Genomic DNA, 60948 nt, shown 5'->3' with positions numbered 1-60948 from the left:
TCTCCTCATATGGACACTCACATGGTGAGAGATGACAAACCGAGTGCACGGAAATTACAGAGAGAGTACAGGGATATGGCAAGGGAAGAGAAAAGAGAACAAATGTGAAGAAGAGTAACAGAGGCAATGCCAGGAAGCAGAGACGGGGCATTAGGGCAAAATGTGGAGGTGATGAGGAGATGTGGAGGGCATTGAACAAGCTCAAGATTAAATAAAAAGCACAGAAAGGTGACAAAGTACCCTGTCTTTTTATGTAGTAATGATCACGATGCAATTTTGAAATTAAATTGACTGATTGGATTCATCATAGCATATAATTGTCTATTTTTCCAGGCTGCCATGTTTTGCCCTTTCTGCAGCCGAGATCTGGGGACAGTTCAAGTGTGCTGTCACTCATGTGGCAAAAATGTCCTGTTCTGGATGGACCTGATGAATGATCTGAGAGAGAGAGACATCTCTTCAGTGGGAGCCATTGGATACTTTGATCAGTTCATTTTTTGGGGGAAATCTCTTTATAAAGATGTGGAATGGAAAAAATGTGTTTGATCAGGAATAAATTCTGTCTAAACAATAAGATCAAGGAAGTGTCTTTCAAAATTAAACACAAAATATATCCATCAAAAATTGTTATATTTTTAGGTCAATTTCATATCCACAAAGAGGAAATGGACTGACAGAAAACCATTTTTTACACTTTTTTTGAAAGAACTATATCAATGCAGCACAGAAATCAATGGTGTAGAAATTCCCAAGACTGTAAAAACTTATTGAATTAATATGTTTTTCTTTACAGTGATGCAATTTGTATACATGATGCTTCTATACTCTTTGCACATTTATACTTTTATATTGTTTTCTTCCCCCGGCTAAAAAAGAGAAAGTTTGTGCTCTTCCTGTCGATGCAAATAAATAATCAGTTAATGTGGAGAATGTGAAATACAGTGGGGTGCGAAGGTTTGGGCAGCCTTGTTAATTTTCCTGATTTACCTTTATAAAGCATTGATTGTTTGGATAAAAAAAAAATCAGTTAAATATATCATATAGGGGACAAACACAGTGATATTTGAGAAGTGAAATGAAGTTTAAATGAATTACAGAAAGTGTGCAATAATTGGTTAAACAAAAGTAGGCAGGTGCATAAATTTGGGCACTGTTGTCTTTTTATTGATTTCAAAACCTTTAGAACTAATTATTGGAAGTCAAATTTGGTTTGGTAAGTTCAGTGACCCTTGACCTCCATACACAGGTTTATGAGAAAGGGTATTTAAGGGGGGCAATTGTAAGTTTTTCTCCTCTTTGCATCTTCTCTGAAGAGTCGCAGCATGGGAGTCTCAAAACAACTTTCAAATGACCTGAAAACAAAGATTGTTCACCGTCATGGTTTAGGGGAAGCATACAGAAAGCTATCTCAGAGATTTCAGCTTTCAGTCTCCACTGTGAGAAACATTGTGAGAAAATGGAAGACCACAGGCACAGTTCAAGTCAAGGCTCGAAGTGGCAGACCAAGAAAAATCTGAATAAACAGAAGCGAAGGATGTTGAGAACAGTCAGAGTCAACCCACAGAGCAGCACCAAAGACCTACAACATGATCTTGCTGCTGATGGAGTCACTGTGCATCGTTCAACTATTCGGCGCACTTTACACAAGGAGATGCTGTATGGGAGAGTGATGCAGCGGAAGCCTTTTCTCCGCCCACATCACAAACAGAGCCGCTTCAGGTATGCTAAAGCACATTTGGACAAGCCAGCTTCATTTTGGAATAAGGTGCTGTGCACTGCTGAAACTAAAATTGAGTTATTTGGGCATAACAAGGGCCGCTATGCATGGAGGAAAAAGAACACAGCACTCCAAGAAAAACACCTGCTACCTACAGTAAAATTTGGTGGAGGTTCCACATGCTGTGGGGCTGTGTGGCCAGTACAGGGACTGGGAATCTTGTTAAAGTTGAGGGACGCATGGATTCCAATCGATATCAGCAGATTCTGGAGACCAAATGTCCAGGAATCAGTGACAAAGCTGAAGCTGCGCCGGGGCTGGATCTTCCAACAAGACAATGACCCTAAACACTGCTCAAAATCTACTAAAGCATTCATGCAGAGGAACAAGTACAACGTTCTGGAATGGCCATCTCAGTCCCCAGACCTGAATATCATTGAAAATCTGTGGTGTCACTTAAAGAGAGCTGTCCATGCTCGGAAACCATCAAACCTGAATGAACTAAAGAAGAATGGTCTAAAATACCAACAGCCACAATCCAGACTCTCATTAGAAGCTATAGGAAGCGTTTAGAGGCTGTTACTTCTGCGAAAGGAGGATCTACTAAATATTGAGTTAAGGTTTTTTTTTTTGGTGCCCAAATTTATGTACCTGCCTAATTTTGTTTAGACAATTATTGCACACTTTCTGTAATTCATATAAACTTCATTTCACTTCTCAAATATCACTGTGTTTGTCCCCTATATGATATATTTAACAAATTATTTTTTTATCCAAACAATCAATGCTTTATAAAGGTAAATCAGGAAAATTAACAAGGCTGCCCAAACTTTCGCACCCCACTGTATATATATATATTTTTTGCTTTAATTTGAAACTGCATTCATTTAATTGTTCATTTAATCGAGATTTAAATTTTATTTGTTATTTCAATTGGAATGCATTGAATTTATTGCTGTGTTAATTAGTTTTTTCCTGTATTTATTTCTGCATAATGTTCCCTTGTATTATACTGATCTATTTATAATGGGCTGTTATTGGGACAATAGCTACGGGGAGAAATGGGAAATAACTGAAGTAAATACATCTATGAATGAAATCTGTTTGAAAAATGAATAAAAATAATGCATGACGAGGTCAAAATAAGATAAATAAATAAATAATTTTAAAGGAGTAAGGATCAATATGATGTAAAGGAGAATCAAACTGAAAACTGAGGGACTTTAACACACTTAATGCAGTTGACAATTAAAACAGAAAATCCCAGCGCGCTCACACACCCACGTGCACGCGGCGCACGTGATTTCCAATAAATGCTCGGCTTGTGGTCGTGAGAAAAATAAAAAGTGAAGTGAAGTGAAGAAATGAAACTAAAGTGTTCAGGCTCCATTTTGAGTTAACAGCAGCAGGGTCAGCATCAGGGTGAGTGTGAACAACATTCTTCTTCTATTCCTCCAGAGTCTGAGTGCGTTTACAGGCTGAACTCTTCCACACAAACTGCTTTTATTGAACTGTGGAGTCTCTGTGAGGGTGTTACTTCCGGCTCGGTGAGACTTTGAACAGAGGACACTCCTTAATCTGACATGTCCGTTCAGATAACTGAACATTTATCTCCATACAAACACATTTTAGCGTCTTTTTATTTTTAATAGCATGTTGAAATCTCCTCGTCTCTCGTGTTTCCTCCCACAGATAAACATGTGGTATTCAACACTTTAAACATTAATAGTTTGAGTTGAAACTGTGCGCACCCCGCAGGAGCGCGCGCGCTGCGCTGTGACCAGAACAAGCGCTGCTTGTCTTATTTAGATCTTATTTTCCTCCGTGTTTGGGAAATGTAAAGTTCAGACATCCCCAGTTCCAAAAACTCATTTCAGGGCAGTGGCGTGCACACATAGACATCAGGTGGTGCTGAAGCACCACTACCTCTGCCCTTTATCAACGAAAGTGCCCTTTTGTAACTTCGTTGTTTTTATTTAAAAATTATTATTATTAACATTTTACTGAGTCCGGTTTTGAGATGATCTTTTGAAAACCTGAGCGATTAAAAACGACTGAAAACAATGCCCCGAAATGAGCCACCTCCTCGCGCACACCCGACCTCTGTCTCTCTTCCTTTGTCACGTGAACTCGCGCGGTCGCGCGCAGGGCGCACCAGATGCGCTGCAGCAGCACAGCAGCTTAGCAAGGCAAGGCAAGGCAATTTTATTCATAGAGCACAATTCATACACAAGGCAATAAAAGCATTAAAAAGAAATGAAAAAAATAATAATAAAAATGAAAAAAAAACATTAAAAATAATAATTCATTCATTCATTTAAAAGTGAAGAGTGCAGATAAAATACTTTCAGGTGTAATATGCACAGCTAAACAGAACTGTTTTCAGCCTGGATTTAAACATTGTCAGAGTTGAGGCCTGTCTCACATCTTCTGGAAGACTGTTCCAGATGTTAGGAGCATAAAACTGAAACGCAGCCTCACCTTGTTTAGTCCTGACTCTGGGCACCAGCAGGAGACCCCTCCCTGAGGTTCTCAGAGCCCGAGTTGGTTCATATGGCTCTAACATGTCAGAGATGTACTTTGGCGCTTGACCATGAAGAGACTTGTACACAAGCAGAGCTGTTTTAAAGTCTATTCTCTGAGCGACAGGAAGCCAGTGCAGAGACCTGAGCACTGGACTAATATGGTCGTATTTCCTGGTTCTAGTCAGGACTCGAGCAGGAGCGTTCTGGATGTACTGCAGCTGTCTTATAGCCCGTTTAGAGAGCCCAGTGAGCAGGCCGTTACAGTAGTCTAACCTGCTGGAGACAAACGCATGGATCAGTCTTTCTAAGACTGGTTTAGACACTATTCCTTTGATTCTGGCAATGTTTTTTAGATGGTAAAAAGCTGCTGATGTTACAGTTTTAATGTGGCTGTTAAAGTTCAGGTCTGAGTCCAATATTACCCCGAGATTTCTAACCTGATTATTAGGTTTTAGAGAGAGAGTCTCAAGGTGACTGATAACACTTTCAGGCAGGTGGCTGGCAGGCTTCTTCTCCCGTGCCCCACCAGCCAGTAACATACAGATCAAGTAAAATCGTACCGTTTTCCCTCTAAGCCCAACGTGTAATGACTTTGTTGTGAAGTAAAATCTCATACAAAGTCTCATACTGTCTCATAAAGTCTCATACAGCACCAAACAACTAAACATTTTTAGCCGACTGGTCACCTGATAAACTAGTTTAACGCTCTAGCCCAAATAAAAAAATACCCATCTGCCTTCATGTAATGACAACAGTCAGTAGCCTATAACTCCTTCTCGTACTTTTTGGTCTCTTTATTGTCTTTGTCTCTGTCTGTATATTGATTTACTAATTGCAGCAGAATGCCAAGAAAGGAGAGGCTGAAGAGAGAAAAGGTAAAGGAGCTACAGCAGGCAGCCCAGGGAAGCAGCTCTCTACTTTCCTGGATGAAAGCAAAGCAGCTAAGTAAGCAATTAAAGAGCAGCTAAAGACAGAACTAAAGGTCTTCCACTCCAGCTTTACTTCAAAGAACCTACAAGAAATACTTTCAATACTGAGGGAAAACAATGGCCAGCTGATCTTTCCTGCCTTTGTCAAAATGATCCAAATATATGCAACATTACCAGTGACGACTGCTTCAGTTGAAAGATCATTTTCCAAGCTGAAAATCATCAAAAGTAAACTAAGAAGCCTGTGTGGTGAAGAAAGGCTCTCTGACCTTCTCTTGCTTGCCATTGAAAAAGACATTGCGATAAATCACAGCAAGGTCATTAACATCTTTAAAGACATGGCACCAAGGAGGAGGCTGCTTTAGAGAAGTACACTTTAATTTCATTCAACATGTGCGTGTCATTTTTTTTATAATACAGTGGAAACCGCTTATAGTGGTCACGGATATAGTAATCAACCGCTTATATAGATCAAAAGGCTTGGGACGGAATCATTTCTATACAAATGCTGTTTAAATAATTCGTTTATAGTGATCAAGAAATCCGCTTATAATGTTCATTTTTGGCCATTTTATGAATGTAAACATGTGCAAAAATAATTTTAAAACTACGTGTAGCTATTTTATTTTTTACTTCCTTGATTCCTTTCTGGACGTCTGCTTCTGCCTCGCTAGCCAACGTAACGAGTTGACACCGGGCAGCAAGTGCGCGAATCATGGCTGGAAAAAGGAAGTCATGGAGGAGCATGTGTCCGAGGATGGGTGCTGGAGAGCGGATTGAATGCGCGTGTGACCGCTGGAAGCTCCAGGCTGGTTCTTGTAAGATGGGAGGCCGGTGTTCATTCGATTTCTCCTACTTGTCGAGAATTGCTACTTTGTGGTTTTGCGCATGCGCCGAGCCGATTTTCTAAGTTTGGTTTTCACGCCAAGTAGCACAAATCGACAGAACACCGGCACGGAGGAGCATAGATCCGAGCAGGGGTGCTGAAAGGCGGATTGAATTCAAACTTTATTTTCTGACTTGTAAGAAAAAAAATGCACCGGCGGCACAGCAGAGAATAAGTAACGTACTGTATTTGAGTTAGCCTACAGTATGTCTGCGCACTGCGCAGTACTGTAATTAAACTTGCATGATAATAAAATTCAGTAAATGCTGAAGCTATCCGTTTCATTTCATTTTTCTCATTGAAAAACGATACAAATGGCATTTAGATGATATTCTCCATAAAAAATAAGTGAAATACCTGTACTGTAATACAACTTCGGTTTTAGTAATCAACCGCTTATAGTGTTCAAATTGGCTCTGGACCAACGTGATCACTATAAGCGGTTTCCACTGTATAGTCTTCTACGTGCGCTAAAAAGTGCCCTTTTTCCCCCCCTGAGCACTTGCCCCCCAAATGTCTGTGCACGCCACTGAGGCTGACGCTCATGGGAAATGTCGCTGACCTTTATTACTCTGATCACATGACAGTCGTTTGGACTTTTTAGGAAAATATTTGCAACTTATCTCCATGAAAATATGAAATATTTGTTTTAAAAGTTGAGTCGCAGTTATGCCATTCTTGTTTTTGCTTCATATTGTAGAAATAAACGACAGAAATGTGATTTCTGATCAACGTCTTTGGGTGATAAGAACTCCCAGCTGCTGAAAGAGGTTTGAATGATTTCATGGTGCAACAGACAGAATCATTTTCCATCCAGATGTTCAGAAGCGTCTTTGAGCTGCTCTGTGAGCGCCACAAACACACTCAGCTAACATGAACTCACCTGATTTAATGTAAATCAAAGGGGGCGGAGCTTCAGACCAGGTGAACCAGTTGCATCAGATTATGAAAGAACACAAACACACTCTTTGTTAGAAACTTATCATGTATATTACCTTGGTGTCAGGTCAATTTGAGATCTTTCAGTTACATTTACTCCTGCTGTTTTACCGTTGCTCTTTAACAGAACTTTAGACGAGCTTCGTCTTTGTTCACCTTGTAAAGACACTTTGAAGGTAACAATAAGCGGACTTATTTACCTGCGGTGAGTCCTGGCTGAGTTGATAAATGTGTCCTCCCCTCAGACGGAGAAGATATATATACATGTTTCTAAAGCTTCAACATGTTTTTTCTCATTAGCAGGTAACTCAGGTGAACTCATTCTAACCTCTGAACTCCCTTTGGAAAAATGAAACTACAATATAATAAAACTACATCTCCCAATGAGTCCTTGACAGCAGCTGTGGAGGCTGACGTTCATGGGAAACTGAGTTGAACTTTACTGTTCTGCTCACATGACAGTAGTTTGGTACTTTTCTACAACATATTTGCACTTTATCTGCATGAAAAGACACGAAGGTGATGATCACACAGTGTGTAGAGTGTGAGCTGTCAGAGAGGAAGTGGAGACACTTTGAATGACGGCTGGATAAAGCTGCAGCTCCAAACCCTGAGTGTGACGTTGCTGTGTGTGAAGACACTTAAATTAACATGTGAGATATGAATGGGAGTGTCAGCGTTGGAGCGGGTGCTAAAAGCTGACCTTTGAGTGCTATAAACTCATAAACTGTGATGAGCTCACCTGATTTCCTGTAAATGAAACAGGACCGAGGTGAACCACATTCAGACGGGTCAGGCTCCATTTTGAGTCGACAGCAGCAGGAGGAAACCTGACGTCAGAATCAGGTGAGTGTGAACAACCTTCTTCTTATTTCACTGTCAGAGTCTCTGAGTGGGTTTCCTCTCTGGACTGCAGAGGAAGAAGAAGCAGAACTCAGCAGCTTGTTTCTGGTGTTGAAACGAAGCTGATCGGACTGCTCTGATACAAAGAACTGATCCAACTCAGGCGTAAAATCATCAAGTTCAGTTTGTTTCAGCTTTCTGATTCACTCTTTAGTTCAGATTGTTTCAGCTTTCTGATTCACTGCTTAGTTCAGATTGTTTCAGCTTTCTGATTCACTCTTTAGTTCAGATTGTTGGGTGTGAGGCAGCTGTTGGTCTGACTGATGAAGAAGGCAACAACTTTCATCCTCCAGCAAAGATTTTCTTTCCTTTGGCGGCCATTTTCTCTGCTGAAGCTGCGTCACTGCTGGGGAACGCGTTGCTATGATCACCACTTTGAGAACCTTTCTGTTCCTGAATCCTTTCTACAGATTATGAGACGTCTCATCAGAAGCTGGATCATTACTGAAGGAGTTTACTGACAGAATGAGTGAATGAACATGTAGATAACACACAGATAAACGCAGTGAAGCTGATGTGTTTTAATCAGGACTTCAGAGCAGCTTTGGCAGCAGTAACTCATCTGTAAATCCAAACTCCACAAAGCTGCATCAGCTGATCAGCTGGGTCAGCACAAACTGAGTCTGACGGCTTGGAGGAAAGAAATGACGTCTCCTTTCTCTAAAGTTCTTTCTGACGTGGAACAGAAAGAAAAGCAGGAGGTAAAAGCTTGTTTCAGTTTGGCTGTGAGACTTGAACAGAGGGGTTTGTCTTCATTCTTTTCTTCTCTCAGACTGACTGAAGTCCAGAAGATGGACAGAGCAGAGTCTGCAGCATGCAGCGGTCGCTCTACGAACAGGAACCCATCCAGACCTCCAGAACTCAGTGATGGACCTGGACCATCAGACACAAAGTAAGACAACTGCTCCTGAAGGGGGGGTCAGCTTATTATCTGGATATATCACCATGGCAACGTATACAGCAAACCCAAACAGGGTATGAAGCAGGTTGAACATATTCCGGATATATTTTGGTTATTTAGATTAACTACCAATCAGATCAGTGTGAGCAGCGTCAGGATGCAGGTCATCAACTCCGTTATTCTGAGACATGCTTCATGGTTCAGACTCCTGATCAGGTGGCAACAGTCAACAAAACACACAGAGGTGGAGTTCAGAGGCTGTAACACTCACTGCTGCAGACTAAATAAATGCTGTTTTATTCTTGTCTAAGTTTGGTGACCCAGGCTAAAAGTGTGTTAAAATTTTTTTTAAAACGGATTCTTCTGAGCTACATACACAGCAACAATCTCCTGCAGGTGCAGAACATGATGTTAAACAGGAAGTAACAAACCGTCATTTAAAAAGGAAATCCTTTCTCTCTTTTAAAATGTCTTGACCAAGATAGGCAGCAGCTCAGGGTTCTATGAAGCAGGATCAATATATCCAGTTTATCTGTCTAAGTGATCTGGTTAACTAACCCAAACCATGGATATCTGACACACCGCGGTGAGGTCAAGTGGCTTTTTGTCTCGTCATTTCCTGTTTTATTTTGAAAGGTTAACTCTCCTCTCGTTTCAGGTCACTTGCCCTTCCTCTCGTGTTCCAGTCTGATTGTCGTATGAATGATTCCACCTGTTCCCTATTATCACTGTGTGCATAAGAGTCTGCGTCTCCCCCCGTCTTGTGCCAGTGTGTCGTATCTGTCCGATTGATGTGCATCACTCTCGCCTTTGTTCCAAGCCTGACCACAGCCACGTTTTCAAGTATTGCATTTTGGTATTATTCCTCTTCAAGAGAGGTTTTTTGATCATGTTTGATAAATTAGTCCTGTTAAAGTAGCAGGAGTGACTTTTAGTTAAAGATAAATTTTGATAGACCCTTTTGTTTGTTCCTCCACATAGTGGAGTGATTTTGATTTCCTTGATAAATTTTCATAGATATACTTCTCTGATTTTGGAGAAGTGTATAACTATTTATATATATATATATATATATATAAAATTATATAGCCTGTTTTGTTTCTCTCTCTGGAGACTCTTGATAACATCTGCTCCTACAATAAAAGCTTTGGATATAACATCTCCTGCTCCTGCGTCCTCCATTCCCTCGGTGTGACAACCAAGTGGTACTACAATGCTAGTTATCCACTCTATAAGTGAAAATGTTTTCTGACTCTGTTTTACATGTGCTCCTTCAGGTAAAACAGGTGGAGTTGGCATCAGCTGACTGATCAGAATCTATGAATCTATCAGCTGCTGCAGACAAAGCAGGAAGGGAAGAAGACAAAAAGGAAAAAGAATACCAGCAGCTGATAATGTAAAGATATAAATAAATACTTTTAGGGTGTAGAATATTTCTTGGTTTGTGTTTGCAGAGGTCAGCACCACAGACAGAGAGCAGAGTCTCCAGGATCTGACTGTCTGTCTATGAAGAGTGACCGGTCCAAAGGAGGAGCTCCAGACTTCAGTGGTGAACCCGGACCCTTAGACACAAAGTAAGAGAACAGAAACAGAGATTTCAGCATCTTCCGTGATCGACTTGTTGCATAAATGAATAGATAAAGAACAAATTAATTCAGGGTTAATATCATAAATATATAAATAAAGGATTAAATCAATGAAACAAATAGAAAATTAAAATGTCAGGTTAAATAAACAGGTTTTAACACAGTTAAATGAAGGCAGAAATATCAATTTATTTCACAGTCGGTACATTAATAACAGAGTAAAAAGATCTGTACCTTTATTTAGTAGCATTTATTGGTATATTCATGTTCTATGTTATCATATATATATATATTTATGTTATTTTGAAATGAGGCAGCTTCAGTTCTCCATATTAGAGATTATCAGGAGCAGAAACAGTGAAACAGCTGAGTGTATTACAGGAGTGGTAAATGTTGCCTGAAGGGAAATGATGTCACTGCAGCATCAATCATTAGCAAGGATCAGCTGTTCTTATAGATAACATAATAAAACATAAATAATCTGACAAACATGTAGCAAGTTGAAGTGGAGCAGAGAGGGAGGTGTGGTAGAAACCTTCAGAGGTCTCCATCAGTGGTTTGGGGTGTTGCTTCTGTAGCTTAGCAACAACTTAGCTGATGATGTGACACACAGCGTCAGCAGCTAACTCAGGTGAACTCTCTCAGTAGACAACATGGACAGAAACTCACAGCCAGCAGTTCAACATCTGGGGTGCAGAGACGCTGCTTCTCAGTGACATCTCCAGGATTACAGCATCTGTTGTTAACCAGCTCTGTGATCCTCCTCCTTTCCTGTTACTGCTCTGTCTGCAGTCTCTGTCTGATATGAGTCACAACATGTTTATTTGAGCTGAGAACACCCTGACCTCAGCCTCAGCAGACAGTATGTGGTGTGGATATGATATGGATTAACTCTCACAGATGAAGAATATCTCCTGATATCTTTATTAGTTCCTGGTCACTGCAGAGAAACTCAGAGGGTCAGAACCCTCCAGAGGTTCCTGCTCTCTGTGGAAGGTTCCTGCAGAGGAAACGTGGCCTCTGATGTCAGTCAGATAGAAAAGCTGTAATGTGATCTAAGAGGACTGTTCCACAGAGGAAAGCTTCTGATTCTCTGCAGCAGTTTGTGTGTTCACAGCTTCTTTAATGGTTTTAATGAGAGAATTTCTCAGAGATTGATGTGATATGAATAACAACATGTTTGTGTTTGCAGAGGTCAGAACCACAGACAGAGAGCAGAGTCTCCAGGATCTGACTGTCTGTCTATGAAGAGTGACTGGTCCAAGGGTATTCAGCCAGACTTTAGAAATGAACCTGGACCCTCAGACAGAAAGTAAGACAACTGAAACAGAGATTTCAGCATCTCCCATGATCTTCTTGTTGAAAAAAAGGACAAATTAATTCAGGGTTAATATCATAAATATATGAATAAAGGATCAAATCAATGAAACAAATAGAAAATTAAAATGTCAGGTTAAATAAACAGGTTTTAACACAGTTAAATGAAGGCAGAAATATCAATTTATTTCACAGTTGGTACATTAATAACAGAGTAAAAAGATATGTACCTTTATTTAGTAGCATTTATTGGTATATTCATGTTCTATGTTATCATATATATATATATTTATGTTATTTTGAAATGAGGCAGCTTCAGTTCTCCATATTAGAGATTATCAGGAGCAGAAACAGTAAAACAGCTGAGTGTATTACAGGAGTGGTAAATGTTGCCTGAAGGGAAATGATGTCACTGCAGCATCAATCATTAGCAAGGATCAGCTGTTCTTATAGATAACATAATAAAACATAAATAATCCGACAAACATGTAGAAAGTTGAAGTGGAGCAGAGAGGGAGGTGTGTGGTAGAAACTTTCAGAGGTCTCCGTCAGTGGGTTGGGGTGTTGCTTCTGTAGCTTAGCAACAACTTAGCTGATGATGTGACACACAGCGTCAGCAGCTAACTCAGGTGAACTCTCTCAGTAGACAACATGGACAGAAGCTCACAGCCAGCAGTTCAACATCTGGGGTGCAGAGACGCTGCTTCTCAGTGACATGTCCAGGATTACAGCATCTGTTGTTAACCAGCTCTGTGATCCTCCTCCTTTCTTGTTACCGCTCTGTCTGCAGTCTCTGTCTGATATGAGTCACAACATGTTTATTTGAGCAGAGAACACCCTGACCTCAGCCTCAGCAGACAGTATGTGGTGTGGATATGATATGGATTAACTCTCACAGATGAAGAATATCTCCTGATATCTTTATTAGTTCCTGGTCACTGCAGAGAAACTCAGAGGGTCAGAACCCTCCAGAGGTTCCTGCTCTCTGTGGAAGGTTCCTGCAGAGGCCTCTGATGTCAGTCAGATAGAAAAGCTGTAATGTGATCTAAGAGGACTGTTCCACAGAGGAAAGCTTCTGATTCTCTGCAGCAGTTTGTGTGTTCACAGCTTCTTAAATGGTTTTAATGAGAGAATTTCTCAGAGATTGATGTGATATGAATAACAACATGTTTGTGTTTGCAGAGGTCAGCACCACAGACAGAGAGCAGAGTCTCCAGGATCTGACTGTCTGTCTTTGAAGAGTGACTGGTCCAAGGATATTCAGGCAGACTTTAGAAATGAACCTGGACCCTCAGACAGAAAGTAAGAGAACAGAAACAGAGATTTCAGCATCTCCCATGATCTTCTTGTTGCATTTGGATTTTTTTAAACTCAGCTTTAATATTGAAAAGAGCAAAAATATCCAGTTAAGAAGGTTAGCACGCTGACCTTCCAGCTGCCCCATCAACAAAGGACAGAAAGTCATGTGATCTGATGTGATCAGCAACATCTCAGACCAGCCTGTCAATAGGACAGCTGTTCTGAAGTCTTTGGGAAGTTAGGTTCCAGTCACTTCTAGCTGCTTCCAGACATCCAGTAAAGTAAGACAGCTACATTTGAGTTCATTTAAATCTTTGAGAACAGTAGAAACTGCAGCCCAGTGTGGGCCACAAGAAAGGAAACAATCAGCTCAAGTCAAACAGAGGATTCAAGTTTAACACTTCATGCTACTCTGTGCAATGTATGGAGAGTTCACTCAGAGGCACAGCTGACCGTGAGCTGCCCTCAAGATGCCGTTCTGTCTTTAAATGAAATAAAATCCTGCTTAATTTACAGATTAGTTACATGAAACAAATGAACAGATGACTTAACTGCTAACCTGGGCAGTATCTGTTTAATAAATGACCAGGCTTCTTTGCAGTAAGAAGATGGTGATCAACATATTCAGGATTACTAAAGTCTGGATCATAGAGTTCTACAGAAGCTAAAGAAATGTCTTCTAATATGTGTGTTTAATCAAAGTAAAACTCAGTGATAACTTACTTTGTTCATTTACCCACACTCTGTGGGACCAACTGAGCTTAAAACAAATCAGCCACACTTCACCATGACAGAACCCTCCAGAGGTTCCTGGTCTCTGTGGAAGGTTTCTGCAGAGGAAACGTGGCCTCTGATGTCAGTCAGATAGAAAAGCTGTAATGTGATCTAAGAGGACTGTTCCACAGAGGAAAGCTTCTGATTCTCTGCAGCAGTTTGTGTGTTCACAGCTTCTTAAATGGTTTTAATGAGAGAATTTCTCAGAGATTGATGTGATATGAATAACAACATGTTTGTGTTTGCAGAGGTCAGAACCACAGACAGAGAGCAGAGTCTCCAGGATCTGACTGTCTGTCTATGAAGAGTGACTGGTCCAAGGGTATTCAGCCAGACTTTAGAAATGAACCTGGACCCTCAGACAGAAAGTAAGACAACTGAAACAGAGATTTCAGCATCTCCCATGATCTTCTTGTTGAAAAAAAGGACAAATTAATTCAGGGTTAATATCATAAATATATGAATAAAGGATCAAATCAATGAAACAAATAGAAAATTAAAATGTCAGGTTAAATAAACAGGTTTTAACACAGTTAAATGAAGGCAGAAATATCAATTTATTTCTCAGTCGGTACATTAATAACAGTAAAAAGATCTGTACCTTTATTTAGTAGCATTTATTGGTATATTCATGTTCTATGTTATCATATATATATATATTTATGTTATTTTGAAATGAGGCAGCTTCAGTTCTCCATATTAGAGATTATCAGGAGCAGAAACAGTAAAACAGCTGAGTGTATTACAGGAGTGGTAAATGTTGCCTGAAGGGAAATGATGTCACTGCAGCATCAATCATTAGCAAGGATCAGCTGTTCTTATAGATAACATAATAAAACATAAATAATCCGACAAACATGTAGAAAGTTGAAGTGGAGCAGAGAGGAAGGTGTGGTAGAAACTTTCAGAGGTCTCCGTCAGTGGGTTGGGGTGTTGCTTCTGTAGCTTAGCAACAACTTAGCTGATGATGTGACACACAGCGTCAGCAGCTAACTCAGGTGAACTCTCTCAGTAGACAACATGGACAGAAGCTCACAGCCAGCAGTTCAACATCTGGGGTGCAGAGACGCTGCTTCTCAGTGACATGTCCAGGATTACAGCATCTGTTGTTAACCAGCTCTGTGATCCTCCTCCTTTCTTGTTACCGCTCTGTCTGCAGTCTCTGTCTGATATGAGTCACAACATGTTTATTTGAGCAGAGAACACCCTGACCTCAGCCTCAGCAGACAGTGGCCCTCATTTATCAAGCCGTCGTAGAAAGCATCGTAGATATGAGCGGAGAACTCGTCGTACGCAGAAGCTCAAGTGAGATTTACAAAACATGCGTACCACACCAATCCCATCGTAAAACAGAGCGGCTGTTGATAAATCTGGCGGGTGAAATCCATCGTAATGATCCTAACCACGCCTTCTATAAAAGGGCCGCACCTCTAGATTTGCGACATGGATAGACAAAAGACGGCAAAGAAACGCTGTCAACGCTGTTGACAGCTGGGACGGCTGTCAACAGCGTTGGCGATGTAAATCGCAGACCGGACGAGTTATGTATTTTCCCCTACTGTGATGGTCAATAAAATGTGATAAACTCCAGATTAAATTAAATCTAAAATTGAACGATGTTTTACTTTTTCTCCAATAAGATCAGGAAGAAGTGGTCCGATATGAAATTGGCCACAAAAAAGGTCGCAGCTCTCGGACGCAGCATGTCACAAACAGGGGGGGGGGGGGGGGGGGGTGGGGGGGCTCTGATCCAGGTTTGGATTTGAGTGCCTTGGAGGAGAGGGTGGCTGGCCTGATCGGAGCTACGTCTTTTTTCCTTGAATAACAGAATGTGCAGGCTGGTGGGATCTCTGGGTACGGGGTCCTCTGGATGTACATCTGGAAATGGCACTCCATTTTTTTGGGCAATGTATGGAGAACCCCGCATGCAATAATAATATTGCATACCTTTTCGGGGGTATATAGAAGGGTTCCCCCGCAGCCGAGAGACAGATCCACCTGCCCTTTAGGTGCCCTAACCTCTCCACAGTGCGCAGTGTTAAAGCGCCTCTCCTGTTCGGTGTGAGGGTGCGCGGTTGAATAATGAGCCATCACTCTTCCAATTACGGAGTTGTACTTGTTTAATTTATTTAATTTGCGTTTATGTTTATATTTATGTTGAAGTCAAATAAAACATGGGCCTTCTTTGAAGTGATAAGTCTGTAATTTTAACCAAGGGATTTGTTGCGACTCATAAGGCACGCACTAGTGACGCTGCTGTTTATGTATGCTATTGCAGTCACCGCAAGTCAAAATGGAAAAGTGCGTACACGGCCTCAGACCTGTCGTGGCGATTTCATCTTTCCTGCGCTCACGATGGATTTGATAAATGCCAACCTTTGCGCAGAAAAGAACGTACACACGACCTACGCACGTTTTTCGTCTTACGCAAGTTTGATAAATGAGGGCCAGTATGTGGTGTGGATATGATATGGATTAACTCTCACAGATGAAGAATATCTCCTGATATCTTTATTAGTTCCTGGTCACTGCAGAGAAACTCAGAGGGTCAGAACCCTCCAGAGGTTCCTGCTCTCTGTGGAAGGTTCCTGCAGAGGCCTCTGATGTCAGTCAGATAGAAAAGCTGTAATGTGATCTAAGAGGACTGTTCCACAGAGGAAAGCTTCTGATTCTCTGCAGCAGTTTGTGTGTTCACAGCTTCTTAAATGGTTTTAATGAGAGAATTTCTCAGAGATTGATGTGATATGAATAACAACATGTTTGTGTTTGCAGAGGTCAGCACCACAGACAGAGAGCAGAGTCTCCAGGATCTGACTGTCTGTCTTTGAAGAGTGACTGGTCCAAGGATATTCAGGCAGACTTTAGAAATGAACCTGGACCCTCAGACAGAAAGTAAGACAACTGAAACAGAGATTTCAGCATCTCCCATGATCTTCTTGTTGCATTTGGATTTTTTTAAACTCAGCTTTAATATTGAAAAGAGCAAAAATATCCAGTTAAGAAGGTTAGCACGCTGACCTTCCAGCTGCCCCATCAACAAAGGACAGAAAGTCATGTGATCTGATTTGATCAGCAACAACTCAGACCAGCCTGTCAATAGGACAGCTGTTCTGAAGTCTTTGGGAAGTGAGGTTCCAGTCACTTCTAGCTGCTTCCAGACATCCAGTAAAGTAAGACAGCAACATTTGAGTTCTTTTAAATCTTTGAGAACAGTAGAAACTGCAGCCCAGTGTGGGCCACAAGAAAGGAAACAATCAGCTCAAGTCAAACAGAGGATTCAAGTTTAACACTCCATGCTACTCTGTGCAATGTATGGAGAGTTCACTCAGAGGCACAGCTGACCGTGAGCTGCCCTCAAGATGCCGTTCTGTCTTTAAATGAAATAAAATCCTGCTTAATTTACAGATTAGTTACATGAAACAAATGAACAGATGACTTAAGTAACTGCTAACCTGGACAGTATCTGTTTTATAAATGACCAGGCTTCTTTGCAGTAAGAAGATGGTGATCAACATATTCAGGATTACTAAAGTCTGGATCATAGAGTTCTACAGAAGCTAAAGAAATGTCTTCTAATATGTGTGTTTAATCAAAGTAAAACTCAGTGATAACTTACTTTGTTCATTTACCCACACTCTGTGGGACCAACTGAGCTTAAAACAAATCAGCCACACTTCACCATGACAGAACCCTCCAGAGGTTCCTGGGCCCTCATTCATCATTAGTGCGTAGAATCCCTTCTGAGGCTACGTGCCCACGACAACGCTCTGAAGCATAAATGCAGATGTCCGTTTTTTTCCTCCACAATTTATCTGCGTTCTCACGAGCGCTTGGGGGTGGATATCTGTCTATCCATGGGAACAGGGAAAACGTATAAAACTCGCAGTTTGCCGATGTAGTATGCACGCCCGGACGTAGGTGGCAGTAGCAACAATACCTTTGGTATTGTTATATGAGTTATATTGTTATATATTAATAAATATGAGAAATGCCTGTTTTGTGGCTACATCCTCCGCGTCAGTTGGAAGAAAATGGCGAAGCGCGGCGGCAACAACAGTACGCCTTCAAACTTTGTTTGGACAGATGATGAGGTCCAGTTGCTCCTGAACACGACACTGAACTACAAAGCCAGGAAGGCAGTGGATAATGTGGATTGGGAGAGTGTCCAAAATAAATATAGTGAGATGTGGGAGTCGTTCATGGAGAACTACCCACTTAACGTGTGCAAAAAACGCACTTCTGCGTTTTGAACTGTTCTTACGGCGACGAGAGGTTGGATCGTTTTCAAGATCTCCACTCTGGAGGGCGTTTGCGTTTTCTCCGTTTTGAACTCCTAAAAACGCCGTCGCCGTGTGCAAGATAAGCACATCTGTCTAAATGTTCTGCGTTTATCTGTCGTTACCGTTGTCGTGGGCACGTAGCCTAAATCCTGTCGTATGAGTGAAATTTAGAATGTGCCCAAGTACAAAAAAATCGGCATTCATCAAACGTTCTTAGACAGATCATACGCACACCGGTAGGTAATCTGCAATGATAAATACCACACCTGACAGTTCACCTTACGCGGGCACGAGCAGACTAATTTGCATCATGGAACGCCCCCAAGTAACCATATATGGTACCAACATTCCCTTTAAAAGCCACCGGAACTTGCTTGCTTGCTTGCGCTTGACTCAGAGCGCGGATCTCGAAAACACATGAGAAGCAATACAGAATCATACGCTGCGGACAGCACAGCTTTATGCCAATTACGCACACAGGCTCCACACCTCCACACATGCATCGCGTCTGCAATCATAACTCATTAGGGGAAATCACATTTTGCCAATATTTTAGAGACCCCCCAACATTTCCCAAATCATGTTTTCGGGGGGTCTCGTGTCAGTTTCAGGGGGTCTCGGATCCCCCGAGTCCCCCCGTAGTTCGAACACTGAATATAACCGATGTTGCAAACATGCTGCGCAACACTCACCAATAAGCCATCCATCTTCAACAGCTCCTTCTTGTAAACGAAGGCCCACGGAGCTGTTCTGCAAAATAAAGGAATCGTGCGTCCCCCCCTGGCCATCGGGCAACGACATTGAGAAGCAGCATATCACTGTCGCATATAAGCTGTACATTAATGGAGTGCTTCCCATTCCTATTCACGAAGTTGTATTCGTGCTGTGATGGTGCTTTTAGTGCGACGTGAGTGCAGTCTATTGCTCCTATGACGTTGGGGAACTGCGCGATACCATAAAACCCTAATGTCTGCCTGGCGTGGACCCCCATAAGGGAATCGAATGTAAGTCGGGGCCAAAGAAATAATCGCATCCAACACAGTGGGCAGAATTCGGCTCATGGACGGCTGAGAAATGCCGCATCGATGGCCCCAATTCACGGCAGAGGTCGAGCAATATATGTTTTGGAAATCTGAACCTGCTTAGAAGCCACTCACTACTTTCTGCCAATAAATCTGCACGCTCCCTAAACACGCGCTCCCTCCGTAGCGCACGGTTTTCCAGATCCTCAAGCAATGCAAGATGGGCCATGTTGCGTTCTGAATGGCATGTCCTACGTGTGCCTTTTATACCCATATCAATTCAACTAGGCTGATTATTGTCAGGTCTTCTGGTGAAACAATTATTGTTACACTCTGAATGAAATGCAAAGAACGCCAGGAAGGTCTAATGCACCGTGCTTTGGAATTGCATAGGCTACGCGGACCCAAATGCCGTCAGACATACTGTAATGCAACAATTGAATGAACATTGTAATATTCCCCTGTGCAGCGATCAACACCATTTGCTGTTTCGTAATTCTACCACTAGGCAATGTGCGTAAGCATGGTCAAAACTGTGCGTAGATTTAGGCACATTTCTAAGTTCAAGTACATGTTCATAAATCCCACACTTTGCTCAGGAATGATCGCACGCACGACTTTATTTTCGGATGGTTTATAAAGTGGTGTGACGTTTCTGCAGTGTTGTTATGTGCTTTGGGCACATTAGTAATTATTTTGATTAGAATTAATTTAAAATCTAATGAAATGTTTTCTGTAGGGCAGCAGCAGTAATATTCACACAGTGAAGTCAGCACATGAACTGAATATTGATCCCAATGTAAAATGCTGCTGCAGGAAGGGTTGAGTTTGTATTCACATAAAAACAGAGTTCATGCCAAAGGGAGTTATTTTAAAATGATTTTAGTGATGAAGACATGTGTTGACAGAGGGCGGAAGAGGAGAGGTGTTTGTGAGGAGGAGCAGCTGTCCTGCTGTGCTCTGTGTCAGGACGTCCTGAAGGATCCGGTCTCTACCAGCTGTGGACACTGGTTCTGCAGACAGTGCATCACCTCATACTGGGACCAGTCTGCTTCCTCAGGAGGCTCCTCCTGTCCCCAGTGTGGAGAAAGATCCAGAACCAGAGCTGCACCAGGTCAGATATTTCTGTTAACCCGTTACTACCTGATGCATCACGTGTGTTTTTACCTCATGAAATCAAGTTTGATTTTACACAAAGCTTTGGGTCTGATGGTTTTAATGCAGACACATTGTGGTGTCAAACAGAACAACAACAGTTGTTAGGACCTGACTCACATGGACACAACAGAAGAGACACACCATGAATTAAAGTTAGAGAATCATTTTAATAACTATCATCAGACTGAATTTATACGCCAAATCCAACCTTCATATCACGAGGTGTGGAAATCAGTTAAATCAGAGGTGGATCATATGAGTTGAATTAAACTAAACGAACACAATGACCAAGATGGCAGCACATTGGCCCTCATTTATCAAGCCGTCGTAGAAAGCATCGTAGATATGAGCGGAGAACTCGTCGTACGCAGAGGTTCAAGTGAGATTTACAGAACATGCGTACCACACCAATCCCATCGTAAGACCGAGCGGCTGTTGATAAATCCGGTGGCTGAAATCCATCGTAATGATCCTAACCACGCCTTCTACAAAACGGGGCTGAGAGGCCGCACCTCTAGAGTTTGCGACATGGATAGACGAAAGGCGGCAAAGAAACGCTATCAACGCTGTTGACAGCCGTCCCAGCTGTCAACAGCGTTGGCGATGTAAATCGCAGACCGGACGAGGTATGTATTTTCCCCTACTGTGATGGTCAATAAAATGTGATAAACTCCAGATTAAATAAAATCTAAAATTGAGCGATGTTTTACCTTTTCTCCAGTAAGATCAGGAAGAAGTGGTCCGATATGAAATTGGCCAAAAAAGAAGGTCGCAGCTCTCCGACGCAGCATGTCACAAACGGGAGGAGGGGCGGGGGGTGGGGGGTGGGGGGGGGGGGGGGTCCAGGTTTGGATTTGAGTGCCTTGGAGGAGAGGGTGGCTGGCGTGATCGGAGCTACGTCCTCATCGGGCGTGCCAGGGAAACTTGACACTGATGCGCCCATGCTAGAGCTCAAGAATGGTAAGAATGACTGCACACCCAAGACGTTTAAATAACACAGTTGCTTTAATTTTCAACACAAATGAGTTTCCTAATCAAACTAATATTTTTCATTCACAGATGAATCCAAAATGGCATCCGGGCAACCTGACCCGCGCGACGAATACGCGGCCCGTCAACATCCGAGGCGTCTGCCTGCCTCTGCCCCCCCCCCCGGTCTGCAGCGTCACACCGGCCAGCCGTGTTAACCACAGAGGTCCTAGAAAGACAAACAGAGATCGTGAAGTGGATGATGGCTTTAACACACACCGTGCAATCTATCGACAGTACATTGAAAGACATAAATGAAACACTGAAGTCACAGAATAAATGCTGAAAGAAATCGTTGTTCTCCTTTCTTTTTTCCTTGAATAACAGAATGCTTACCGAAAGTCAGAATCGCTGAATAAGTTCCTCTGCTCCTGAGCGCTCTTGGCTGTGCAGGCTGGTGGTAGGGATCTCTGGGTGCGGGGTCCTCTGGATGTACATCTGGAAATGGCACTCCGCATGCAATAATAATATTGCATACCTTTTCGGGCGGATAGGGTTCCCCCCACAGCCGAGAGACAGATCCAGCTTTAGGAGCCATATACACCTCTCCACAGGGGTACGCGTGCGCGAATGCGCAGTGTTAAAGCCCCTCTCTTGTTCGGTGTGAGGGTGCACGGTTGATTAATGAGCCATCACTCTCCCAATTACGGAGTTGTACTTGTTTAATTTATTTAATTTGCGTTTATGTTTATATTTATGTGGAAGTCAAATAAAACATGGGCCTTCTTTAAAGTGATAAGTCTGTCATTTTAACCTATTTGTTGCGACTCCTGAGCACGCACTAGTGACGCTGCTGTATTGCAGTCACCGCAAGTCAAAATGGAAAAGTGCGTACACGGCCTCAGACCTGTCGTGGCGATTTCATCTTTCCTGCGTTCACGATGGATTTGATAAATGCCAACCTATGCGCAGAAAAGAACGTACACACGACCTACGCACGTTTTTCGTCTTACGCAAGTTTGATAAATGAGGGCCATTGTGTGGAAGAGCAGAGTGATTAGACTGAAATCAGGACTAAAGGAGCCAAAGTAACAGAGAAGGAGCCACAGGTGTCCTAAATCACAGAAATCACCTCCCAGCAGGACAGACAGACACTCGTTAATACCACAACCAACCACAAGAGGACCCACGGGGTCATCACAAAGGTCATCAGGAACATCATTTAACATCAGCCTTGTTTTCCTGTTTACTGATCATTTTACTGAGAGGTGGAAGGAAAAGAAAAGTTTTCTGTGTGAAGCCAAAAACATGTTCAACTGGGGTCAGAAAGATAAAGAAGAACAAGTCCTGATGAATTGAATCTACTGTGTTTGTGTTTGGTCTCATTTGTTCTTTGGTCAGCAGATGCTGGTCTGCAGGAGGTTTTAGGTGAACATAAGATGAGTCTGAGGAGGAGATGTGAACATGTGACTGAAGGAAGTGATGGAACAGGAGGTGGAATCCTCCTCAACAGGATCTACACTGAGCTCTACATCACAGAGGGACAGAGTGAAGAGGTTAATACCCAACATGAGGTGAGGCAGCTGGAGGCGGCTTCCAAGATCCAGAGCCTCCATGACACTCCAATCAGGTGCCACGACATCTTTAAAGCCTTACCTGAGCAACAGGGAGCCATCAGAGTGGTTCTGACCAACGGCGTCGCTGGTGTTGGAAAAACCTTCTCAGTGCTGAAGTTCACTCTGGACTGGGCCGAGGGCCTGGAGAACCAGGATGTCAGTGTGGTGATTCTGCTTTCCTTCAGGGAGCTGAACCTGATCAGAGAGGAGCGGCACAGTCTTCTCACGCTGCTCCATGTTTTCCATCCAACATTACAGAAGCTCCCAGCAGAGCAGCTGGCCGGCTGCACACTTCTGTTCATCTTTGACGGCCTGGATGAAAGCAGACTGTCTCTGGAGTTCAGCAACAGGGAGGTTGTGTCTGATGTCACACAGAAGTCATCAGTCAGCGTGCTGCTGACAAACCTCATCAGGGGGAACCTGCTTCCCTCGGCTCTCGTCTGGATAACTTCCCGACCTGCAGCAGCCAATCGGATCCCTCCTACGTGTGTTGGCAGGGTAACAGAAGTACGAGGCTTCACTGATGCCCAGAAGGAGGAGTACTTCAGGAGGAGATTCAGAGATGAAGAGCTGTCCAGCAGAATCAGCTCCCACATCCAGGCATCCAGGAGCCTCCACATCATGTGTAGAATCCCAGTCTTCTGCTGGATCACTGCTACAGTTCTGGAGCACATGTTGACCACAAAGCAGAGAGCAGAGCTGCCCAAGACCACCACTGAGATGTACTCCCACTTCCTGCTGGTTCAGACACAGAGGAAGAAGAACAAGTACCACCAGGGACATGAGACGAGTCCACAGGAGCTGACGGAGGCTGACAGGGACGTTCTTCTGAAGCTGGGGAGGCTGGCGTTTGAACATCTGGAGAAAGGAAACATCATGTTCTACCAAGAAGACCTGGAGCAGTGTGGCCTGGATGTCACAGAGGCATCGCTGTATTCAGGAGTTTGTACAGAGATCTTCAAAAGAGAGTGTGTGGTCTTCCAGAAACCAGTTTACTGCTTTGTTCATCTGAGTGTTCAGGAGTTTCTGGCTGCAGTCTACATGATGCACTGTTACACCAACAGCAAGAAAAAAGGGCTAAAGAGCTTCCTGGGATTCACCAACAGGAAGGAAAAGGTGCCGAAGAGCTTCCTGGGAAGATACTACAGTTACTCATCTCTGGATGACTTCCTGAAGAGAGTGATGGAGAAATCCCTCAACAGTAAAAATGGCCACCTGGACCTGTTTGTTCGCTTCCTTCATGGCCTCTCTGTGGAGTCCAACCAGAGACTCTTAGCAGGCCTGCTGGGTCAGACACAGAACAGTCCAGAAACCATCCAGAGAGTCATCGACAACCTGAAGGAGATGAGCATGTCCAACATTTCTCCTGACAGAAGCATCAACATCTTCCACTGTCTGATGGAGATGAACCATCTCTCAGTTTATCAGGAGATCCAAAAGTTCCTGAAGTCAAAGAACAGATCAGAGAAGAAACTCTCTGAGATCCAGTGCTCAGCTCTGGCCTACATGCTGCAGATGTCAGAGGAGGTTCTGGATGAGTTGGACCTGGAGGAGTACAACACAACAGCTGAGGGACGAAGGAGACTGATTCCAGCTGTGAGGAACTGCAGAAAGGCTCGGTGAGTTGTGTTCATTGACTTCATGAGTCAGTGTTGATTAGTAGTTTAGTTCCCTAAAAGCCGTTTCTACACATGAACACCAGAGATGTTCTGGAGATGTTTCCCACAGTTTCTAGTCACATGTGCTTCACAGCAGCAGACTTACTGTTGGAGGCAGAAAGCCAACATTAACCTGCTGTTTCTATTGTTTCCCATGTGGGCCGGCTTTACACCCACATGGCCGGTCCCCAACACAACCAGAAGCTAAGAAATCTGGCCAGTTTCTGAAATCACCACATAAAGAATGTTTCCATGCCAACCTGATTTACAGGAGAGAATATTTGACAGATTGGGCCCAGTTCCCAGCTCACTGGAAATGATGCAACATAAATCTGTGGGAATATGTTGAAAGAAGTATGTTGGGGGTTTAAAGTTTTACTGAACTGGATCATTAAAATAAAGGTAAATTCTGATCATTGGATCAGCATAATGTTTTATAGGTGAGCGGCCTCAGTCAGGTCATTTCATTGTTGGCTGTTGTAGGTATTGATTGTGAAAGCTTTGGCTCAACAGTCTCTGCTGTCATATCTTTTACTTCATAATGTGCCGCACATTTTCAATGGGAGACAGGTGTGGACTGCAGGCGGGCCAGTTTAGTTCCTGCACTCTGTTACTATGAAGCCACGCTGCTGGAACACCTGCAGAATGTGGCCTGGCATCGTCTTGCTGAAATAAGCAGGGACGTCCCTGAAAAAGACGCTGCTTGGATGGCAGCATATGTTGCTCCTGTTTGGAGCTTTCAGCATTAATGGCGCCTTCACAGATGTGCAGGTTACCCACGCCATGGGCACAGCCCCACACTATCACAGATGCTGGCTTTGGAACTTCGCTCTGATAACAGTCTGGATGCTCCTTTTACTCTTTAGCCCGGAGGACACGACGTCCATGATTTCCTTTTATATATACAGATTAGATATATTAAGACATCGATCTGCAGTGAAATGTAGACGCCATCATCTAAGAAGACGGTATGAACTGTGGCCTTTGCACAGAAAGTAAAAATACGAGTTGGAAGTTCAGAGCGTACAGCATACAGTGTTGGAACTGATATCTACGGAGACATAATGATGTTGCTCTGGGGCAGCTTTCAGACCCACGGAGAAGCTTACTGGTGCTTAGAAGCTTCTTAGAGTGGATTCTTCCTGTATATGGGTGTGAACAGTCCCAGCTGACAGTGGTTAGCAAATAGATCGTCTTTCAGCTGTAAATGTTCACTAAGCTGAACTTTTTATAAATTTGGAGTCAAATAAAAGATGTAAAATGTAAAAATGGTTTTCTGAACAAGACGTCTTTATTCTGATTTTGGGATCAGATCAAACATGTTTTCAGTCTAAATGTGACACCACATTTCCTTCTTTATCTGCAGATTAGAGAAAATAATGAAGAACAGTCCGTTTCAAGGTGCTCAGGTCTGAGAAGAGATTAACGGTGTCGTGTCAAACACAGGAAGATGATATGAGATCAATCACAGATGTGAAGAACAGATGTTCATGAGCGGACATTACATTCACATCACTGTGTTTAGTCAGAATATGAGTTCAGTTGGTGTTTATAGTGCAGATTGTCTGATTTTATTAGAACTGACTTTACATTTTCTCTCATCACAGACTTGCTGGTTGTGAACTCTCAGAGTCTCACTGTGAAGTTGTGGCCTCTGCTTTAAAGTCCAACCCCTCCCATCTGAAACAACTGGACCTGAGTAACAACAACCTGTCGGATCCAGCAGTGAAACATCTGTCTGCTGGACTGGAAAGTCCAAACTGCAGACTGGAGACTCTGAGGTCAGTTCACTGCAGCTCTTTTACTTCTTCTGTTTTAGTTGAAAAGATTTAGTGATGTGTGGAAGTATCCAAATATTCAGTGTTTCCACATGTCTGAATTAATCTTCCCTTACATCTTTTTCACCTGCAAAGGCAATTCTTTCCTCACTTTCAGAGACTGAAGCAGAGCTGTTCCTTAGAAAAATCATCCTGGTAAAAAACATTTTTCTTAAGCCATAAAAGGAGAGAAAACACTTTAGATCAGAAGTAAAAATGGAGCAGCTGAAATGTAGCTTTGACTCACCTTTCTGGGTCCATCTGAGAGATCTTTGAGCAGTAAAGTTTGGAAAGCTGGATGAAGATTAAACTGCAACCCAAACTGATGGATCTGCTTAGATCTTAGACCTCTTTGCATTTTAACTGTGTGGTAACTAGTTCTGAAGTAAACCCACCCACCCAGTTAGCTGACGACACCACCGCTGTAGGACAAACGATGACGAGCCGGCCAACAGGGAGGAGGTCCAGCACCTGACCCACCGGTGTCTCCACAACAATCTGGGCCTAAACACATCCAAGAATAAGGAACTTATTGTGGATTTTAGGAGATCCAAGAAGTCCATGCTCCCCTCCCTCCATCAGGGGAGAGGAAGTCAAGAGGGTGGAGAGCTTTAAGTTCCTCGGAGTCCACATCTGGGCTAACCTGACCTGGTCCACCAACATCTCCTGGCAGGTGGAAAGCAGGGCAGCGCCTTTACTTCCTCAGGAAGTTAAACCAGGCCCACCTCCCTCATCACCTGCTGGTTAACCTCTACAGGACCACCATAGAGAGCATCCTGATGTCCTGCTGCACAGTGTGGTTCCCCAGCTGCACAGCAGAGGACAGCAGGGACCTGCAGCGGGTGGTGAGGGCAGCAGAGAAGATCAGTGGAGCCACTCTGCCCCCCCTCACAGACATTTACACTGACCGACTTCATGAGAAGGCAGAAACATCAGCTCTGACCCCTCCCACCCTGGACACTCAAAGCCAGAACCAAGAGACTCCAAAGCAGCTTCTTCCCTCAGGCTGTCAGAGCCGTCGCCCCAAATGTTCATTCTTGCTCTACGAGTGGTTTATCTTTATTTAGTCATTGCCTTTTTGTGTTTCACTGACGAATGGAGAAGAGTTGCCAACAGCATCTCTGTTAAATGTTGTAAAATGTTCTTCAGTGACAGTAAAAGGATTCTATTCTAATATAATGAGTCATTGTATATTAGTCAGCCAGCTTGCTCTAAAATGGTCCCAATTTCCACACAGCAGCAGTAAATAATTGAATAATTTCCAAAAATGAGCACCAGTGACAGAGCTGGATTCACATATGATATTTGGAAAGGCACATGTAGCTGATTAAATTGGTTTGATCACAGTGTTAGAGGGCGTGAAGTGTTTTCCGGGTTATTGAGCAGCCTCAGCAACATTCTTCTTTCCATACTCTGCTCCTGGGGCTCCAGAGCAGTTTGTTTGTCTCTCTGGCTCTGATGCTGCTGCCCCAACAGATGCTGCAAGGCACATCACACTTTCCACCACAGACCTATAGGAGATATGGGGATGTGCAACACCATGATGCAAATGTTGTACGACATTAGCTTCCTCCAGGTTAATGATTTTAAAGGAAAAGAAGGAAAATGTCTGTTTGGTTTGTCTTTCTTTTACTTTTGTAAAGCTGTAGTTTTGTGTTGACTGAGTTTTTGCTCTACTTCCATGTTCTGTATTCCAGTCATGTTTCTAATGAAATCAGCTCCTCTTCTGTATCTTGTTAGCTTTACTTCCTATTTTATTCGGGAACTTGCTTCACGTTTATATCCGGTTCAGCTGTGCTTCTCTCTCTTGCTTTCCTCCAACTCCTTATCCCATTTCTCAGTTTCCACAGAGGCTGAATGAAGGAGACATTTGTACGCTCAGCAGTTTATCAGAGAGCAGAAACTCAGATTTAAGTTGAAGAAGAACAGATCTGTAGCTTCAGCTTTGTAGCTTCCTGCTGGAGATGGGGGAGGTCTCCCAACCATCAGCCTCAAACTCCACTGATTCTGATAGTTAGTCAAAGCGTCCATCAGCATCCATTAATCAGCCAAACTGATCAATCAGTCCACCTCTGGATGGTTCCAACACTTTTCTAAGGCTCTGTAATGTTTGCACTGACAGAAATATTCAAACACAACAAGTCACAGTAACAAGTTCTGCTGCTGTTGACTCTTTAAAGAAGTTTGATTCCATGATTCCATTAAACATCACTGCACCATGTTTTTGTGCCTTTAACCTTCAATAAAACAGTGAACCTGATCTCCATTTCTATCAGTTTGTTCCCATTTGCTCCAAAGTTCCTCCTGACATGTTTGTTTTCTTTGAAACTTGAATCATTTGGCTGCACAACATGAGTTTGTATGGATAGAGCCACTGGTGGAGCTGGCAGAGTTTAAGAGCTGAAGTCACTCCGTCTTTATTGAAGCAGCAGCATGTTGTCATTAATATTAATGAGAGCTCTTTTTCACTTGTTCTGTTTGACTGTTTTAACCTGCATCCTGTTGGCTTCAGCTCACATGTTTTATTCTTTATTCAGATTGGAGCTCTGCGGTTTGTCAAAGATCAGCTGTGCTTCTGTGGTCTCTGCTCTGAAGTCCAACCCCTCCCATCTGACACAACTGGACCTGAGTCTGAACACCATCAGTGACTCTGCAGCGAAGGAGCTGTGCAGCTTTCTGCAGAGTCCTCACTGTGGACTGAAGACTCTGAGGTCAGACACCATGTTTTAGTTGTTTGTTCAGATTAATATGATGTGGAAGTTGTGCTGGTCTTCATGGTAAAGTCTGTTTTCTTCTTCAGTGGTTTAGTTGATGAAATGATGATTCATTAAATAATGAGAAAACACAGTGAATCTGTCAGACAGAAACAAATCTAGAATCACTGGCTGATGCTTCTAGAGCTCCAGAGTTGGTGAATATTTCTGGCTGAAACAATAACAACAGTTTGGAGCAGCAAAACTCCAAAAGCCCGTTAATCAGCTGATACTAACAAACTCCCCTCCAACACTGTTGGAAATGAACAATCTTTGACTTGGTTAGAAAGCAGCTTTCATCACAGCAGCAGTTATCTTCAGTCAGATTCATTCATGATGACAAAATCCAGCCAAAAAGCTTCTCCCACTGATAACTGAAAGGAAATCACTTTCAGTTGAGCTTTATTTCATGAATTCTATCAATAATTCTCTCTGTTACACAATGTCAAGTCCAACTGAAAGTGATGCTGACATTTAGTGACTGTGAGGAAAACACAAAGAAGAGTTTATCAGAAGAAGAATAACATGATTGGACGATGGATGGAAGAAAAGCTGTGAGCTAACTTGTTGCTAGGTAACAGCAGATGGAAGCAGGCTGTGAGTGTGTGTGAGCAGCTTTCCATCAGGTGAGAAATGTGTGAAAACATGCAGCAGAGTCAGTGTTTGATAGCTGTGCAGCCAAAGAGAAGCTGAACAGGTGAAGTGCTGCGACCCTGTGCAGGTGAGCCCAACACAGACACAAAGGATGATCACTGAGCTGCCATGAAGGAGGGAGGCAGGGACTGCTGCATCACTGCAGATACATGCTGTTCTGTTCCCCTGCTGGCTGTGTGGGAGCTGTTCCCACCTGTTTTATTCAGGAAGAGCTCAGAGTTGCTGTGAGCAGCATGTGAGTGAATGCAGGCTGAGAAACAGCAGATAAGAAACATGAAGCTTCATCAGTTTCTCTGAGGAACAAAAAACCAGATTCAAAGTGAAAAAAAGTGCAGCAGACGTTTATTTCAGTTTGAATGTACAGTTCATTCTTCTTTCATAGTGTTTTATTTCCACTTTAGTCTAATTTCTTCATATTTGAGATGTTTTCTGTTTTCAGATTCAAACTTTCCGTCAGAATCTGAACTTTTTTCCAGCTTCTGATCCATTTTTTCACTTTCAAACTTTTGCTGCTGACCTGCTTTGAGAGCCAGGACGTCACCTGACAGGGGGGTTAAATCCTGACTGCCAGAATACCTGACTGATTCTGATAGTTAGTCAAAGCGTCCATCAGCATCCATTAATCAGCCAAACTGATCAATCAGTCCACCTCTGGATGGTTCCAACACTTTTCTAAGGCTCTGTAATGTTTGGACTGACTGAGATATTCAAACACAACAAGTCACAGTAACACGTTCTGCTGCTGTCCACTCTTTAAAGAAGTTTGATTCCATGATTCCATTAAACATCACTGCACCATGTTTTTGTGCCTTTAACCTTCAATAAAACAGTGAACCTGATCTCCATTTCTATCAGTTTGTTCCCATTTGCTCCAAAGTTCCTCCTGACATGTTTGTTTTCTTTAAAACTTGAATCATTTGGCTGCACAACATGAGTTTGTATGGATGGAGCCACTGGTGGAGCTGGCAGAGTTTAAGAGCTGAAGTCACTCCGTCTTTATTGAAGCAGCAGCATGTTGTCATTAATATTAATGAGAGCTCTTTTTCACTTGTTCTGTTGGACTGTTTTAACCTGCATCCTGCTGGCTTCAGCTCACATGTTTTATTCTTTATTCAGATTGGTGTACTGCAGGTTGTCAGAGATCAGCTGTGCTTCTCTGTTCTCTGCTCTGAAGTCCAACCCCTCCCATCTGACAGAACTGGACCTGAGCTACAACAGCATCAGTGACTCTGCAGCGAAGGAGCTGTGCAGCTTTCTGCAGAGTCCTCACTGTGGACTGAAGACTCTGAGGTCAGACACCATGTTTTAGTTGTTTATTCAGATTAATATGATGTGAAAGTTGTGCTGGTCTTCATGGTAAAGTCTGTTTTCTTCTTCAGTGGTTTAGTTGATGAAATGATGATTCATTAAATAATGTTTTATTCTTTATTCAGATTGTGGGACTGCAGTTTGTCAGAGATCAGCTGTGCTTCTCTGGTCTCTGCTCTGAAGTCCAACCCCTCCCATCTGACAGAACTGGACCTGAGCAGGAACAACCTGAAGGAATCAGATGTGAAGGAGCTGTCTGATCTTGTGAAGAGTCCACACAACAAACTGCAGACTCTGAGGTCAGTAGAGGGTTGGAGGTCCATGCAGCTCTCAGCAGTATTTTATTAGACTTTATTTTTTATTTATTATATTTATTAAAGCTGATGGCAGCTGACAGCTGAGGATGCTCTGAAACACTCGTTTATCTCCTCTCTTCTTTCTTCTCTCTACAGATGGGAGTGATGGTGATGAACAGGACGATGTGAGCTGAGAGGATGAAGCAGCAGCAGCTTGTGTGCAGAGAGACTCTGACTGGATGATGATGTATATCATGTTGATGTGTTCATATTCTGTGTTTTTCTTCCTTTGGAATAATAAAGTTAAAGTTGTTAGAAATGATCAGTAATGAAATGATCCATAAACCCAGCTGCCATCACTACCTGCAGTTCCACCTGAATTTAAAGAAAAGCCAGCGTGTAAAATCTGTCACCTGTTTTATTCTCTTTGCTTCCAACTTGACCTGGTTACATCTCACTTTGTTTGATTCTGATGGATTTGATAAACATCCATCAGTGGAAATGAGAAGCTGTCAGTGTGATTGCCTTCTTTTATGATTTTATTGCCTTCCTGTGATTTGATGTAGCTGTACAGCACTTTGAATTGCCTTTGTGTATGAATTGTGCTCTAGAAATAAAATTGCCTTGCCTTGATTCAGTCAGAGACGAGCAGCTTTAGAGACAACTAAGCTGAATGAAATGTGGGGACCTGGAAGGAAGATCTTTCTCTCTTTTCACTTTGGATGTTTTCATCTGAAGGTTTTTGTACAGGCTGCAGGGATCATTTCTCCCTGTGGAGACCAGACTTCCAACACCTGCAGCAGTAGGTGGCTGAATGATGGAGTTTAACTTTCTGTATCTGCAACTCACAGCTGCTCTGTTTATTCACAGCTGAGAAATCATCTTCCTGGGGATGACCATAACCTTTATAAACATCACCGCTATCTTTATTAATATCAAGAATCAGTCTGAATGTTTCTGGTTCTTTCTTCTGGTACCAGAATACATCACCATTACAGTTTTTTCTGATTGCTAAAGTTAAATTTTCGCAACTTTGGCTGCTTTTGCAAAACTCTACACACAACTACAAGAACTTCACACCAATCTAGCAAAGCATTGTAGATACATTGCAAAATCAAACTAAGGTTGAAAAACATTATACACCTTTGTAAAAATTGCATTTTTGTGGCAAATCATTCACACAACCTATCATTTTGATTAACACGCCCACAATACAACTACACACAAATGGTATAAATGATACACACATTTGGCTTGTGCTTGTCTTTGCATAATGTAAATCAATTTTACATCATACTTTTATCATGAATACGTTTGATATAAACACACAGGGAATCACTTCAATCATGACTGTTTATTTACATTCACCAAAACAAACCAAAAATTTTTTATTACATGTAAATACAGTTTTTCTCAATTGCTTAAACACAATTTCGAGCGTTGTGTTTTGTTTTGCAAAACCTACACACAATTATCACAACCACAAACCCAATTCGCAAAACACCTTGGATCCTTTGCAAAATGAAACACTCTTGTAAAAACTATACGCTCATTTATCAAAACCATATTTTGTTACCATATGAAACACACACGTTGCGTATGACTTAACTCTGTTTGTAACAGTTACACACTGCTGTTGGAAACCTTAAACACTTTTGGCTAATTCTGCTTCTGAGTGAATAGAGTAGTATAGGTGAAGTACACAGTGAATTTGCAAAACCTCGCCCAGATTTGCAGAACTATAAACACAATGTCAGCTCACACTTTTTGCAAAACAATACACACAGTGAACACTAAACACACTTGTATGCATTAGACACGACACAAGACCAATGCTGCACACTGATGAAAAAATGTAATTTATTTCTCCAAATACTGAATTTAGTCAACAGAGACATAAAAAACAAACAAAAAAAACGTGCCCCATTTTCCATGCTTCTGACAAACATAAAATTGTATCCTGTACAAAAAAAAAAAAAAAAAAAAGAAAGAAAACACAGTACAGAAATCACTACTGGTCATCTCTTCGCTGGATCCGGCCAGAGAATTTCATCAAAGTCTTATGCAATATCATCATTTCCAAGACAGCGTGGAAAGAATCTTCTTGAATGCCGAATCCATCCCTGTATGGCTGTGGCGTCAATCAGGTCACAGGCCTCCTCCATGGCCTGAATGAGGGGTATGCGAGCCTGGGGGTGCAGATCATAAACCCTCCACCGCCATGCCGAGAAAAACTCCTCAATTGGGTTCAAAAAAGGAGAATACGGTGGCAGGAATAGGACCGTGAACTGTTGATGTTGCTGAAACCAGTTCTGAACCAGAGCAGAGCGGTGGAATGAAACATTGTCCCAGGTGACAATGCATTGCATCGGTTGCGGTTGTGCGGCTATGAGGTTGTGTAATCTGTCCAGAAATGTGAGGATGTGGGGTGTTTTGTAGGGACCCATGTTGGCATAACGGTGAAAGACCCCATTCTGGGTAATTGCAGCACACAGGGTGATGTTACCCCCTCGTTGCCCCGGCACACTGATAATTGCCCTCTGGCCAATTATATTTCTTCCTCTCCTCCTCACCTTTGAGAGGTTGAACCTTGCCTCATCAATATAGATGAACTCATGTGGAATTGGCTCAGCATCCATTTGTAAAACTCTCTAAAATACAGTGAAAGACAAGATTGTGTAGTTCAGCATAGATTTAGTGTACGGTACATTTACATGTAAAAAGGTTATGTGTGCAGTATGTAACATCAGAGTGCTAAAGTGAACAATACATACCTCCACATACTCATGCCGAAGCTGTTTAACCCTCTCCGAGTTCCTTTCAAAAGGCACTCGATAGATCTGCTTCATTTGAACCTGATGTGTCTTACTGTAAGGATGCGTGCTATAGTGGACAGAGAGACCTGATTCACGTTCTGAAAGATGGTTTGGTCTCCAAGAATGTTGGCCTGGATTTCACGAAGCCTGATGGCATTATTTGCCAAAACCATGCTCACAATCTCTCTCTCTTGCAGTGATGTAAGAATGGGAGCCCTTCCTCCTAGTTGCACTTGCCCCTCAATTATCCTATGTAGAGCAAAATACATGTAACCTACTGTAAAATGTCACACCAAACAGATCAGCACAAAAGTGCTGATATGGTGCATACAATAACAGCTGTAAACCGGTTATTTCTTAACTGTTTTCTTGTCTGAAAGCCCTTCTGACAGATGCCACGGTGTATCTACTGAGATTTAGCTGGACTCTCAGTCCAGCCTCACTCATCGTCAAACCATGGTCCACAAGAGTTGCGCGTATTTCATTGGTTAAATTTGGTCCTCTTCTTCTTTCTGCTTCACCACCACCACCACCACCACCACCACCACCACCTCCTCCTCCTCCTCCTCCTCCTGCGATTCCTCCTCTCACCCTCACTCTTCCTCTTCCTTCCATTTTGGTAAAAGATAGGTGAACTCACCTGCTGCATATTTATAGAGCTTAAACCTGATTGGTGTGTCTACAATTAAGCAATCTTGTGTTTGCACACCTGATGGCTGTGTTTAACCAATTGGCACATAGGTGTGGTCATTTGACAGTCAGTGCTTTAGAATTGCAAGGAAGTGACATCTTGATATACTTCTGTGTCTAATGCATACAAGTGTGTTTTGTGTTTTGCAAAACACTGTGTGTATTGTTTTACAAAAAGTGTGAACTGACTTTGTGCTTATAGTGGTGTAAATCTGGGCCGAGTTTTGCTCGTTGAGTGTAAGCTTTTGATAATTGTGTAATACTTTTTATTTTAGTGTTTATTCAATCGTAAAAAACTGTAAAAACACAAGAAAACTCAATACAAGTGTACTGAAAACAAAAGGAAGTTACTGAACATCCATACGCCTTGCTGGATCTGGCCACAAGATTTCATCAACGTCACATGCTATGTCTTCAAGTGCAAGACAGCGGGGAAAGTATCGCCTTGCATGGCGTATCCAGCCCTGACATGCTGCCTGGTCAGCCACATGCCTCCTCCATTGCCTGTAGCAGGGCCATACGCTGCTGGGGATTACGCTCATAGACCCTCCATCGCCAGGCAGAGAAGAACTCCTCGATGGCATTGAGGAAAGGAGAGTAAGGTGGGAGGTTGAGGATAGTGAAATGTGGATGATCCTGACACCAGTTACGGACTGCAGCAGATCTGTGAAAGCTAACATTGTCCCATATTACGACATATCTTGTTTGGTGTGCTCGATGTGCATTTGTGAGGATGGCATTTAGCTGGTTGAGGAATGCAATGACGATGTCTGTGTTGTACGGGCCCAGTGTGGCATGATGGTGAAGGACACCGTTCTGGCTGATCGCATCACACATTGTTATGTTGCCCCCCCTCTGCCCTGGCACATTTGTAATGGCACGCTGTCCGATGACATTCCTGCCCCGTCTTCTTGTTTTAGTGAGGTTGAACCCTGCCTCATCCACAAATATGAGCTCATGGCCCATGGCATCTGCCTCTAGCGCCATTACTCTCTGAAAAAGAAAAAACAAACAAAATACATACACTTCAGTATGTAAAAGGACCATGTATACACTTCTGAATTCAACACCAATGCTGTTGCTTACCTGCACATATTCACAACGCAGTTGCTTTACTCGTTCTGAATTCCTTTCAAAGGGCACTCTGTAGACCTGCTTCATGCAAATTTTGTTTCTGCCAAGTAAGCGTGATATTGCTGAGATGCTCACAGTATTTACATTTGCAAAAGTTGTGTCATCTTCAATTACACGCTGCTGAATTTCACGCAGCCTTCTGGTATTGTTCGCCATCACCATATTCACAATGTGGATCTCCTGCTCAGGTGTGAACAGTCTTTCTCTGCGCCCAGCTCTCGGAATTCTAGCAATTCTGTAAAGTAGCAATGGCATCATTTGTACATTACTGTATTTTACATATTACAGAAGTATACATATTGTCTAACATGTACACTGTATTTCTATGTACAGATTGCAAGTAGGCCTATACTGCAATGTTGAAATGAAGTATGAAATGTATAGAGTATGAAATGACTCTACATACCGGTTCTCAGTGCGAAATGTTCTGATTATGCTTGCTACAGTGTAGCGGCTCAGATTGGGTTGAATCCTTTCTCCAGCTTCCCTGTAGCTCATGCCATGGTTGATGACATGGTCAACCAATGTGGCCCTTATGTCATCTGTAATTACGTGTCTTTGTCTCCTTCCTCCCCTTCCTCGTCCTCTTGCTCCTTGCCCCCCTCGTCCTCTTCCTAAGACTTCATTTTCTTGTCTCGGTCCATGTTGTCCTCTTCCTCTTATTTCTTCACGTCCTCTGCCTCGTCCTCCTCTGATCCTCACTCTTCCGACAAGTCTTTCTCCTTCCATTGTTCTACACACAGAAAGCTTTCCTGTGACTTATTTCTAGGCTGGTTGCAAGGTGAAGTGATTATCTAAAATTGTGTCCACCTGTCACATGTTGTCTAATAATTAGTAGTATAGTGTACAAAATATCCATTAATGTGTATAGTTTTTCTAGGAGTGTGTTCATCATTTGGAAATTGTGTGTAAAGCAGTGAGTTGTGTTTACAGTTATGCAAAAAGAGTGTTGTGCAATGGATTGCTTTGGTACATTTTGCAAACTGTGCTTTCTAACATTTCAAACTCAGTGCGAATCAGTTTTTGTGCTTACAGTTTTGCTACATTGGTAAAATGTTTGTGTATATGTGTGAAGAGTTCAGCTTAAACAGCCAAAGTTACAAAAAAATGTGCTTTAGCGAACAGAAAAAAACTGTAAGAGTGTGTAGAAAGGCTTTCAGAGTTGGTCAAGTGTTTATTGTGATGCTATGAATGTTACATCATCTTTTCCAGGTTTTTATAATGAGATTTGTTGAGTTTGATTTGAAAATTTATACATAGCAGAGGATGGTTTAGGTCCATTGACCTCTGGGTTATGGGCCCAGCACGCTTCCGCTGCGCCACTCTGCTACACACCTCTGATGGGACTTGAACCCACAATCCCTGGCTTAGGAGGCCAGTGCCTTATCCACGTGACTGTTCAAAGTAAAAAACACAACTTAAAGAAATCGGGTAAACAATCCTCTAATCCATTGAACAAAAGTGAAAGATTGAAGTCTTTTGACAGAATAATTCTTTTTTCATACTTATATCAGAAAAGTGGACATTAGAGGACACTCATGTGCACACCAAACGAGTTTGAATTAAGAGTGTGTAGAAAGGGTTTCAGAGTTGGTCAAGTGTCAATTGTGATGCTATGAATGTTACATCATCTTTTCCAGGTTTTTTTTAATGAGAGATGTTGAGTTTGATTTGAAAAGTTATAAAATAGCAGAGGACGGTTTCGGTCCATCGACCTCTGGGTTATGGGCCCAGCACGCTTCCGCTGCCCCACTCTGCTACACACCTCAGATGGGACTTGAACCCACAATCCCTGGCTTAGGAGGCCAGTGCCTTATACACGTGACTGTTCAAAGTAAAAAACACAACTTAAAGAAATCGGGTAAACGATCCTCTAATCCATTTAACAAAAGTGAAAGATTGAAGTCTTTTGACACAATAATTCTTTTTTCTTACTTATATCAGAAAAGTGGACTTTGGAGAACACTAATTTGCACAACAAACTAGTTTCAATTAAGAGATTTAGAAAGGTTTTCAGAGTTGGTCAAGTGTCAATTGTGATGCTATGAATGTTACATCATCTTTTCAAGGTTTTTTTAATGAGATATGTTGAGTTTGATTTGAAAATTTATACATAGCAGAGGATGGTTTAGGTCCATCGACCTCTGGGTTATGGGCCCAGCACGCTTCCGCTGCACCACTCTGCTATACACCCCAGATGGGACTAAAACCCACAATCCCTGGCTTAGGAGGCCAGTGCCTTATCCACGTGACTGTTCAAAGTAAAAAACACAACTTAAAGAAATCGGGTAAACGATCCTCTAATCCATTGAACAAAAGTGAAAGATTGAAGTCTTTTGACACAATAATTCTTTTTTCTTACTTATATCAGAAAAGTGGACATTAGAGGACACTCATGTGCACACCAAACGAGTTTGAATTAAGAGTGTGTAGAAAGGGTTTCAGAGTTGGTCAAGTGTCAATTGTGATGCTATGAATGTTACATCATCTTTTCAAGGTTTTTTTAATGAGATATGTTGAGTTTGATTTGAAAATTTATACATAGCAGAGGATGGTTTAAGTCCATTGACCTCTGGGTTATGGGCCCAGCACGCTTCCGCTGCGCCACTCTGCTATACACCTCCGATGGGACTAAAACCCACAATCCCTGGCTTAGGAGGCCAGTGCCTTATCCACGTCACTATTCAAAATAACATACATAATAAAACGAAATCGGGTAAACGATCCTCTCATCCATTGAACAAAAGTGAAAGATTTCAGTCTTTTGACACAATAATTCTTTTTTCTTACTTATATCAGAAAAGTGGACTTTGGAGAACACTCATGAGCACACCAAACGAGTTTGAATTAAGAGTGTGTAGAAAGGGTTTCAGAGTTGGTCAAGTGTCAATTGTGATGCTATGAATGTTACATCATCTTTTCCATGTTCTTTTAATGAGAGATGTTGAGTTTGATTTGAAAAGTTGTAAAATAGCAGAGGATGGTTTAGGTCCATTGACCTCTGGGTTATGGGCCCAGCACGCTTCCGCTGCGCCACTCTGCTACACACCTCAGATGGGACTAAAACCCACAATCCCTGGCTTAGGAGGACAGTGCCTTATCCACGTGACTATTCAAAATAACATACATAATAAAAAGAAATCGGGTAAACGATCCTCTAATCCATTTAACAAAAGTGAAAGATTTCAGTCTTTTGACAATAATTCTTTTTTCTTACTTATATCAGAAAAGTGGACTTTGGAGAACACTAATGTGCACAACAAACTAGTTTGAATTAAGAGTGTGTAGAAAGGTTTTCAGAGTTGGTCAAGTGTCAATTGTGATGCTATGAATTTTACATCATCTTTTCCAGGTTTTTATAATGAGATATGTTGAGTTTGATTTGAAAATGTATACATAGGAGAGGATGGTTTCGGTCCATCGACCTCTGGGTTATGGGCCCAGCACGCTTCCGCTGCGCCACTCTACTGCACACCTCAGATGGGACTAAAATCCACAATCCCTGGCTTAGGAGGCCAGTGCCTTATCCACGTGACTATTCAAAATAACATACTTAATAAAAAGAAATCGGGTAAACTATCCTCTAATCCATTTAACAAAAGTGAAAGATTTCAGTCTTTTGACACAATAATTCTTTTTTCTTACTTATATCAGAAAAGTGGACTTTGGGGAACACTCATGAGCACACCAAACAAGTTTGAATTAAGAGTGTGTAGAAAGGCTTTCAGAGTTGGTCAAGTGTCAATTGTGATGTTGTTGAATGTTACATCATCTTTTCCAGGTTTTTATAATGAGATATGTTGAGTTTGATTTGAAAATGTATACATAGCAGAGGATGGTTTCTGTCCATCGACCTCTGGGTTATGGGCCCAGCACGCTTCCGCTGCATCCACTCTGCTGCACACCTCAGATGGGATTTGAACCCACAATTCCTGGCTTAGGAGGCCAGTGCCTTATCCACGTGATTATTCAAAATAACATACATAATAAAACGAAATCGGGTAAACTATCCTCTAATCCATTTAACAAAAGTGAAAGATTTCAGTCTTTTGACACAATAATTATTTTTTCTTACTTATATCAGAAAAGTGGACATTGGAGAACACTTGTAAGCACCCCAAACCAGTTTGAATTAAGAGTGTGTAGAAAGGGTTTCAGAGTTGGTCAAGTGTCAATTGTGATGCTATGAATGTTACATCATCTTTTCCAGTTTTTTTTAATGAGAGATGTTGAGTTTGATTTGAAAATTTATACATAGCAGAGGATGGTTTCGGTCCATCGACCTCTGGGTTATGGGCCCAGCACGCTTCCGCTGCGCCACTCTGCTACACACCTCAGATGGGACTCGAACCCACAATCCCTGGCTTAGGAGGCCAGTGCCTTATCCACGTGACTATTCAAAATAAAAAACACAACTTAAAGAAATCGGGTAAACGATCCTCTAATCCATTTATCAAAAGTGAAAGATTTCAGTCTTTTGACACAATAATTCTTTTTTCTTACTTATATCAGAAAAGTGGACTTTGGGGAACACTCATGTGTACAACAAACGAGTTTGAATTAAGAGTGTGTAGAAAGGTTTTCAGAGTTGGTCAAGTGTCAATTGTGATGCTATGAATGTTACATCATCTTTTCAAGGTTTTTTTAATGAGATATGTTGAGTTTGATTTGAAAATTTATACATAGCAGAGGATGGTTTAGGTCCATCGACCTCTGGGTTATGGGCCTAGCACGCTTCCGCTGCGCCACTCTGCTACACACCTCTGAAGGGACTTGAACCCACAATCCCTGGCTTAGGAGGCCAGTGCCTTATCCACGTGACTATTCAAAATAACATACATAATAAAACGAAATCGGGTAAAAGATCCTCTCATCCATTGAACAAAAGTGAAAGATTTCAGTCTTTTGACACAATAATTCTTTTTTCTTACTTATATCAGAAAAGTGGACTTTGGAGAACACTCATGAGCACACCAAACGAGTTTGAATTAAGAGTGTGTAGAAAGGGTTTCAGAGTTGGTCAAGTGTCAATTGTGATGCTATGAATGTTACATCATCTTTTCCATGTTCTTTTAATGAGAGATGTTGAGTTTGATTTGAAAAGTTATAAAATAGCAGAGGATGGTTTAGGTTCATTGACCTCTGGGTTATGGGCCCAGCACGCTTCCGCTGCGCCACTCTGCTACACACCTCAGATGGGACTAAAACCCACAATCCCTGGCTTAGGAGGAGAGTGCCTTATCCACGTGACTATTCAAAATAACATACCTAATAAAAAGAAATCGGGTAAACGATCCTCTAATCCATTTAACAAAAGTGAAAGATTTCAGTCTTTTGACAATAATTCTTTTTTCTTACTTATATCAGAAAAGTGGACTTTGGAGAACACTAATGTGCACAACAAACTAGTTTGAATTAAGAGTGTGTAGAAAGGTTTTCAGAGTTGGTCAAGTGTCAATTGTGATGCTATGAATTTTACATCATCTTTTCCAGGTTTTTATAATGAGATATGTTGAGTTTGATTTGAAAATGTATACATAGCAGAGGATGGTTTCGGTCCATCGACCTCTGGGTTATGGGCCCAGCACGCTTCCGCTGCGCCACTCTGCTATACACCTCTGATGGGACTTGAACCCACAATCCCTGGCTTAGGAGGCCAGTGCCTTATCCACGTGACTGTTCAAAGTAAAAAACACAACTTAAAGAAATCGGGTAAACGATCCTCTAATCCATTGAACAAAAGTGAAAGATTTCAGTCTTTTGACACAATAATTCTTTTTTCTTACTTATATCAGAAAAGTGGACATTGGAGAACACTTGTAAGCACACCAAACCAGTTTGAATTAAGAGTGTGTAGAAAGGCTTTCAGAGTTGGTCAAGTGTTAATTGTGATTATACTGAATGTTACATCATCTTTTCCAGTTTTTTTTAATAAGAGATGTTGAGTTTGATTTAAAAAGTTATAAAATAGCAGAGGATGGTTTCGGTCCATCGACCTCTGGGTTATGGGCCCAGCACGCTTCCGCTGCGCCACTCTGCTACACACCTCAGATGGGACTCGAACCCACAATCCCTGGCTTAGGAGGCCAGTGCCTTATCCACGCGACTATTCAAAATAAAAAACACAACTTAAAGAAATCGCGTAAACGATCCTCTAATCCATGTAACAAAAGTGAAAGATTTCAGTCTTTTGACACAAGAATAATTTTTTCTTACTTATATCAGAAAAGTGGACTTTGGAGGACACTCATGTGAACACCAAACGAGTTTGAATTAAGAGTGTGTAGAAAGGCTTTCAGATTTGGTCAGTTGTTAATTGTGATGTTCCTGAATGTTACATCATCTTTTCCAGATTTTTTTAATGAGAGATGTTGAGTTTGATTTGAAAATAAATACATAGCAGAGGATGGTTTCGGTCCATCGACCTCTGGGTTATGGGCCAGCACGCTTCCGCTGCGCCACTCTGCTACACACCTCTGATGGGACTCGAACCCACAATCCCTGGCTTAGGAGGCCAGTGCCTTATCCACGTGACTATTCAAAATAACATACATAATAAAAAGAAATCGGGTAAACGATCCTCTAATCCATTCAACAAAAGTGAAAGATTTCAGTCTTTTGACACAATAATTCTTTTTTCTTACTTATATCAGAAAAGTGGGCTTTGGAGAACACTAATTTGCACAACAAACGAGTTTGAATTAAGAGTGTGTAGAAAGGGTTTCAGAGTTGGTCAAGTGTCAATTGTGATGCTATGAATGTTACATCATCTTTTCCATGTTCTTTTAATGAGAGATGTTGAGTTTGATTTGAAAAGTTATAAAATAGCAGAGGATGGTTTCGGTCCATCGACCTCTGGGTTATGGGCCCAGCACGCTTCCGCTGCGCCACTCTGCTATACACCTCAGATGGGACTAAAATCCACAATCCCTGGCTTAGGAGGCCAGTGCCTTATCCACGTGACTATTCAAAATAAAAAACACAACTTAAAGAAATCGGGTAAACGATCCTCTAATCCATTTATCAAAAGTGAAAGATTTCAGTCTTTTGACACAATAATTCTTTTTTCTTACTTATATCAGAAAAGTGGACTTTGGGGAACACTCATGTGTACAACAAACGAGTTTGAATTAAGAGTGTGTAGAAAGGGTTTCAGAGTTGGTCAAGTGTCAATTGTGATGCTATGAATGTTACATCATCTTTTCCATGTTCTTTTAATGAGAGATGTTGAGTTTGATTTGAAAAGTTATAAAATAGCAGAGGATGGTTTAGGTTCATTGACCTCTGGGTTATGGGCCCAGCACGCTTCCGCTGTGCCACTCTGCTACACACCTCAGATGGGACTAAAACCCACAATCCCTGGCTTAGGAGGAGAGTGCCTTATCCACGTGACTATTCAAAATAACATACCTAATAAAAAGAAATCGGGTAAACTATCCTCTAATCCATTTAACAAAAGTGAAAGATTTCAGTCTTTTGACAATAATTCTTTTTTCTTACTTATATCAGAAAAGTGGACTTTGGAGAACACTAATGTGCACAACAAACTAGTTTGAATTAAGAGTGTGTAGAAAGGTTTTCAGAGTTGGTCAAGTGTCAATTGTGATGCTATGAATTTTACATCATCTTTTCCAGGTTTTTATAATGAGATATGTTGAGTTTGATTTGAAAATGTATACATAGCAGAGGATGGTTTCGGTCCATCGACCTCTGGGTTATGGGCCCAGCACGCTTCCGCTGCGCCACTCTGCTATACACCTCTGATGGGACTTGAACCCACAATCCCTGGCTTAGGAGGCCAGTGCCTTATCCACGTGACTGTTCAAAGTAAAAAACACAACTTAAAGAAATCGGGTAAACGATCCTCTAATCCATTGAACAAAAGTGAAAGATTTCAGTCTTTTGACACAATAATTCTTTTTTCTTACTTATATCAGAAAAGTGGACATTGGAGAACACTTGTAAGCACACCAAACCAGTTTGAATTAAGAGTGTGTAGAAAGGCTTTCAGAGTTGGTCAAGTGTTAATTGTGATTATACTGAATGTTACATCATCTTTTCCAGTTTTTTTTAATAAGAGATGTTGAGTTTGATTTAAAAAGTTATAAAATAGCAGAGGATGGTTTCGGTCCATCGACCTCTGGGTTATGGGCCCAGCACGCTTCCACTGCGCCACTCTGCTACACACCTCAGATGGGACTCGAACCCACAATCCCTGGCTTAGGAGGCCAGTGCCTTATCCACGCGACTATTCAAAATAAAAAACACAACTTAAAGAAATCGCGTAAACGATCCTCTAATCCATGTAACAAAAGTGAAAGATTTCAGTCTTTTGACACAAGAATAATTTTTTCTTACTTATATCAGAAAAGTGGACTTTGGAGGACACTCATGTGAACACCAAACGAGTTTGAATTAAGAGTGTGTAGAAAGGCTTTCAGATTTGGTCAGTTGTTAATTGTGATGTTCCTGAATGTTACATCATCTTTTCCAGATTTTTTTAATGAGAGATGTTGAGTTTGATTTGAAAATAAATACATAGCAGAGGATGGTTTCGGTCCATCGACCTCTGGGTTATGGGCCAGCACGCTTCCGCTGCGCCACTCTGCTACACACCTCTGATGGGACTCGAACCCACAATCCCTGGCTTAGGAGGCCAGTGCCTTATCCACGTGACTATTCAAAATAACATACATAATAAAAAGAAATCGGGTAAACTATCCTCTAATCCATTTAACAAAAGTGAAAGATTGAAGTCTTTTGACACAATAATTCTTTTTTCTTACTTATATCAGAAAAGTGGACATTGGAGAACACTCATGTGCACACCAAACGAGTTTGAATTAAGAGTGTGTAGAAAGGTTTTCAGAGTTGGTCAAGTGTTAATTGTGATTATACTGAATGTTACATCATCTTTTCCAGTTTTTTTTAATGAGAGATGTTGAGTTTGATTTGAAAACGTATACATAGCAGAGGATGGTTTCGGTCCATCGACCTCTGGGTTATGGGCCCAGCACGCTTCCGCTGTGCCACTCTGCTACACACCTCAGATGGGACTCGAACCCACAATCCCTGGCTTAGGAGGCCAGTGCCTTATCCACGTGACTATTCAAAATAACATACATAATAAAAAGAAATCGGGTAAACGATCCTCTAATCCATTCAACAAAAGTGAAAGATTTCAGTCTTTTGACACAATAATTCTTTTTTCTTACTTATATCAGAAAAGTGGGCTTTGGAGAACACTAATTTGCACAACAAACGAGTTTGAATTAAGAGTGTGTAGAAAGGGTTTCAGAGTTGGTCAAGTGTCAATTGTGATGCTATGAATGTTACATCATCTTTTCCATGTTCTTTTAATGAGAGATGTTGAGTTTGATTTGAAAAGTTATAAAATAGCAGAGGATGGTTTCGGTCCATCGACCTCTGGGTTATGGGCCCAGCACGCTTCCGCTGCGCCACTCTGCTATACACCTCAGATGGGACTAAAATCCACAATCCCTGGCTTAGGAGGCCAGTGCCTTATCCACGTGACTATTCAAAATAAAAAACACAACTTAAAGAAATCGGGTAAACGATCCTCTAATCCATTTATCAAAAGTGAAAGATTTCAGTCTTTTGACACAATAATTCTTTTTTCTTACTTATATCAGAAAAGTGGACTTTGGGGAACACTCATGTGTACAACAAACGAGTTTGAATTAAGAGTGTGTAGAAAGGGTTTCAGAGTTGGTCAAGTGTCAATTGTGATGCTATGAATGTTACATCATCTTTTCCAGGTTCTTTTAATGAGATATGTTGAGTTTGATTTGAAAATGTATACATAGCAGAGGATGGTTTCGGTCTGCTATACACCTCAGATGGGACTTGAACCCACAATCCTTGGCTTAGGAGGCCAGTGCCTTATCCACGTGACTGTTCAAAGTAAAAAACACAACTTAAAGAAATCGGGTAAACGATCCTCTAATCCATTTAACAAAAGTGAAAGATTGAAGTCTTTTGACACAATAATTCTTTTTTCTTACTTATATCAGAAAAGTGGACATTGGAGAACACTCATGTGCACACCAAACGAGTTTGAATTAAGAGTGTGTAGAAAGGTTTTCAGAGTTGGTCAAGTGTTAATTGTGATTATACTGAATGTTACATCATCTTTTCCAGTTTTTTTTAATGAGAGATGTTGAGTTTGATTTGAAAACGTATACATAGCAGAGGATGGTTTCGGTCCATCGACCTCTGGGTTATGGGCCCAGCACGCTTCCGCTGTGCCACTCTGCTACACACCTCAGATGGGACTCGAACCCACAATCCCTGGCTTAGGAGGCCAGTGCCTTATCCACGTGACTATTCAAAATAACATACATAATAAAAAGAAATCGGGTAAACTATCCTCTAATCCATTTAACAAAAGTGAAAGATTGAAGTCTTTTGACACAATAATTCTTTTTTCTTACTTATATCAGAAAAGTGGACATTGGAGAACACTCATGTGCACACCAAACGAGTTTGAATTAAGAGTGTGTAGAAAGGTTTTCAGAGTTGGTCAAGTGTTAATTGTGATTATACTGAATGTTACATCATCTTTTCCAGTTTTTTTTAATGAGAGATGTTGAGTTTGATTTGAAAACGTATACATAGCAGAGGATGGTTTCGGTCCATCGACCTCTGGGTTATGGGCCCAGCACGCTTCCGCTGTGCCACTCTGCTACACACCTCAGATGGGACTCGAACCCACAATCCCTGGCTTAGGAGGCCAGTGCCTTATCCACGTGACTATTCAAAATAACATACATAATAAAAAGAAATCGGGTAAACGATCCTCTAATCCATTCAACAAAAGTGAAAGATTTCAGTCTTTTGACACAATAATTCTTTTTTCTTACTTATATCAGAAAAGTGGACATTGGAGAACACTAATTTGCACAACAAACGAGTTTGAATTAAGAGTGTGTAGAAAGGGTTTCAGAGTTGGTCAAGTGTCAATTGTGATGCTATGAATGTTACATCATCTTTTCCAGTTTTTTTTAATGAGAGATGTTGAGTTTGATTTGAAAAGTTATACATAGCAGAGGATGGTTTCGGTTCATCGACCTCTGGGTTATGGGCCCAGCACGCTTCCGCTGCGCCACTCTGCTACACACCTCAGATGGGACTCGAACCCACAATCCCTGGCTTAGGAGGCGAGTGCCTTATCCACGTGACTATTCAAAATAAAAAACACAACTTGAAGAAATCGGGTAAACGATCCTCTAATCCATTTTACAAAAGTGAAAGATTTCAGTCTTTTGACACAATAATTATTTTTTCTTACTTATATCAGAAAAGTGGACTTTGGGGAACACTCATGAGCACACCAAACAAGTTTGAATTAAGAGTGTGTAGAAAGGCTTTCAGAGTTGGTCAAGTGTCAATTGTGATGCTATGAATGTTACATCATCTTTTCCATGTTCTTTTAATGAGAGATGTTGAGTTTGATTTGAAAAGTTATAAAATAGCAGAGGATGGTTTAGGTCCATCGACCTCTGGGTTAAGGGCCCAGCACGCTTCCGCTGCGCCACTCTGCTACACACCTCAGATGGGACTCGAACCCACAATCCCTGGCTTAGGAGGACAGTGCATTATCCCCGTGACTATTCAAAATAACATACATAATAAAAAGAAATCGGGTAAACTATCCTCTAATCCATTTAACAAAAGTGAAAGATTTCAGTCTTTTGACAATAATTCTTTTTTCTTACTTATATCAGAAAAGTGGACTTTGGGGAACACTCATGAGCACACCAAACAAGTTTGAATTAAGAGTGTGTAGAAAGGCTTTCAGAGTTGGTCAAGTGTCAATTGTGATGTTGTTGAATGTTACATCATCTTTTCCAGGTTTTTATAATGAGATATGTTGAGTTTGATTTGAAAATGTATACATAGCAGAGGATGGTTTCTGTCCATCGACCTCTGGGTTATGGGCCCAGCACGCTTCCGCTGCGCCACTCTGCTGCACACCTCAGATGGGACTTGAACCCACAATCCCTGGCTTAGGAGGCCAGCGCCTTATCCACGTGACTATTCAAAATAACATACATAATAAAAAGAAATCGGGTAAACGATCCTCTAATCCATTTAACAAAAGTGAAAGATTTCAGTCTTTTGACAATAATTCTTTTTTCTTACTTATATCAGAAAAGTGGACTTTGGAGAACACTAATGTGCACAACAAACTAGTTTGAATTAAGAGTGTGTAGAAAGGTTTTCAGAGTTGGTCAAGTGTCAATTGTGATGCTATGAATTTTACATCATCTTTTCCAGGTTTTTATAATGAGATATGTTGAGTTTGATTTGAAAATGTATACATAGGAGAGGATGGTTTCGGTCCATCGACCTCTGGGTTATGGGCCCAGCACGCTTCCGCTGCGCCACTCTGCTACACACCTCAGATGGGACTAAAATCCACAATCCCTGGCTTAGGAGGCCAGTGCCTTATCCACGTGACTATTCAAAATAACATACTTAATAAAAAGAAATCGGGTAAAGTATCCTCTAATCCATTTAACAAAAGTGAAAGATTTCAGTCTTTTGACAATAATTCTTTTTTCTTACTTATATCAGAAAAGTGGACTTTGGGGAACACTCATGAGCACACCAAACAAGTTTGAATTAAGAGTGTGTAGAAAGGCTTTCAGAGTTGGTCAAGTGTCAATTGTGATGTTGTTGAATGTTACATCATCTTTTCCAGGTTTTTATAATGAGATATGTTGAGTTTGATTTGAAAATGTATACATAGCAGAGGATGGTTTCTGTCCATCGACCTCTGGGTTATGGGCCCAGCACGCTTCCGCTGCGCCACTCTGCTGCACACCTCAGATGGGACTTGAACCCACAATCCCTGGCTTAGGAGGCCAGCGCCTTATCCACGTGACTATTCAAAATAAAAAACACAACTTAAAGAAATCGGGTAAACGATCCTCTAATCCATTTAACAAAAGTGAAAGATTTCAGTCTTTTGACACAATAATTCTTTTTTCTTACTTATATCAGAAAAGTGGACTTTGGGGAACACTCATGTGTACAACAAACGAGTTTGAATTAAGAGTGTGTAGAAAGGTTTTCAGAGTTGGTCAAGTGTCAACTGTGATGCTATGAATGTTACATCATCTTTTCCAGGTTTTTATAATGAGATATGTTGAGTTTGATTTGAAAATGTATACATAGCAGAGGATGGTTTCCGTCCATCGACCTCTGGGTTATGGGCCCAGCACGCTTCCGCTGCATCCACTCTGCTGCACACCTCAGATGGGATTTGAACCCACAATTCCTGGCTTAGGAGGCCAGTGCCTTATCCACGTGATTATTCAAAATAACATACATAATAAAACGAAATCGGGTAAACTATCCTCTAATCCATTTAACAAAAGTGAAAGATTTCAGTCTTTTGACACAATAATTATTTTTTCTTAATTATATCAGTAAAGTGGACATTGGAGAACACTTGTAAGCACACCAAACCAGTTTGAATTAAGAGTGTGTAGAAAGGCTTTCAGAGTTGGTCAAGTGTTAATTGTGATTATACTTAATGTTACATCATCTTTTCCAATTTTTTTTAATAAGAGATGTTGAGTTTGATTTAAAAAGTTATAAAATAGCAGAGGATGGTTTCGGTCCATCGACCTCTGGGTTATGGGCCCAGCACGCTTCCGCTGCGCCACTCTGCTATACACCTCAGATGGGACTCGAACCCACAATCCCTGGCTTAGGAGGCCAGTGCCTTATCCACGCGACTATTCAAAATAAAAAACACAACTTAAAGAAATCGCGTAAACGATCCTCTAATCCATGTAACAAAAGTGAAAGATTTCAGTCTTTTGACACAATAATAATTTTTTCTTACTTATATCAGAAAAGTGGACTTTGGATGACACTCATGTGCACACCAAACGAGTTTGAATTAAGAGTGTGTAGAAAGGCTTTCAGATTTGGTCAGTTGTTAATTGTGATGTTCCTGAATGTTACATCATCTTTTCCAGATTTTTTTAATGAGAGATGTTGAGTTTGATTTGAAAATAAATACATAGCAGAGGATGGTTTCGGTCCATCGACCTCTGGGTTATGGGCCCAGCACTCTTCCGCTGCGCCACTCTGCTACACACCTCTGATGGGACTCGAACCCACAATCCCTGGCTTAGGAGGCCAGTGCCTTATCCACGTGACTATTCAAAATAACATACATAATAAAAAGAAATCGGGTAAACGATCCTCTAATCCATTTAACAAAAGTGAAAGATTTCAGTCTTTTGACTAATAATTTTTTCTTACTTATATCAGAAAAGTGGACTTTGGAGAACACTAATTTGCACAACAAACGAGTTTGAATTAAGAGTGTGTAGAAAGGGTTTCAGAGTTGGTCAAGTGTCAATTGTGATGCTATGAATGTTACATCATCTTTTCCAGTTTTTTTTAATGAGAGATGTTGAGTTTGATTTGAAAATGTATACATAGGAGAGGATGGTTTCGGTCCATCGACCTCTGGGTTATGGGCCCAGCACGCTTCCGCTGCGCCACTCTGCTACACACCTCAGATGGGACTCGAACCCACAATCCCTGGCTTAGGAGGCCAGTGCCTTATCCACGTGACTATTCAAAATAACATACATAATAAAAAGAAATCGGGTAAACTATCCTCTAATCCATTTAACAAAAGTGAAAGATTGAAGTCTTTTGACACAATAATTCTTTTTTCTTACTTATATCAGAAAAGTGGACATTGGAGAACACTCATGTGCACACCAAACGAGTTTGAATTAAGAGTGTGTAGAAAGGTTTTCAGAGTTGGTCAAGTGTTAATTGTGATTATACTGAATGTTACATCATCTTTTCCAGTTTTTTTTAATGAGAGATGTTGAGTTTGATTTGAAAACGTATACATAGCAGAGGATGGTTTCTGTCCATCGACCTCTGGGTTATGGGCCCAGCACGCTTCCGCTGTGCCACTCTGCTACACACCTCAGATGGGACTAAAACCCACAATCCCTGGCTTAGGAGGACAGTGCCTTATCCACGTGACTATTCAAAATAACATACCTAATAAAAAGAAATCGGGTAAACTATCCTCTAATCCATTTAACAAAAGTGAAAGATTTCAGTCTTTTGACAATAATTCTTTTTTCTTACTTATATCAGAAAAGTGGACTTTGGAGAACACTAATGTGCACAACAAACTAGTTTGAATTAAGAGTGTGTAGAAAGGTTTTCAGAGTTGGTCAAGTGTCAATTGTGATGCTATGAATTTTACATCATCTTTTCCAGGTTTTTATAATGAGATATGTTGAGTTTGATTTGAAAACGTATACATAGCAGAGGATGGTTTCGGTCCATCGACCTCTGGGTTATGGGCCCAGCACGCTTCCGCTGCGCCACTCTGCTATACACCTCAGATGGGACTTGAACCCACAATCCCTGGCTCAGGAGGCCAGTGCCTTATCCACGTGACTGTTCAAAGTAAAAAACACAACTTAAAGAAATCGGGTAAACGATCCTCTAATCCATTTAACAAAAGTGAAAGATTTCAGTCTTTTGACAATAATAATTTTTTCTTACTTATATCAGAAAAGTGGACTTTGGAGAACACTCATGAGCACACCAAACAAGTTTGAATTAAGAGTGTGTAGAAAGGCTTTCAGAGTTGGTCAACTGTTAATTGTGATGATGCTGAATGTTACATCATCTTTTCCAGGTTTTTTTAATGAGAGATGTTGAGTTTGATTTGAAAATATATAGATAGCAGAGGATGGTTTCGGTCCATCAACTTCTGGGTTATGGGCCCAGCACACTTCTGCTGCGCCACTCTGCTAAACACCTCTGATGGGACTCGAACCCACAATCCCTGGCTTAGGAGGCCAGTGCCTTATCCACGTGACTATTCAAAATAAAAAACACAACTTAAAGAAATCGGGTAAACGATCCTCTAATCCATTTATCAAAAGTGAAAGATTTCAGTCTTTTGACACAATAATTCTTTTTTCTTACTTATATCAGAAAAGTGGACTTTGGAGAACACTCATGAGCACACCAAACGAGTTTGAATTAAGAGTGTGTAGAAAGGGTTTCAGAGTTGGTCAAGTGTCAATTGTGATGCTATGAATGTTACATCATCTTTTCCATGTTCTTTTAATGAGAGATGTTGAGTTTGATTTGAAAAGTTATAAAATAGCAGAGGATGGTTTAGGTCCATTGACCTCTGGGTTATGGGCCCAGCACTCTTCCGCTGCGCCACTCTGCTACACACCTCAGATGGGACTAAAACCCACAATCCCTGGCTTAGGAGGACAGTGCCTTATCCACGTGACTATTCAAAATAACATACCTAATAAAAAGAAATCGGGTAAACGATCCTCTAATCCATTTAACAAAAGTGAAAGATTTCAGTCTTTTGACAATAATTCTTTTTTCTTACTTATATCAGAAAAGTGGACTTTGGAGAACACTAATGTGCACAACAAACTAGTTTGAATTAAGAGTGTGTAGAAAGGTTTTCAGAGTTGGTCAAGTGTCAATTGTGATGCTATGAATTTTACATCATCTTTTCCAGGTTTTTATAATGAGATATGTTGAGTTTGACTTGAAAACGTATACATAGCAGAGGATGGTTTCGGTCCATCGACCTCTGGGTTATGGGCCCAGCACGCTTCCGCTGCGCCACTCTGCTACACACCTCTGATGGGACTTGAACCCACAATCCCTGGCTTAGGAGGCCAGTGCCTTATCCACGTGACTATTCAAAATAAAAAACACAACTTAAAGAAATCGGGTAAACGATCTTCTAATCCATTGAACAAAAGTGAAAGATTTCAGTGTTTTGACACAATAATTCTTTTTTCTTACTTATATCAGAAAAGTGTACTTTGGGGAACACTCATGTGTACAACAAACGAGTTTGAATTAAGAGTGTGTAGAAAGGTTTTCAGAGTTGGTCAAGTGTCAATTGTGATGCTATGAATGTTACATCATCTTTTCCAGGTTTTTTTAATGAGATATGTTGAGTTTGATTTGAAAATGTATACATAGCAGAGGATGGTTTCGGTCCATCGACCTCTGGGTTATGGGCCCAGCACGCTTCCGCTGCGCCACTCTGCTACACACCTCAGATGGGACTTGAACCCACAATCCCTGGCTTAGGAGGCCAGTGCCTTATCCACGTGACTATTCAAAGTAAAAAACACAACTTAAAGAAATCGGGTAAACGATCCTCTAATCCATTTAACAAAAGTGAAAGATTGAAGTCTTTTGACACAATAATTCTTTTTTCTTACTTATATCAGAAAAGTGGACATTGGAGGACACTCGTGAGCACACCAAACAAGTTTGAATTAAGAGTGTGTAGAAAGGGTTTCAGAGTTGGTCAAGTGTCAATTGTGATGCTATGAATGTTACATCATCTTTTCCATGTTCTTTTAATGAGAGATGTTGAGTTTGATTTGAAAAGTTAGAAAATAGCAGAGGATGGTTTAGGTCCATTGACCTCTGGGTTATGGGCCCAGCACGCTTCCGCTGCGCCACTCTGCTACACACCTCAGATGGGACTAAAACCCACAATCCCTGGCTTAGGAGGACAGTGCCTTATCCACGTGACTATTCAAAATAACATACATAATAAAATGAAATCGGGTAAACGATCCTCTCATCCATTTAACAAAAGTGAAAGATTTCAGTCTTTTGACAATAATTCTTTTTTCTTACTTATATCAGAAAAGTGGACTTTGGAGAACACTAATGTGCACAACAAACTAGTTTGAATTAAGAGTGTGTAGAAAGGTTTTCAGAGTTGGTCAAGTGTCAATTGTGATGCTATGAATTTTACATCATCTTTTCCAGGTTTTTTTAATGAGATATGTTGAGTTTGATTTGAAAATGTATACATAGCAGAGGATGGTTTCGGTCCATCGACCTCTGGGTCATGGGCCCAGCACGCTTCCGCTGCGCCACTCTGCTACACACCTCTGATGGGACTTGAACCCACAATCCCTGGCTTAGGAGGCCAGTGCCTTATCCACGTGACTATTCAAAATAAAAAACACAACTTAAAGAAATCGGGTAAACGATCCTCTAATCCATTTATCAAAAGTGAAAGATTTCAGTCTTTTGACACAATAATTCTTTTTTCTTACTTATATCAGAAAAGTGGACTTTGGGGAACACTCATGTGTACAACAAACGAGTTTGAATTAAGAGTGTGTAGAAAGGTTTTCAGAGTTGGTCAAGTGTCAATTGTGATGCTATGAATGTTACATCATCTTTTCCAGGTTTTTTTAATGAGATATGTTGAGTTTGATTTGAAAATGTATACATAGCAGAGGATGGTTTCTGTCCATCGACCTCTGGGTTATGGGCCCAGCACGCTTCCGCTGCGCCACTCTGCTACACACCTCAGATGGGACTTGAACCCACAATCCCTGGCTTAGGAGGCCAGTGCCTTATCCACGTGACTATTCAAAGTAAAAAACACAACTTAAAGAAATCGGTTAAACGATCCTCTAATCCATTTAACAAAAGTGAAAGATTGAAGTCTTTTGACACAATAATTCTTTTTTCTTACTTATATCAGAAAAGTGGACATTGGAGAACACTCATGTGCACACCAAACGAGTTTGAATTAAGAGTGTGTAGAAAGGGTTTCAGAGTTGGTCAAGTGTCAATTGTGATGCTATGAATGTTACATCATCTTTTCCATGTTCTTTTAATGAGAGATGTTGAGTTTGATTTGAAAAGTTATAAAATAGCAGAGGATGGTTTAGGTCCATTGACCTCTGGGTTATGGGCCCAGCACGCTTCCGCTGCGCCACTCTGTTACACAACTCAGATGGGACTAAAACCCACAATCCCTGGCTTAGGAGGACAGTGCCTTATCCACGTGACTATTCAAAATAACATACATAATAAAAAGAAATCGGGTTAACGATCCTCTAATCCATTTAACAAAAGTGAAAGATTTCAGTCTTTTGACAATAATTCTTTTTTCTTACTTATATCAGAAAAGTGGACTTTGGAGAACACTAATGTGCACAACAAACTAGTTTGAATTAAGAGTGTGTAGAAAGGTTTTCAGAGTTGGTCAAGTGTCAATTGTGATGCTATGAATTTTACATCATCTTTTCCAGGTTTTTTTAATGAGATATGTTGAGTTTGATTTGAAAATGTATACATAGGAGAGGATGGTTTCTGTCCATCGACCTCTGGGTTATGGGCCCAGCACGCTTCCGCTGCGCCACTCTGCTACACACCTCAGATGGGACTAAAATCCACAATCCCTGGCTTAGGAGGCCAGTGCCTTATCCACGTGACTATTCAAAATAACATACTTAATAAAACGAAATCGGGTAAACTATCCTCTAATCCATTTAACAAAAGTGAAAGATTTCAGTCTTTTGACAATAATTCTTTTTTCTTACTTATATCAGAAAAGTGGACTTTGGGGAACACTCATGAGCACACCAAACAAGTTTGAATTAAGAGTGTGTAGAAAGGCTTTCAGAGTTGGTCAAGTGTCAATTGTGATGTTGTTGAATGTTACATCATCTTTTCCAGGTTTTTATAATGAGATATGTTGAGTTTGATTTAAAAAGTTATAAAATAGCAGAGGATGGTTTCGGTCCATCGACCTCTGGGTTATGGGCCCAGCACGCTTCCGCTGCGCCACTCTGCTACACACCTCAGATGGGACTCGAACCCACAATCCCTGGCTTAGGAGGCCAGTGCCTTATCCACGTGACTATTCAAAATAAAAAACACAACTTAAAGAAATCGCGTAAACGATCCTCTAATCCATGTAACAAAAGTGAAAGATTTCAGTCTTTTGACACAATAATTCTTTTTTCTTACTTATATCAGAAAAGTGGACTTTGGAGGACACTCATGTGCACACCAAACGAGTTTGAATTAAGAGTGTGTAGAAAGGGTTTCAGATTTGGTCAGTTGTTAATTGTGATGTTCCTGAATGTTACATCATCTTTTCCAGGTTTTTTTAATGAGAGATGCTGAGTTTGATTTGAAAAGGTATACATAGCAGAGGATGGTTTCGGTCCATCGACCTCTGGGTTAAGGGCCCAGCACGCTTCCGCTGCGCCATTCTGCTACACACCTCTGATGGGACTCGAACCCACAATCCCTGGCTTAGGAGGCCAGTGCCTTATCTACGTGACTATTCAAAATAACATACATAATAAAAAGAAATCGGGTAAACGATCCTCTAATCCATTTAACAAAAGTGAAAGATTTCAGTCTTTTGACAATAATAATTTTTTCTTACTTATATCAGAAAAGTGGACTTTGGAGAACACTAATTTGCACAACAAACGAGTTTGAATTAAGAGTGTGTAGAAAGGGTTTCAGAGTTGGTCAAGTGTCAATTGTGATGCTATGAATGTTACATCATCTTTTCCAGTTTTTTTTAATGAGAGATGTTGAGTTTGATTTGAAAACGTATACATAGCAGAGGATGGTTTCGGTCCATCGACCTCTGGGTTATGGGCCCAGCACGCTTCTGCTGCGCCACTCTGCTACACACCTCAGATGGGACTTGAACCCACAATCCCTGGCTTAGGAGGCCAGTGCCTTATCCACGTGACTGTTCAAAGTAAAAAACACAACTTAAAGAAATCGGGTAAACGATCCTCTAATCCATTTAACAAAAGTGAAAGATTGAAGTCTTTTGACACAATAATTCTTTTTTCTTACTTATATCAGAAAAGTGGACATTGGAGGACACTCGTGAGCACACCAAACGAGTTTGAATTAAGAGTGTGTAGAAAGGTTTTCAGAGTTGGTCAAGTGTCAATTGTGATGCTATGAATTTTACATCATCTTTTCCAGGTTTTTATAATGAGATATGTTGAGTTTGATTTGAAAATGTATACATAGGAGAGGATGGTTTCGGTCCATTGACCTCTGGGTTATGGGCCCAGCACGCTTCCGCTGCGCCACTCTGCTACACACCTCAGATGGGACTAAAATCCACAATCCCTGGCTTAGGAGGCCAGTGCCTTATCCACGTGACTATTCAAAATAAAAAACACAACTTAAAGAAATCGGGTAAACGATCCTCTAATCCATTTATCAAAAGTGAAAGATTTCAGTCTTTTGACACAATAATTCTTTTTTCTTACTTATATCAGAAAAGTGGACTTTGGGGAACACTCATGTGTACAACAAACGAGTTTGAATTAAGAGTGTGTAGAAAGGGTTTCAGAGTTGGTCAAGTGTCAATTGTGATGCTATGAATGTTACATCATCTTTTCCAGGTTCTTTTAATGAGATATGTTGAGTTTGATTTGAAAATGTATACATAGCAGAGGATGGTTTCGGTCCATCGACCTCTGGGTTATGGGCCCAGCACGCTTCTGCTGCGCCACTCTGCTATACACCTCAGATGGGACTTGAACCCACAATCCCTGGCTTAGGAGGCCAGTGCCTTATCCACGTGACTGTTCAAAGTAAAAAACACAACTTAAAGAAATCGGGTAAACGATCCTCTAATCCATTTAACAAAAGTGAAAGATTTCAGTCTTTTGACAATAATAATTTTTTCTTACTTATATCAGAAAAGTGGACTTTGGAGAACACTCATGAGCACACCAAACAAGTTTGAATTAAGAGTGTGTAGAAAGGCTTTCAGAGTTGGTCAACTGTTAATTGTGATGATGCTGAATGTTACATCATCTTTTCCAGGTTTTTTTAATGAGAGATGTTGAGTTTGATTTGAAAATATATAGATAGCAGAGGATGGTTTCGGTCCATCAACTTCTGGGTTATGGGCCCAGCACACTTCCGCTGCGCCACTCTGCTAAACACCTCTGATGGGACTCGAACCCACAATCCCTGGCTTAGGAGGCCAGTGCCTTATCCACGTGACTATTCAAAATAAAAAACACAACTTAAAGAAATCGGGTAAACGATCCTCTAATCCATTTATCAAAAGTGAAAGATTTCAGTCTTTTGACACAATAATTCTTTTTTCTTACTTATATCAGAAAAGTTGACTTTGGAGAACACTCATGAGCACACCAAACGAGTTTGAATTAAGAGTGTGTAGAAAGGGTTTCAGAGTTGGTCAAGTGTCAATTGTGATGCTATGAATGTTACATCATCTTTTCCATGTTCTTTTAATGAGAGATGTTGAGTTTGATTTGAAAAGTTATAAAATAGCAGAGGATGGTTTAGGTCCATTGACCTCTGGGTTATGGGCCCAGCACTCTTCCGCTGCGCCACTCTGCTACACACCTCAGATGGGACTAAAACCCACAATCCCTGGCTTAGGAGGACAGTGCCTTATCCACGTGACTATTCAAAATAACATACCTAATAAAAAGAAATCGGGTAAACGATCCTCTAATCCATTTAACAAAAGTGAAAGATTTCAGTGTTTTGACACAATAATTCTTTTTTCTTACTTATATCAGAAAAGTGGACATTGGAGGACACTCGTGAGCACACCAAACAAGTTTGAATTAAGAGTGTGTAGAAAGGGTTTCAGAGTTGGTCAAGTGTCAATTGTGATGCTATGAATGTTACATCATCTTTTCAAGGTTTTTTTAATGAGATGTGTTGAGTTTGATTTGAAAATTTATACATAGCAGAGGATGGTTTAGGTCCATTGACCTCTGGGTTATGGGCCCAGCACGCTTCCGCTGCGCCACTCTGCTACACACTTCTGATGGGACTAAAACCCACAATCCCTGGCTTAGGAGGCCAGTGCCTTATCCACGTGACTATTCAAAATAACATACATAATAAAACGAAATCGGGTAAACGATCCTCTCATCCATTGAAGAAAAGTGAAAGATTTCAGTCTTTTGACACAATAATTCTTTTTTCTTACTTATATCAGAAAAGTGGACTTTGGAGAACACTCATGAGCACACCAAACCAGTTTGAATTAAGAGTGTGTAGAAAGGGTTTCAGAGTTGGTCAAGTGTCAATTGTGATGCTATGAATGTTACATCATCTTTTCCATGTTCTTTTAATGAGAGATGTTGAGTTTGATTTGAAAAGTTATAAAATAGCAGAGGATGGTTTAGGTCCATTGACCTCTGGGTTATGGGCCCAGCACGCTTCCGCTGCGCCACTCTGTTACACACCTCAGATGGGACTAAAACCCACAATCCCTGGCTTAGGAGGACAGTGCCTTATCCACGTGACTATTCAAAATAACATACCTAATAAAAAGAAATCGGGTAAACGATCCTCTAATCCATTTAACAAAAGTGAAAGATTTCAGTCTTTTGACAATAATTCTTTTTTCTTACTTATATCAGAAAAGTGGACTTTGGAGAACACTAATGTGCACAACAAACTAGTTTGAATTAAGAGTGTGTAGAAAGGTTTTCAGAGTTGGTCAAGTGTCAATTGTGATGCTATGAATTTTACATCATCTTTTCCAGGTTTTTATAATGAGATATGTTGAGTTTGATTTGAAAACGTATACATAGCAGAGGATGGTTTCGGTCCATCGACCTCTGGGTTATGGGCCCAGCACGCTTCCGCTGCGCCACTCTGCTACACACCTCAGATGGGACTAAAATCCACAATCCCTGGCTTAGGAGGCCAGTGCCTTATCCACGTGACTATTCAAAATAACATACTTAATAAAACGAAATCGGGTAAACTATCCTCTAATCCATTTAACAAAAGTGAAAGATTTCAGTCTTTTGACAATAATTCTTTTTTCTTACTTATATCAGAAAAGTGGACTTTGGGGAACACTCATGAGCACACCAAACAAGTTTGAATTAAGAGTGTGTAGAAAGGCTTTCAGAGTTGGTCAAGTGTCAATTGTGATGTTGTTGAATGTTACATCATCTTTTCCAGGTTTTTATAATGAGATATGTTGAGTTTTATTTAAAAAGTTATAAAATAGCAGAGGATGGTTTCGGTCCATCGACCTCTGGGTTATGGGCCCAGCACGCTTCCGCTGCGCCACTCTGCTACACACCTCAGATGGGACTCGAACCCACAATCCCTGGCTTAGGAGGCCAGTGCCTTATCCACGCGACTATTCAAAATAAAAAACACAACTTAAAGAAATCGCGTAAACGATCCTCTAATCCATTTAACAAAAGTGAAAGATTTCAGTCTTTTGACACAATAATTCTTTTTTCTTACTTATATCAGAAAAGTGGACTTTGGAGGACACTCATGTGCACACCAAACGAGTTTGAATTAAGAGTGTGTAGAAAGGGTTTCAGATTTGGTCAGTTGTTAATTGTGATGTTCCTGAATGTTACATCATCTTTTCCAGGTTTTTTTAATGAGAGATGCTGAGTTTGATTTGAAAAGGTATACATAGCAGAGGATGGTTTCGGTCCATCGACCTCTGGGTTAAGGGCCCAGCACGCTTCCGCTGCGCCACTCTGCTATACACCTCTGATGGGACTCGAACCCACAATCCCTGGCTTAGGAGGCCAGTGCCTTATCCACGTGACTATTCAAAATAACACACATAATAAAAAGAAATCGGGTAAACGATCCTCTAATCCATTTAACAAAAGTGAAAGATTTCAGTCTTTTGACAATAATAATTTTTTCTTACTTATATCAGAAAAGTGGACTTTGGAGAACACTAATTTGCACAACAAACGAGTTTGAATTAAGAGTGTGTAGAAAGGGTTTCAGAGTTGGTCAAGTGTCAATTGTGATGCTATGAATGTTACATCATCTTTTCCAGTTTTATTTAATGAGAGATGTTGAGTTTGATTTGAAAATTTATACATAGCAGAGGATGGTTTCGGTCCATCGACCTCTGGGTTATGGGCCCAGCACGCTTCCGCTGCGCCACTCTGCTACACACCTCAGATGGGACTCGAACCCACAATCCCTGGCTTAGGAGGCCAGTGCCTTATCCACGTGACTATTCAAAATAACATACATAATAAAAAGAAATCGGGTAAACTATCCTCTGATCCATTTAACAAAAGTGAAAGATTGAAGTCTTTTGACACAATAATTCTTTTTTCTTACTTATA

At 41.1% G+C, this 60948-nt stretch overlaps 1 protein-coding gene across 1 annotated transcript; it reads left to right on the top strand.

Moving 5' to 3' along the window:
* Nucleotides 1–3147: 3147 nt before the first annotated feature.
* On the top strand, nt 3148–31940 carry LOC142385528 (protein NLRC3-like). The gene is made up of 14 exons (XM_075472147.1): nt 3148–7842; nt 8124–8791; nt 10255–10374; nt 11579–11698; nt 12886–13005; nt 14025–14144; nt 16549–16668; nt 19987–20192; nt 22610–24440; nt 26087–26260; nt 28834–29007; nt 30820–30993; nt 31137–31310; nt 31464–31940. The coding sequence occupies exons 2-14, from the start codon at nt 8544–8546 to the stop codon at nt 31471–31473; spliced, it is 3591 nt and encodes a 1196-aa protein (XP_075328262.1). The 5' UTR covers nt 3148–7842; nt 8124–8543; the 3' UTR covers nt 31474–31940.
* Nucleotides 31941–60948: the final 29008 nt, after the last annotated feature.

Source organism: Odontesthes bonariensis, chromosome 8 (genome assembly GCF_027942865.1).
Source record: "Odontesthes bonariensis isolate fOdoBon6 chromosome 8, fOdoBon6.hap1, whole genome shotgun sequence".
In the NCBI taxonomy this organism is placed as follows: domain Eukaryota; kingdom Metazoa; phylum Chordata; class Actinopteri; order Atheriniformes; family Atherinopsidae; genus Odontesthes; species Odontesthes bonariensis.
This window is presented reverse-complemented; position numbering and strand designations above follow the sequence as displayed.

Coding starts and splice junctions, on each gene's coding strand:
- LOC142385528 (XM_075472147.1), top strand. CDS start 8,544: ATGACGTCTCCTTTCTCTAAAGTTCTTTCTGACGTGGAACAGAAAGAA. Junction 16,669..19,986: donor CCTGGACCCTCAGACAGAAA/GTAAGACAACTG, acceptor ATGTGTTGACAG/AGGGCGGAAGAGGAGAGGTG. Junction 29,008..30,819: donor TGTGGACTGAAGACTCTGAG/GTCAGACACCAT, acceptor TTCTTTATTCAG/ATTGGTGTACTGCAGGTTGT.